Raw genomic sequence first — 72,089 nt, forward strand, 5'->3', positions numbered from 1 at the left:
TCCTACCTCTCGAACAGGTTCCAGATGGTGTCAATTGGAGATGGTTGCTTTTCAAAATCTGAGCTCAAGTATGGCATCCCCCAAGGCTCCATACTTTCTCCAATGCTCTTTAACATCTACATGAAACCGCTAGGAGAGATCATCAGGGGATAAGGAGTGGGGTGTTATCAGTATGCTGATGACACCCAGATCTACTTCTCCAAGTCAACTTCTTCAGGAAATGGCATAACTTTCCTAAATGCTTGCCTGGAAGCAGTAATGGGTTGGATGAGGGAGAATAAACTGAGACTGAATCCAGATAAGACGGAGGTACTTATTGTGTGAGGTCAGAACTCCAGAGACGATTTTGATCTGCCTGTTCTGGATGGGGTCACACTTCCCCAAAAGGAACAGGTTCGCAGTCTGGGAGTACTTCTGGATCCACAACTCTCCCTGGTATCTCAGGTTGAGGTGGTGGCCAGAGGTGCTTTCTATCAGCTTTGGCTGAAATGACAGCTGCGTCTGTTTCTTGAGATGAACAACCTCAAAACAGTGGTACATATGTTGGTAACCTCCAGACCTGACTTCTGCAATGCGATCTATGTGGGGCTGCCTTTGTAAATAGTCCAGAAGCTTCAGTTGGTACAGAATGGAGAGACCACATCACTCCTTTGTTGATAGAGCTACACTGGCTGCCGGTAGGTTTCTGGGCAAAATACAAAGTGCTGGTTATAATTTATAAAGCCCTAAATGGCTTAGGCCCTGGGTATCTAAGAAAACGTCTTCTTCATTATGAGCCCCACCGCCCATTTCGGTCGTCCAGAGAGATCCATCTCCAGTTGCTGCCAGTTCGCCTGGTGGCCACACGGGGACAGGATTTCTTGGTTGCTGCCCCGAGACTGTGGAATGCGCTCCCTACTGAGTAGGGGTGTGCACGCAACCGCCAAACTGCGGTCCAGCACTGGGGTGGGGGGTAGCTTTAAGAGCGGCGGGAGGGTTTACTTACCCCTCCCACTGCTTTCCCGCTCTGGCACCGTAATTGTAGGAGTAATTGGGGTGGCAGGATACCTCCCTGCCGCCCCTTACCCGCTGTTGCTGTAAAAAAACTCCCAGGAGTCCTTTGCGCGCATGCACATTGTGCGCGCGCTTCACGTCTCTGTGACGTGCGCATGCGCAAAGGACTCCCAGGAGTTTTTTACAGCAACAGCGGGGAAGGGGTGGCAGGGAGGTATCCTGCCACCCCACGTACTCCTACAATTACGGTGCCAGAGCGGGAAAGCAGCGGGAGGGGTAAGTAAACCCTCCCGCCACTCTTAAAGCTACCCCCCCCCCGAACCGGACCGCCCAGGTCCGGACCTGTCCGGGCCCATCCCTACTACTGAGATACGATCCTCCCCATCTATGACAATTTTTAAAAAGCACTTGAAAACCCACCTCTTCACCCAAGCTTTCTTTAAAATTTTAAGGTTGTAATTTGTAGGTGATTTTTAAATTGTTAAATTGTTTTAAGTTTTTGTATATATTTTAATGGTTTTATGCTATTGTTAACCATCCAGAGATGAAAGTTTGGGGCAGTGTACAAATTTGATTAATAAATAAAATAAAATAAAATAAAATAAAATAAAATAAAAGGTAGGAGTGGGGAATGGTTGTGTGTGAGAGAGAGGATATGGGTAGGATGGCACTATCCTAACCAACATTTTAACAAGGTAGGAGAAAATGCCATCCTACCCAATTCTTCTATCACACATGATCATTTCCCCCTCCTGTCTAGTTATTTGCTCACAAATGATCAAAAAAAGGGAGTGTGCACAGCTCCTGAAGCAGTTTTTGATCATGTGGACAACCCTATTATGTGAACATGTACAATTTGTGTAGAGTGTATGCATGTGTACAGCTTTTTATGCACATATAGTGATTCACATATTATGTTCAATGTACATACAACAATATACTTCCTATTTGTATCATGCATTTGAGGGGCCAGCACTTCAATTGACTTTTAAAATGAGCGTATGTAAGTCATTCACACAAAAACATGTACATGTGTACAGGATACACACCTACAACATAATGTCTGACTAGGCTAATGAGGATGAGGGAAAATTTTTCTGCAGGTTTCATCTGTGTGTAAAGGCAACAACAAGAAGGGGTAAATTCTAGGGATGTGTAAATTGATTCACCCACAAATCAATTTGGGTTGAATCAGGGGTGATTTGATAATTCTACCCCAAATCAAATAGCCCTGAAAATAAAGGGCTAGATTCAGGGTAGAATAAAATCACCCCCTACTTGACCCAAATTGATTTGGGAGATTTGGGTGCCATGTTGAGGTCCGTTTTTCTAGGAAAACGGGCCTCAAAATGGTGCTACTTTCTGTGGAAAGCTGGTCTACCAATTGGGATCAGCAGGTAGATCAAGGTGGGCTGATGCACCAAGTCTGGTGCAGGGTTGGTCTACCCAGTGATCCCAGTTGGTGGACCAGCTCTCCCCGGAAAACCAGAACAGCTGGTCTACTAAATGGGATTGGTGGGTGGACGAGCCCCCCCACTCCAGACTTGGCGTGTCAACCTGCCTTGGGATCAGCAGGTAGACCAGCTCTCCAGTTGGTAGACCAGCAATCTCCAGAAAGAAGCTTCATTTTGAGGCCCATTTTTCCAGCAAAGCAAAGTAAAGTGTGCCGTTGAGTCAGTGTTGACTCCTGGCGACCACAGAGCTCTGTGGTTGTCTTTGGTAGAATACAGGAGGGGTTTACCATTACTATCTCCCATGCAGTTTGAGATAATGCCTTTCATCATCTTCCTATATTGCTGCTGCCCGATATAGGAGTCTGAGAAACATACCAGCGGGAATTCGAACTGGCAACCTCTGGCTTACTAGTCAAGTCATTTCCTCACTGTGCCTTTAGGTGAAATGGGCCTCAAAATGGTGCCTGAATTGATTCAGGTTGAATCAGGGGTGATTCATCAAGGCAGCTGGCCAAGCCAGCTGCTTTTGATAAATCAATTACGGGGTCTGCAATTCAATTCAACATCGAATCGCAGATCTTGATTCATGCGCACCCCTAGAGAATTCCCATTATACATCTATCCACTGAATGGCTGGATCCATATTCCTACCCACTCAGCCTGATGGCTTCTTCTGGCATAAGCAATTACCGAACTAGTGCAGGGTTATAAACCATGCTGTTTCAGGCAGATAACTCAAATGCCCATGTACAACTGGAATGGCATTCAGCTTGAATTTTAATGCTACGTTCTTCATCTTCAGCTTGAGGATAGCATTGTTTCAGTTAAGTCTCTTTTTCTGTTTTGTTTTAGGGGTTGGGGGAAAAAGAGTTGTCCCAGTGCAGGCTAGTCTGGATGGCAGCCAGTGTCTTTAGGCAGAAGTATTCCCACAAAAACTTTCAATATACTAAGGTTTACTTTTCTGAAAGATGTTCACAACCAGTTTTTTCCATATGAAAAAGCAGCATGGTTGAGTGGCTAGCAAGTCATATAGGGCTTGGAAAACCCAGGCTCAAATCCCCAGTTGGTGACTTGCGCCACTCGCTTTTTCTAAGCTTAACTTTCATTATTGGGATGTTGTAAAGATAACATATGGGGGAGCTACCATGTATGTTGTCCGGAGTTCCTTTGTAGAGTATATAGGGCAGTATATTTGTTTGTTTGTTATTTCGCTATGAAACCACTTTGGAAATGTTTGTTGAAAAGTGGTACATAAATATTTGTATTATTATTATTACATTTATATCCCGCTCTTCCTCCAAGGAGCCCAGAGCGGTGTACTACATACTTAAGTTTCGCTTTCACAACAACCCTGTGAAGTAGGCTAGGCTGAGAGAGAAGTGACTGGCCCAGAGTCACGCAGCTAGTATTATGGCTGAATGGGGATTTGAACTCGGGTCTCCCCGGTCCTAGTCCAGCACTCTAACCACTACACCACACTGGCTCTCTTATTTTATAAGAATAAAATGCATATCTGCTACTTCTATACCTTTGAAGAGTGATTTCATCCATCTCCAATCAGAGACTGCACAGTGAAATTTCAGTAATAGGAAAGCAATAGCACTGTTCCAAATAATCCCCATCATTTTCCACTGCCCTACTTAGGGGCAAAAGTGGGGAGGGGCCTGAAAATTTTCCATGGATTTTGGTTGGAGGTGAAACTTAATTTGGGATGGGAAGTTAACTTTAGTAGGGGTGTACATTGACATTGGCCTAGCTCGACTATGAACCTTTCAGCTTATGGGGGTTTGGGTCAAGTTGAACCAGGCCCAGTTTGTCTTGAACTGGCTTGAAAATCACTGGTAAAGGGGAATCTGGTAAGGATTGCCCTTTACCAGTAAAGGAGGGGACCAGGGGGCCTAAAGAATAAGAGTTGGGGAAGGAGGGGAGTTAAAATTTACCTTCAATTTGCTGCTGCCAGTGGTGGCGGCAGTGGTCTCGGGGGTCAGAGGTAGTGGTGAGGACTCCCCTCGCCCATCTGAGTAGGCAGGCCTGGTTTGGGCCTGATTCAGGCTTCTGCACATGCATGGCTGCAAAAAAGGCCTTCATTTTTGCTCCATGCATGCACAGAGTCCCAAACCGGGCCTGCCCTCTCTGCCACCCCCAAAAACCACTGAGACTGCTGCAGCTGCCAGCAGTGGCAAACTGAAGGTAAATTTTTACTTCTCTCCCACCCCAACTCCTTTTCTTTAGCCCCCCTGGTTCCCCCTTCCCCTCTACTGGTAAAAGGGAACCCAGATTCCCTTTACCAGTACAGCCTTGAACCTCCCCCGCCCCGCCCCGCCACCCACCAACAACAACAAAAACACCTTGGCTTGAATTTGAGCCAATCCAGGCTTGGTTCAGGAGTGCACCAAGCCGGACCAGACCTGGTTCCGTTTGAGTCCGGTTCAATTCAAACTGAACCGAGTTTTCCAGTTTTGTGCAGAGCCCTGGGCTTTACCACAATCTGACTTAGGAAATAAGAACTATTCTATTCTGTTTTACACCTCTGCAGCAGGCTACAGTGCTGCTCATCATCTCACAGCTGGCTTGATCCTTCCAACCTGAACAATTACAGACCTGTTTCTAAGCTCCCCTTTTTGGACAAGGTGATAGAGTGTGTGGTGGTGCCTCACCTTCAGTGGGTGTTGGATGATATGGATTATCTATTTCCCTTTCAATCTGGCTTCCATCCCAGATTTGGGACTGAAACTACCTTGGTCGCCCTAGTGGACAACCTACACTGGGAACCTGACAGGGAGAGTGCATCCCTGCTGTTTCCTGTGTGTCCCTGCTGCACCTCTCAGTGGCATTCAATACCATCAACCATGGTATCCTTCTGGACCACCTTTCGAGTATGGGGATTGGAGGCACTGCTTCCGAGTCCTTCCCTGAGGGGAGGGTTCAGAAGGTGGTGCTGGTGGACTACTGCTCAACTCCTTGGTCATTGGCTTGAGGTCCCACAGGGTTTGGACTTGTCCCCCATGCTGTTCAACATCTACATGAAACCCCTGGGAGAGGTCATCCAGGGACTTGGACTGTATTGTCAGCAATATGAAGATGACATTCAGCTCTACCGCTCCTTATCACCTAGGGATCCTAGGGAGCCAGTGGATGACCTGAATGGGTTGGATGTGGGCTAGTAAACATAGATTGTATCAAGTCAAGACTGAGGTGCCGTTGGTTAGTAGGAAAGCCAATTGGGATGAAGGTATCAGACCAATTCTGGATCAGTTGCACTCCCTTGAAAGAGCAAGTGCACAGCTTAGGAATACTGCTGGACCTGGCTGTGCTTTAGGAAGCTCAGGTGGAGGCGGTGGCCAGAGGTGGTTTTGCACAGCTTTGGCTAGTTTTCAGCTGGGTCTCTTTCTCAAGAAGTCAGTTCTAGCCACAGTTACCCATGCCCTAGTCAAGTCATGGCTAGATTACAGTAACAAGCTCTACATGGGGCTGCCCTTGAAGAATATTCGGAAACTGCAGCTAGTGAAAAATGTGGCAGCTAGGATTGTTTCTGGAGCTGCCCATTGAGATCATATTACACCCATTTTGAAAGAGTTGCACTGGCTACCAATTTGTTTCAGGTCCAATTCAAGGTGCTGGTTTTGACCTTTCAAGCCCTTAATGGTTTGGGCCCTGGATATGTGAAGGACTGCTTGTTCCCAATTGTTTCTACCTGCTTGACAAGATCATCGGAGGCGGCTGTGCTCTGCGTGCCAACAGTGAGAGAGGCTTGGTTGTCAAGCACGTGGGGCAGGTCCTTCACAGTCATTGGCCCTAGGCCTTGGAATGCCTTCCCTGGCTGACATCCGCTCCTTAGTCTCCTTGACAGTTTTTAGAGGGAAAGTAAAGATGTTATTCTTCACCCAGGCTTTTGAATGAAAGTATTGTTTACTGCTGCTGCTTTGTGTTTTATGTATTATTATTTTTAATGGGTTTTAAAAATTTTAAATCGAGATTTAAATTTTATATTTATATTTATCTGTATTTTTGTATTTTAATCATTATTTTAATGAAAGGATTATTTAATGAAAAGATTATGAAAAGATTATTTTAATGAAAAGTGGTATATAAATAGAACAATAAATAAATAAACTGCAGTTCTCTTCAAGGTAGCATTGTTGCACCAGGGAACAATGTTACATTGTGGTATAGAGTCATTCGAAGTGCATTCCATGTAAAAAGAAAAAGCCATGTAATGTAAAATGTAAATAAAATAAATCCTGTTCTGCCATCAATACCAAACAAAGTTCTGATAAGTGCTCTCCACTCTTGAGTCTCCATTTTCCCCTTGTTCATCCACAACCAACAACTCCTTGACAACCAACTGGGGAGAAACCACTAACTGTGAAATTCATTGGAAGACATTAAAGAAATAACATTCAGATTAGCTCTCATACCCAGTCAGATGAAACTATGTATAGATACCACTGAGAACAAACAATGCTAATTTAGAATGAGTGAAATACTTCCTGGACAGCAAACATGAATGATTCTAGGCATTCAGGGATCATGTAATGAATGTGATAATATCATAATTCTGTGAGCCACTCAGTTTTGACTATGGGCTGACATCACTGAGGACAAAGAGAATGCTTTTTGAACAACAACCTTTGTTCCCTTTCCCACCAGTCTCTAAACAATTGCTTAAAAGACGTCTCCTTTCAAAGCTGATGCAAATGTTTGAGGTCACCCCTCTTTGTAGTTCAGCTGTAGTCTAAATGTCCTTTAAGTAATCATTTTTCATATTTAAAAAACTTCCAAGAAACATCAAGAACTGACTTTGTTGTACCACACAGTACAAATATTTGATTACTTTTAATAAAAATATATTTCCTCTCAAAGCAAAAAGGGAGGAGGTACCCATTCTGCTAAAACATGAATCAGAGGTAGCCCAACCTTGAAATGAATGGCTTACTAATAAATGACATGGCAAAGGAAATAAAAATCAAAAACATCTCTTAGAAATATGCCTCCAAAGGGTGATATGCAAGGGATGAATTTGGGAGCTTTATTTTTGATTGCTACATGTTTGTTTGTTTTTAAAGCATTTGGTTTTAACCAAGAAATATTTAGTTTAAGGGCATGTGACCTCAAAGAGAATTGGTTCTATGCAATGGCTCAGAGAGTGTTTAGGAAGAATTGCATTGAGTCTTTCTTCAGGGCAAAGAGACTTCAGTGGTTGAGTCAAAACACCTCCACTTTTCCTTCTCCATGCCAACAGACTGCACTTGTTCTAATTCTAAGAGAAGGGTATGTTCCTTGCATTCAACCCCTTCCTTTCTTTATACTAAAGTACAACCAAATCTTTTATGCACAAAATCTCAGCAAAATGTTTAACAATTTATCTTCTGTGGAAACAAAGACTTAACATGCTTAAAAGGCTTTCCCATCTTCCTTCATATGTGCCATTTGTATGGGAGACAGAAGAAATATTCAATTACTAGCTTTACCTGTGCAGAGCGCCTGCATGCTAGTTCTTTATGGTCTCCTTGCCCCCAGCCACAGGCCCTGCTGTATTGCTCAGTGTCATAAATTTCTTTTTACACTTAGTTTTTGATCTCTTGATTGCCTGATACAATAGTTAGTGAGTCAAATGATCAAGTGAGTCAAGTTGTCCATGACTAAAAAATGGAGAAAGGAGAGGTCCTCAAACAACCCATGGGGCGATGAAGCCTGTCCTTTCACTTAACACCTGACGTGACCCAACATTGCTCCCTGTCCTCATACTTTCACACAGTCTGAAGCAGGTGCAGAGCCAGCTGAGCGGTGTCCTGGGTCTGGCCCCTCCCAGCAGCCCCTCTAATGATGTCCTGTGCATGTGATGTCATGTGCATGGGTGGTGCCTGGCCCTGAGAGAAATCCCCTCCCCACCCATGAGCGAGAGCTTGGCTGTCCTTCAGGCAGTGTTTGCTGCCTAAAAGCATCTATTCCCCTTTCGCTCCCTCCAGAGAGGGAGCAAAAGGGAAATAGATGCTTTCAGGCAGCAAGCGCTGCCTGAAATGACAGGGAAGTGCTCACTTGTGCTTTTTGGAGGCCATGCCCCTTTTGTGTGTGATGTTGTGTGTGATGTCCAAAGAGCCCATGTGAGCACTTCCCTGTCATTTCAGGCAGCACCCTGCCATGCTCAGGGTGGGTGAACCCCTCCCTCTTCTTGGTCTTCTGAGCCTGCATCCAAGCAAGTTCTGTAGCGTTCACATCAGACTGTGGGCAAGGCATCACTACATCTCCAGAGTGGCAGCCATTGGCCATGATCTTCAAGTGGGTGTTCCGAGTGTGATAGCGCCTCTTTAGAATGGTCCACCTGCCCTTAGCAGGGAAAAGGCTTTTAAATCCCTTTAAATGCCATGCCATGCAAGCCCTTCTTCTGATAGCAATTGCACCATTGCCTCGTAAGACCCCACAACAAAGCCTGCACAAACACATTTTCTGGTGGGGGCGGATGCACTATTTTTCTGTTACTCAGGAAAGGAAAGGAAACATGATGACTTCTTAGGAGAGGGAGAGCAAAGGATCCTGGGGACTGGCCCCAAGGATGCTCTTACGATGGCTCACCCTGGCAAAGTACTCCATGGAGACCAAACCACACTCCTGCTCCCATGGAGACCTGTCACCAGGTGACTAGTACTCTCATGAGAGGGCGAGTCTACTGGGGAGGAACTAAGGCATGCCAACCTTTGGTCTTCTGTCAGAGTGCATGCTCATGAGTTGAGCTATCCAAATAAAGGACATCCCATTCTCTCTGGTTAATTATAGAACTTTGGCATAGTGACCCCCCCCCCCGATCTCCAGGGAACCCTTTCACACACCCAAAGGAGATTTTCATGCTCTATGTGTCTGGCCGTAGCTGGGTGGGGAGACTGGGGAAACATGACAGGGACAGATCTTTACTCTCATTCAAAATGCCCAGGTTTGGACTGCTGCTGTGCTATATGCAGATCTGTCACCATGGGGAATCGTGGGAGAGGGTAGCCCCCGTTGTCTGTGAGTCCATTAGAGTGGGGTTGGCATTCTGGAAAAAGGTAAGGATGGGCATGTTCAGATGGGTTCATGGGCTGGTAGAGGGCATGCATTGACAGCTTCTTCACGGCAGTCACCAAGACAGAGAGAGCTGTTACTGGGGTACCCACCCCCTGTGCCATGCTTGTTTAGAGCAGCCAGGCTGGGTGTCATCTGGCCCACACGCATGTCTCCATGGCCTGACACTCTCATGAGAGAGGGGTCCATGGGAGAAGGGATGTCACACATTATTAGTGATTCTGTCTGCACCTCTCTCCCCACAGAGGGTTCTTCTCATGAGTTGTGAAGGGGTATCCCCATGGCCTTACACTCTCATGAGTGAGCATTCCACTCAGGAACAACATCTGTTATCATCACAGATGTCAAATCACTTTTTTTCACTGGCCCTAGTAAACCTAGGGATCACATATGTTCCCCCAAGGAGAAGGGGCCCCTGTTCCCCAACACCATTGTTCAAATAACAGAGTAGAGCCATTAAAGAATTCCTGGTTGGGGGTTCTCTTTAAACCCAACCACAGGTATCACCACCCTGCCATATGTTGCATCCCAGCAATCTAATGAGGTTGCCCTGTTTATGTTGCCACCGTGACTACATGTGTTTATGAACATCCATTGTGATTGTTTCATTTTTGGGGAGTAAAGCACATAGTGCTCATCTTGTCATCTCATCCCCTTTTTCCGCTGACTGCCTTGAGGAGGGGACAAGCGACAGTGTGGGAAGATGGCATGCTCCCATGTGATTTTCCTGTTTGATGGGTATTGAAGCTTGGGATGGGCCAAGACAGCATCCCTGTTGCTAGGGAATTGCTTTATTGAATCGGAGACAAGGGTGTGGCAAGTGTTCGGAGAGGCAACCAGCAAAGAAGCGCCATAGGCATGGAGCAGGCACAATGCTAGGTGGGTCTAGGCCACCCTCTCTATGATAACAGTTCCAGAAACTGCACAAAACCGCAGTTATGGCAGCATCTGCATTTGGACATAAAGCTGCCACCAAAAAAGCTCAGGTTGTGGCAGTGAAATTCACTACAAACTAAAGGTTCAAACTGGAGTTTGGTGAGGCAAACAGCTGGTTGCTTCTGCTGTGAAAATGATGTTGCATGCATTCATATGACAAATTCCAACCTCTGCCTCATTTAACCGCAGTTTTGTGTTATGTGCAAATGTGGCCAGTGACTGGCCAAAGGCCATCCAATGAACTTCATGGCTGAGTAGTGAACTGAACCCAGATCTCAGGGCAACACTTTAACCACTACACCAGACTTGCTCTCAAAACATGATACAAATATAAGCACATGTGTATATATGTATTTTTTCAGGTTTTTACCACACTTCTCTTGCTATTTTGCAAGACAAAGTGGTTTATAGAAATAAAAACCAAATAGCAATAGTACAAGTGTACAATAAGATAAAACAATATCAGTAATTTGTAACACCAGTAGAAGCAAGAAAACCAGCCAAGAAAAAAGGCGATAAATTAAGCAGCCAATGAGCCATAGCAATCCATGAAGGATACAAAGAAATTACTCAGTCCTGCAACATGATCTTGAATCTGAAAGAAGGTAAGTTGAAAGTAATATGGGAGGGAATTCCCAAGTGTCTGATTTTGAATTCTAAAATATTACCAATACACCACCATGGAGTATTGCCTGAAATAAAATTAAGAGCTGCCTGAAATGGTTAATGTTTTTTAACCTCAGATATTGAATATTCTCTAATGCCAAGGATGCATGTGTTAACCTTACACAAAATATGTTACTTACATTATTACATTAATGAATATTATTAATTTTTGTTATAAAGGTCAAGAAGCCTGCAATGTCCTTTTTCTAGAAAGCTCCAGGGAAGTGTTGTTTCTTTTCTGCCCCTGATTTCCCTTCCAAATTGCAGAGATTGCTGGTTAAGTATCTCTTTTTCTTTCTCTACCACTTCTTCTCCCATAAGAAGTTTATTCCTTAACTTCATGTTTACCAGTTTCATCGAATAACTGTTTAAGACATTGTTACTCACATGGGCAGAAGTCAAGGATGAGAATATTGCAAACAGGTTTTAAATTCTTATCATTTATTTCTTTATTTTTTTATTTTTGTACTTGTATTCCAGTTTTCACAGAAGTCCCCAAAACAACTCAGAATAAAATATGTACCTCCAACAAAAACATTTAAAGACAATAAAGTTAATTAACAGAGGGACCTGTTCTACCACCCATTGAAAATGAGCACATTTCCCACCTGTGATGGCAGTTATGGCTCTAGAGAAGGGCTTGGTGGAAGTGGAGATGAACCATCAGCTATGCATCTGAATCTTGCTAAGCTTCTGCATCCATGGCAGGGATGTCCACAAGCTGGTTTGGCTCCTCCTTTGGGAAGGGCCAAACTGGCTTGGGTGCCAGCTTGACATGGCGGGGAGTGGTTCCCTTAAAAAGCAGGCAAGAAGCTCTTTATATGCTCGTCTCCGCCCTGCTGCTTTTCTGCCAGTGGCCCCCACTCTCCAAATGACCATGTAGGGCTGCGGCAATGTTCCCTGCAGCCTGCACATGGCATTGGCACACACATGGCCAGCATGCATGCATCAGCCATGTGTGGGCCAATGCTGTACCAAGGCTGAATGGAATAGTGCTGCAGCCCCACACAGCTGTTTGGGGAACAGGGGCCGCTGGCAGGAAAGCAGCGAAGTAGGGACAAGCAAGTAAGGAACTCCTTATCTCAATTTTAAGGGAAGCACTTCCTGCCCTGCCAGTGGGTGTACAAATGGCTCGTGCATAGCCCTAATCCATGGCCAGTACAGTCCCTGTTGTAACATATGGGAACCCTGTGGGCACAAACTGAACAGAGCTCTATTATTGAAGTTCATCAGTGATCGGAGGTAAGACTGCGGCTTACTCAGGTGGGGTAGTGTGGACTGTTTGAAACCTTTCAGGAATTCTGGGTCAAATAGGAGGTTGGCAACACAGTCACTGAATTGAAGTTGTGTGTCTGTGTGTGTGTGGAGGGGGTGATGATAGGCCCTCAAGCCTGCCCAAGCCTCTACAAAAGCTGGTGTGCCTCATGACTTTAATGATAGGTAAACCATTGCCAGGGATATAGGCTGAATGCCAGTCTGACCTTGAGGTGTGTAGCCATACCTAGGACCAGTGGTTCATGTTCCCAAGAGGCAGCAAAGCCATGTAGCAAAGACATGAGTTAGGGGTATACCTTCTCTCCCTTTCTCATTGTTGTGCATTTCACATTTTTATATTATGGGTAGGTAGCTTTTTTCTTTTCTGGTTTCATCATCCGCTTCTTTGTTTTCTACTGCAGTACTAGCAACAGTCAGTCAGGATCCCTACTCTTCTGTTGTGCCCCTTTCTTGTGTAGTGTCATGGGCTACCCCCTCCCCATAAATCCCATGAGCATTTTTGTACTTGTATAAAAGTAGCATAAACATAAACACTGTAGCATAAACTGTAGCATGAACTGTAGCTTCACTGTAGCATTGAGCATGGAAGCAGAAATGTATAGTGATAGCTCAGTGACGTGTATGTGTATCATGCCCCCCACACAAGCATTTGAGGATTCCCTCCCTCATTATACTGAATTCTTCCCTGCCAAACCTAATCTCATGTGTTTCCCCTAACAGTATCTTTCCTCTCCCCAATAAAATTTCAGTGAGGAATTGCTCCTCAGGCTTTCCCTTTATCTGTATCCCTGTAACATGAGAGAAGCCAGTTCATGACTCGAAGAGGAACCACACCTGCTAGCTGTATGCCTGCAATACCGATACACCTGTGTTATGTGACAGGACCCTGCAGAAGTTACAGGTATAGCTGTATGGCTTCTTTGCATAGTTGGGAACCTTGATCACCCCAGATTCCTTATGATGCAGAAGGTTTCTACATGCACAGAACTGCTTTCATTCCAAACACCCAACCATTGAAGGTTTCATACCAAACACCCAACCATAGCCAGCAGACACATTGATGTCGGGGAACATAGCTAATAAACATGGTTTCGTTTCCCACACACACAGTCAGTATAGATTTTGGGAGAGGGAAGAGTCTGTACACTGCTTATGTTATTAGTCTTGATCTAGACTTGGTTAGTCTATGCCAACCAGCTTAGTTCGACCTCAGGATAAGCTTATCCAGGTACTTTGCTGGCCCCACTAATCATATAGTATATATAATCTATTTTTCCTCTTTTAGAAAATATTGTAAAGCGTTGGAGTTAAGATTGTTAGAACTGTTCTCATTCTGAATTTCTTGCTTTAGTTGGAATAAATGACAGCCATAACAATATACATGCAGTTTAATACTTTACTGGTGTGGGATTTGCACAGCTGACTCTGTTTACTGTTGACAAATATAGTATTTGTACCTGCACCATTTATCCTGGGATAGACGATGGTATAAAAGGTTGTTGACTTGAAAGCTTGAATAATTCATAGCATATGCTGTATTTCCATTGGAATAGTGAGTCCTATTTTAGAACAAGCTTCCCTCTCTGGCATAGTGTTGTCACCTGAAATGATTGGAAATATTTTTTGTTGCTCTGCAAGCATGGATTGAATTTAAGGCAAGAGTTCAGAGTCTCTTAGATGACAGAGATATTATCTCCTGTAATAATCCTAGGATCATGAAAATGTATATAGAAGCTGCACAAAGTCAAAGAAAAAAATTGAACTATTTTATGCAGTCATTTTTTTAGGGGGTTGATTAATGTCATTTGCTTTATACTCAGAATCTAAGGATGGATTCACACAATCCTTGAGGATATGGCTGATCTATTATTCAGGCTAATGTGCGTTGTCAGACCAGATTCTTGAGCATCCATGAGAAAGGGGTCATCTGAGTAGTTCATCATGATCACAACATGCAATAAAATAATTCACCCAAGAAGAGCCCTGCTTGCTTAAAGAGAAGACAGATTGGTTCAGCATCTTGTATTCAAGGTAAGTAGCCCAATTCTTCCAGAAAACCCATAAGATGGCATGAAGACAACAGGCATCGGCTGGTTATTTTTTCCTTGAAACAATGGGCATGCAGTCTCTGTATCTGTAGGTTCGAGATAGCTATAATAGCTAATAGCCACAGAAAGACCTGGATTATAGAAATGCATGGCTAGAAGCCAAGGTGAGGGTTTTTTGTTTTATCCAAAGAATGAATATTGGCCTTTGGATTCAAGACTAGGATTGTGATCTTCTGATTTCTTCCATGTCTATACATCCTAGGGTCAATAAACGCTTCTATGTAATTTAGCTCAACCGTCCTGGGAGACTAGGGCCATGTAGACTGTATCAACTGGTGTTCTGTGGACACACTACTGTTATATTTCTGTGGCTGACAAACTGTGCAGTGTTATGTATACTTTCCAAAGTAATGTTCATGCACTTGCGCAGGAACACTGCTGCATTAATAGCAAAAATTCTGCAAATGTAAATTGTGCAATTTACAGCCATTATGTCCAATGGCTGTCAACTGCAAAACCACATTTGTGTAATTCTTGTGAAACAGTGCCCTTGCACAACACAAAAATTATGTTGCAAGGTGTATGTAATACTATTCAATATGTCAGTCACTGATCTCAGAGGCCTCAAAAAGTGTCTCCAGAATAATAGAAGTCTAAATGCAAGTGTATCCATGAACCAACAGTATAACATAGAACTGCTTCATTCAGTTTCTGTACCCAGAGGAGTAGTATGCATGGAACCACTTAAGGCAGTTCAGTTCAAATTTGAATCAAATTTGAACTGAAATGCAGTCCGTGAGCGAGTCAGATTGAACCAGCCAGCAGTCTGGTTTGTTGAGTTGAACCGGTTTGACTCCGTGCAAGGGCTGTGCTTGTAAAGGGGAATCTGTTTTGCTTTACAAGCAAAGGGGTACAGGAATGCTTTAAGAGTACTTTAAGGGTGCCCGGGGGGGGGGGGTGGCAAGAGGGCACCTTACTCACTTCTGCAGCAGCTCCTCTAAGCCTCACCGGTGCTCCCCCCAGCAGCATGGATTGGTGGAGGCCTGGTTCTGGCCTCTGCAGATGTGGAGGCCATTTGAGAGGGTACATGTGTGGAGGTCACTCCAATAGCCTCCACGCATCTGCGGAGAACAGGACAGGGCTGCTGCCAGCCTGCGGTACTGTGGTGGGAATGCTGGCAGGCCTTAGAAGAGCCATTGAACTGCTGCCTACACCACAGAAGCAGGTAAAATGCCCTCTCACTACCCTCCCAGCTGCCCTAAAAATATTCTTAAATGATTCGCACACCGCTTTGCTTGTAAAGGGAAATCTTCACCAGCTTCCCCTTTACAAGCATAGCCCTCCAACAGGGTCAAACTGGTCTGAAATGGACCAGGCCTGGTTTGCTTTGAACTTGAACCAGCCAAGTTCATGGGGGGCTGGTCCAGTTTTACTTCAAACTGGTAGAACTGGGTCAGTTCAAACTGAAATTGGTTTGATAAGAACCACTTCTGCACAACCCTACCCCATGGATGACCACATCAAGGTCATTCACTTGTCCTTGATCACACAGACAGGTCATTCACTTAACACCAATCACACAGAAATCAGTTTAACTGAGGACCCACTACCCTGTCTTAAATTATACAGGTTTGGAAAAAAGCCCAGGAAATGGGAATTCTAGATATTTTCATCTGAGTAGCTGTCTAAGTTTGCTTAGGTCTTTTACCATAGCATAGGAGGCATATTAATAAATCCAGTTTTTCATTGTTACTGTCTTATTGTTTTTCTCCACTTTTCTCGCAGATGTCTGCCTACAGTATTGCTGGCTGATTTTATACATTTTATACAAACTGATACACAAAAGATCTATTAGATTTTCATGAGCCAGTGTAATGAACTGGCTTCATTCTCTTTTTAACACTGCATAGCCTTTACTTTCTGCCATCTCCTCCTGTGTTGTACCTTAATGGCTACTCAATCAATCAATCAATCAATCAATGCTGCTACTACTACTATTCAGATTTGGAGGATTAGTACATATTCATATCAAGCATAAATGTTTATTTATGGAAATGCCCCTTCCATACTAATGCTTTTGGCATCTGAGACCCACACAACCTAGTGCTCTTTACAGAGCATTCACATCCTGTATTTGCCCTTGAAAGAATTGTCAGTTGTGCACTCATATTGCTTTCAGTTCTTATGTGAAACCCTTTAGCCCCTGAAACAGGGCTAAAAAGGGCCTAAACAAGACCCTAAACAAGGGTCTGAAAGGGTTATTGCAGTTCAGATGCTTTGTTTCATGTATTGAAGGATGGGTCAGTTTTAGCTAGTGTGTTTGATCTGAGCTCATGCAAATAAAACAGTTGACTAACTACAATATGAAGACGTGTTGGCTTTCCGTAGGCATTTCTGTAGGCATTTTGCCCTTCCTGGCACTTTGCTGCCAAGGGTGAGAGAAGGAGGCACGGGGGCAGGCATCAAGCTAGGCCCTTTGACACTAGCAAGTTTCTTCCCAGCTGTAGAACTGAACAGATGAAATGAAAAGATCAGAAGAGGCAAAGAGCTTGTAGAAAGGACTTCAAGAACCACATGCTGCTCTAGTTTCTCATGCCTGGCTTGAAATAACAGTGGTCAGCTCAACATTCCTATTACAGTGAAAGTTTAATGAGTAGTAACTTCTAACATTTTGTTATTCCAGTAATTTGCACACCTACTGAAAAAAATAGAGATTCATGGGCAGGTGAGAATTTGTAGCTGAATTCCTTTACATGCAATTTCAAAATGAGAAAGAATGAATGTAAAAGATTAAAGATTAAGACACCCTCTTAACACAAGCTGGAGATAAAAAGAAAAAGAAAAAGTCTGAACTGTTAAAACATGTTGGCATCAGTGGAAATGGAATATGTAAAATGCTAAACAAAGAGAGATAAACAGAATGAAAAGCAATATTCCTTTCAAGATGAACAATACACACTAACAATACACACAGATGAACAACACGCAATATAGATACAACAATATAGATGAACAATGCACACTAACAATACACAGAGTATAAAATGCTTTTTTAAAAGACCAGATACATACTGTTATCACATCCACTTCTCATTGTTTAGGCACAGAGCCACTTCATCGTGGGTATCATATTTTATGCTTTTAATTTTGTTTGTCAGGCTGCAAACAGGGAAGAGAGTAGTTATCTTCAAACTGTGGATCTTGAAACATTTGATGCTTGCCATAGAGATGACAAATGAGAAAATTTCCAGTGCTGCTGTTTGGAACCATAGGATGTCATTAGCAGATATCCATAAAACACTTTAGCCACAGACCCATTCTGTTCTTGTACACCTGTTGGACTCCATTACAATAAAACTCAACTGCCACCAAAGCACTAATCAAATGCACCACAAGAGTTTAGAAGATGTGTTTCTATTTAACTAATCTACAAAAATGGCAAAGCAGCACAAATGGGAGCAAAATGTCTGTGAAAGAGACAGTAGCTTCTGGTTCCTTCAATGATTGCTAGACACCTTTTCTTCGGAAGACAATGTTCTGATCAGCAATATTTACAGCTAATATTGGAACAAAAGTTACAAATGACAAGTGTAAAAAGGAGTATATTTTTCAAAGAATATTGTTAACATTCAGAGTTTACAGTGAAAGTACCTAACCATAAATTAAAACTGGTTCATGCTTATTCTGACAGAAAATTGGTTACTGTTAGGTTCAAGGCTTAGGGAAGTGGAACATCAAGGAACCAAAGAACACTGGGCCAGAGGAATCAACAATGGATATTAGGAAAAGGGAGGCATAAGGACATGAAGCTCAGGCTTTCCAAAATCTGGGATTTGAGATCTTTTCCAGGGAACTTTGACTGTAACTAGGATCTTTCACCAGCAATTGAGTTAAACCACAAGTACTCACAAGTACTTATACTCGTTGTGAGCAATTAAACAGTGCCCTGTAAAATACACTAAGGCAATACACACAATCTGTGTGTAGAGCCACAAGGGTGTTTGTGGGGAGAGTGGACCATCTCTCCTCGCAGATGATCACTGGTGCATTGCTGGGCGGGCAGATCACCTGCCCAGACGAGCAGCAGCTTCATTTGTGTGTTCTGGTGCCGGGCCGCGGCTCATCTGGCAGCTCTGGGGGTCTGGTGAAGGGAAGCACCACAGTGCAGTGCCCTGCTCCCTGGAGCCCCAGTAATGCACCATGCAAGTGTGCAGTGCATTTCTGGTGTACCCGTTCTCCCCTCTCTGAGTGTGTCTGCTGTGACTGCAAGCAGCCGCAGCAGACACAGCCCAGTTTCAGCTGGTCTTGAGAATCGCCTCACTGTTTATTTTCTCCCACAGTGGGCCCTTTCTCACATTCCCATGAGAGGGCTAGTGGGTGGGCGGTGGGGAATGCTGCTTACGATTACCAGATCTGCACACAATTGCTGAGTCCTTGCAGGGTGCACTGATTGCATGCCCATATGGTCACCAGCTGCTCCAGGCAGTGTGGAGGTTTTGGTGTGCAGTATGATGGGTGGGCACCCGTCAGTGTTACAGTCCCAGCTAAAAGCAGCCGGCACTTCACACAGTCAGGGAAACATGGTTAAGGGGTCACTTGTTCCCTTAACCCCATTTAAGGTGCTGCCAGGAGCCAGTCGGTTCCTGCAGGTTCCCACGGGCAGCCAAGCCTGGGCTTAGCTGCTCTAACCAGGTGCTCTAGCCTCCATGTTTTCCTTTCCCCCTTGAATGTACATAAATCAGTCCACAAGTAATACAATGTTACAATGCCCAATTTCAAATACCCACAACATAGATATGTGCCATAAATTGCGTTAGATTACCAACTATTTAACTATTATGAAGTTAATCTTACTCACTGAAGTTATTCAGATGAGCAGCCCTACCCAGACTTGCACAGCTCTGCCTGGGTAGGGCTGCTTATTTGGCATGCCAGAATTGGTCTTGATCCCACCACTCTTCACAGGGGTAGCCTGAGCTTTTAATCCAGGTTTATAGGTTAATCAGAATATCAGTGCATTTAGAGGAGAGCTAATCCTAGCAGGAGATTTTAATGGTGTAATGAACTCACAATTAGATACAAAGAGATCTAATAAGGTGGTTTTAGTAGTTTTTTTAAAAAAACAAATAAATAAAAATTCTCCTAGGTTTAGATCAACACCATCTAATAGATATTTGGAGATATTACTACCCCAAGGAATATGATTATACCCTTTTTCCTCCAGCTTATAGACAGATCTACTGAAGGACTGACATGATATTTTTAGGTCCTAGATTGGTCAAGATAGCAACCTTAAGAGAAATAGGCCTGAGGCTAATTTCTGATCATGCTTGTGTTAGAAGTGTTATAGATTGAATGCCTACTCCAAAATATAATCAGTGGATATTTAAATCAATGATTTTAAAAAATGAAGAGGTAGTAAAGGAAATTAAAGATGAGATCTGGAAATACGTTGAATTTGATAGGATTGAGAGTGAGAAATATTATGTAGTAGGAGATGCTTTTAAAGCCCGCATAAGGGGAATAGTTCTTAAAATCTCCTCTAAATTGAAAAGAGAGAAAGGAGAATTGCATAACAACTTCTTCTTCTTCTTCTTCTTCTTCTTCTTATTATTATTATTATTATTATTATTAATAATTCGATTTCTATACCGCGCTTCCAAAAATGGCTCAGGGCGGTTTACAAAGAGAAATAAAACAAATAAGATGGCTCCCTGTCCCCAAAGGGCTCACATTCTAAAAGAAACATAAGACACACACCAGCAACAGTCACTGGAAGTACTGTGCTGGGGGTGGATAGGGCCAGTTACTCTCCCCCTGCTAAATAAAGAGAATCACCACAGTAAAAGGTGCCTGTTTGCCCAGTTAGCAGGGGTTAGGGTTAATTGTGAACTTAATTGTGAAGATAAAATAACTAAATAAAAAACACAAGCAATCCTTATATAAGAAAATCAAGGACGAACTAGAACTATATCAGACTCAGTTAAGTACCCTAGAACCACAAGAGGCATATAAAGCTATTAAGCTTAATAAACAAAGGTTTTTTGAGAAGAGTAATCGTGTGGATAAATTTTTGGCTTAAAATTTTGGATAAATTTAACTAAAGAATGTAAGAAGAAATTAACACTACCATTTAATTCAATAGAAATGGGGAAACTAACAAGGTCAAATGATGAGATAGTCCAAGAATTTGAATTATTATTTTAAAACACACAATTGCCCTGGTGCCTCTGTGATGTACCATAGAAAAGGATTTTTCCAACAATTATGGCTTCTAAAACTTTCTGAGGAACAATGAGTTTTCCTTAACAGCCCATATACTAAAGATGAAATGACTGTTCAAATTAAAAAAATTAAAGTTGAATAAATCACCGGGACCTGATGGTATTTCTTTAGAATTCTATTTCCATTTTAAGGAAGAACTATCCTTACATTTAACTAAATTATTTAACCAAGGCATAGGTAACAGAAGAATCCCAGATTCATGGAATTAATGAAGGATATTACTGATTCCAAACCTGATAAATATCCTTCCTCTGTAAGTGCCTATAGGTCACTTTCTCTGCTTAATGTAGATTATAAGATGTTTGCTTCAATTTTGACTCAAAGGCTGAATTTGGTACTTCCAACCATTATTCATGTGGACCAATCCAGGTTCCTGTTAAGGAGTAGTATATCTACCGCAACTAGAAGAACACTGAATTTGATTAATTTTGCATCGGGGGGGGGGGGAATCCAGCAGCTTTCATATTTTAGATTCAAAAAAGGCATTTGATTTGTTGAAAAGTTAATTTATATATGATGCAATGAATGCCTTTAATACAAACAGTTCCTTTAGCAAGATAATAAAAACTTTACATAATAAGCCTACAGCAAAAATCCAGATTAATAATTTATTAACTAATGACATCAATCTGTGTTCTGGAACTCATCAAGTTTGGAAATTATCATCCTTGATGTTGGAATAGGAATTGAACCACTTGCAAAAGCAATAGAGGCAAGATAAAGAAATACAGGAGAACTTCAGTTTTCACAGGCATTCCATTCTCCTCAATTACTGTGGATATGGAAACCATGAATACTTAGTCATTGGGGCAATGGGATCACAGAGGTTAGATCCCCAGAGGTCTGAAAATTGCAAGGAAATAAAAACAGGGAGGAAGATTTAAAAAGGTAAATTCAAGTGCCCAAATGTGCTCTGCGGGCCTCCAGTGATCCAGCAATGCTCCCCAGAAGTCAAAAATTGTCTATTTTTAAGCATTTCCCCATAATTTTCCATGGTGGGTATCAAATAAATGATCCACAAAATGGCAGCTGATAATGACCTCATTTCCAGCTGCCTCTGACCCACGGATATGCAGAATTAACCCCTTGTGGGTCAGATTTTTTCTGCATATGCCTAGGTCGGGTATGCAACCGTGAATATTGAAAAGCGTGAATACTGAATCTGCATATAACAAGGTCCACCTGTGAAAGGAATTCAAGTGCAAGGACAAGAATTTAAAATTCTCTATTTGCAGATGATATTATATTATCTTTGACAAATATTGTGGATACCTTATCATACATACTACCAAAAAACAAGAAGATTGGGAATATATCAGGATACAAGTAGAACAAGTCTAAAACAGAATTGTTACAGTAAATTTAAATTTTATAGTAAAATAAAAGATAGTTAAATGTCATAATTTAAAGTGGTCAAAGAAACCTGTAGGATATCTGGGTATATATTTAACAGTGAATAAAAATGGATTGTTTGAGGCTAATTATGGTTTGCTATTGGCAAAACTATGAAAGAATCTAGAATGTTGGTCTAAGTTAAATATCTCCTGGACAGGGATAATCAATACAGTGAAGATGAACCTAATACCTAAATATTTATTCATATCCAAGAATATTTCAGCTAAGAAGCTAAAGGATTTCCAGCTAAGAAGCTAGAGGAGTGTCTAACTGGTTTTATTTGGAATAATAAGAGACCACAGGTGTTGTTAGCTACTTTGCAGAGGCAAACAAAAATAAGAGGCATTGCAGCACCAAATTTAATACTTTAGCATAAAGCAATAAGATTGAAATTGGTTCTAAAATGGAAGACTGCAAAGGACACAGACCCTTTTAAAGATATTGAACAAGATGCATGCAAGGTACCACTACTGTACATGTTTAAGTTTTAATCCATTGACTCAAAGAATGAATGGGGAGACAGTGGACTGGTTCCAGTATACCAGATTAATAAATTATGTCAACAATAAAATTAGTAAGACAAATGAGAACTGAATACATAGTTTTCAAACGTTTGTTCATGTGGACAATGTGAAGGAATTCCTCCTAACCTTGGACATTGATAAGTCCTTCTTTTAAAACTTTAAGTGTGTTTTCAATTACATATAGGTGTACTCTCCTAAGTGGTACAAAGATGCATCTTCTCTCTTCTTCTCCCCCTCTCTCCCAGTACAAGGATTCGGGACATGTCAAGAAATGTTTCATAACTTAATCACATAAAGCCCTTCTGCCTTCTTCTTAGTCTATGAATGCATCATTTTACACACACACACCCCAGTCCAAGTGTCTGAGAAGATATTCCCATCTCATTCCATATGCATCTGCTGGATGCATATCTGGCCTACCCAAACTCTGTAGTTCCTTATCTCCTCTTAACAAATATGCCCTCACAGAACAGCTTCTTAATTTCAACTGTGTTGCTTGCTCCAGCATACAATACACTATGATGGATTTCAAAACAAAGAATGTAGATTTCAAAGCAGTATCACACTATGATTATTGTTTAAAGCATTAGCTTCAGCAGGTTTCATTCTCCAAGAAAATTTCCTTATATTAATATTTCATTCTCCGGATCCACCAGTTTAGTACTTTCGATAAGTTTTCTGCAGAGTTTTCCACAGAGGTGCAGCTAACTTTGGATCCTGGACCTAATTTTCTTACTGGCAGGGAGTGGGGGGTGGGCTGCAAAATAAGCACAAACCCACAGATCTGGGCCAGAGTGATTTGGAGAGGGGTGGGGAGGTATACACAACCCACAAAGGATCCATACATTTTTGTGATCATTCACCACAAATCCACATATCTGGGCTAGAGTGCATTTGCCAAACCAACAAACAAACCAACAAACAAAAAGACTACACGAACCCCAGTGGATTCACATAGCTTCTTGGCCATTCACAAACTAAGTGGGACACAACATGTGTCCCTTGCTCCACAGTTCAAACACAACTTTAGCATAGTACATTTGTTTAAAAAATGTTGTTTGTTTATTCAGATGTAACACCTCCACTTTCATTAGATGTGAAGTACTCTGTGCATAGAGATAACTCTTTATACAGTTTTACTGCAGTAGGGGGAAATTAATTAAAAATCAAAGGATTGAACAAATTCCTTGAAATAAAAATACACAGAGTCCTACCATCTTGGATTACATGTTTACCCAATTTCAGAGCTCTAAGCCCAGACATTGTCCACACACCCCAGCCCCAAGAAGACACAGACAACAGTATAATGGGTATGAGGGCCACAACTTTATTAACCAAATTAACTCGAATTAGCGGACTGAAGGAGGGTAAAAACTCCACCCCCTAGACAGTGTGGGCCTAACGAAGACCAGGTTCAGGCTCCCCCATGCCTTGTGTTGGCAACACACCCTGACTCCAGAAACAAGCTAGTAAAACCCGCTCCTTTCCCTTCATAGTCAACCCCCAAAGGGGTCTGGACAACTTCTAGGTCTTCATACTCCCTGGGCTGCTCAGCCCTAAGATTTGTCCTGAAGCAGGTTTTATGGCAAATCATCATCCCTGGGCCACAAAAACCACAAGGGACCAATTGACCAATCTACCCTTTTAACTGTCCAGGTGTGCTCACCGGTTACATCCCTATTCACTTACCACCCAGTCTTCACTGTCCCTCCACCCAGGGAGGCTGGCCTAGCTTGACCTCCCTGCCCCATCACTCTGGCCCAGATCTGTGAGTTTGTGCTTATTTTTCAGCCCACCTCCCACTCCCCACCAGTAAGAAAATTAGGTTCAGTATCCAAAATTAGCTGCACCTCTGTTGAAGGTGGATGTCACACTTCGCCAAGAGGGCATCTATCTCACAGTCCGGAACCGTCCTGACTGCCTCATCAAACAATGTGTATCGCACTGAATACAGGTGGTCAGGTATCCCATCATTAACCAAAGACCCTTTGGGATATGAAAGATGATGAATTTGGTGATATTCACCTGGGATCTTTTTGGGGGCCACCCCTAGAGGTGACACTCTCAAATTAGGAAAGGGGGGGCTATCAAAAGGTCCTATTACCTTCCCATCTGCCACTTCATTGTTGATCTTCTTAGTCACCACTGCTTCCTTACCCATCATGGAGTTAAGGTTATGTGCTCTGAAAGCCTCCCGCTGCGATGATGATGGGATCCTAAAACCCTCCCTAAAACCTGCACTCAAGAAAACAGCTGCCCTTCGATCGGGATAAGCTTCTAACAACTTCTCCAGCACCAACAACTTAATTAGGCGGGGTCCCTTTTTCCACAGGAGGGGCCGGGGGTTATCCTTTCTATTACCACAGGGCCAGTTCCTGGGTCCCGACCTGCACCCCTTGGCACGGGGACAGGTGGAACTTGGATGCTTGGCCCCGCAGAACTCACAGACATGCTGGAACCTGCATGTGGACCTCATACACTGCCCACCGTTATTAAACTCCCAGCCAACCAAGTGGGGTTGAAACCACTGCTGGCTTGTGCCCAAGGAAGATGCAGCAACCGAGGGTTTGGACAGCAAGTGCCTACTATTGGACCTATTACCCTGTGGAGGCACAGGGTGGGAGGGCGACATAATAGCAAGCCACAATTCCTGCAGGGGGGGGCATCCTATGGGAGGGCAGGGTCTAAGGCAGCCCTCATGCGAAAGCTTTTGTTGTACAGTACCCATGCTGTGCCTGCGAAATCAGAGACCACCCAGGGTATAATGTCTAACTATCAGTCTGAACTCTCAAAATGACCCCCATATAAATTGTGAAACTGGAAAGCCAGTTGTTCCAGGTCTTCTCCAATGGCTTCCTCTTAGTGGCCTTGGGGTCCTTGCAGGACTCCCCTTCCTTATTCTTAACCTCAGATTCACGGAATAATAAACTGGAAATATCCACATACTTCTCCTTGAGTATCTTGTCCCTGCTTGCAGGTAATAGGTGATCCCCAAGGGGCAGCCCAACCACCCCATAAAGGGCGTGTTGTGGGGACAGCATCACCTCCATAGGGTAAAAGCCTGTGTTCCCAGTTGCACTTACCGCAGATGGAACTGATTGTGACATGTTCCCTCTCCACACCTGCTCAGCTACTCCCTGAGTACTAGCCAGTATCCCTGGCAAGCCAGGTATGGCCCACACTGCCCAAGGCTGTGATGGCGGGGCCCAAAATGGTTTCACGCCCAACCCCTGAAAGCAGGTATCGGCCAGGAATACATAGGCTACTGGCCGGTACCTTTATTATTTATTATTATATTATTATTATTTTAACATTTATATCCCGCTCTTCCTCCAAGGAGCCCAGAGCGGTGTACTACATACTTGAGTTTCTCTTTCACAACAACCCTGTGAAGTAGGTTAGGCTGAGAGAGAAGTGACTGACCCAGAGTCACCTAGCTAGTTTCATGGCTGAATGGGGATTTGAACTCGGGTCTCCCTGGTCCTAGTCCAGCACTCTAACCACTACACGACACTGGCTCTCCTTTGTGTGGTGATTGTGTTTCACTTTCACCTGAGGGAGAAGGCACTGATAACTCCACTGGACTCGGGTCCCTGGGCCCTGGAACTGCAGGTGAAGCCAGAATGGGATTTGATGTAGCCACTGGTGCTGGAACAGGAGGACCACTGGGCACTGGCAACATCTGAGAAGAATCCACCTGGTTGCCAAGCTCCGCAGGAATGACTGGCACCACACCACCTTCCAAGGACACCAGTCTATCGGACAATGATTTCAGTAACTGTGCTTTCATAGTCCCACACGCGCATTTCCTTGACCTGGTTGGCACCCCAGAGGGGCCAGCTGCTTTATCAGAGGGAGCTTTCTTGGCACGCTCAAGTACCTCCATGCTCTGGATAAGACCCTTGATCTGCACCAATTCGACATCCTCTTCATCAGAGAAAGAAGACTGTGGTGCAGGCTGACAAGGGGCTCTGAATGGCTGGCTGCCTGTCTTGCCCTTAGGTTTCTTGGATGGCATGTCTGGCAAGCACAGAAGCTCCTAGTTCCACAAGAATGGGGGGAGGGGAAAAAAGGGGGGGAGAGAATGGCCAACTAGGAGAAACTGGGTAACCCAGCTGTGCAATCAACCCTCTCTGAGTCACCTCCAACTGAAACCTTGCTCCAGCCAACACCCCAAAGTGCTCTCCCTCCCTTTTTTCCAGCTGGGCCCCACTACTAATGCCAAGCCGTTGCAAGGGGCGCTCCTTGCCAGCCCCAGGGGACCCCAACCAGCCCCACCCTAGCCAGGCCAAACACCCCCCTACAAAATGCTGTTACCCCCCTTGGGCCTTCCTGGCCCATATGCCACAGGGCCGAAGCCCGCCAAACCGGAGCACTGACACTCTGCTGGTCATGCTGTCACCCTCTGGCCACAAGTTGTCCACTGCCGCGTCACCCTGCCGAGCTGCCTCCAAGCAGGCCCTGGGGCTGCTCCATCCGAAGGCCCCACTACACCCACAAGCCAAGCCGCAGGCTGCCCGGTTGTTGGAGGAGCTGCACAAGCGAGCTCCTCCTCAGTCGGAAGAAAATGCAGGACTAAAGCTTGGGACGGGGAGCTGCTTGAGCTAATCTGTCCTACATCACAGCCCAATTTCATGCCAAGCCATTCTGGAAACCGAAAAGGGGATGAAAAGCGGGTGATGTTTGCCCTTTTTTTATTAAGGCAATGAGCAGATTCTTCCACATTGCGGGGAATGATGGGTCAAGGGGAGGCTTCAGTTCCAGAAGTTTTTGTAATTCTTCCATGAAACAAGCCACTTATAGAACTTTTTAAATGATTTTTTAAAAAATCAATGGATTGATTGATCTGCTTCAAAATCAGTACACAAAATCCTGATAACCTGTCCTACACCTGTGCCAAATTTAAGAACTCGAGACCAGGTTATTTTGGAAATATGAAATGGACCATCTTTTCTCTTGGGGAAAACCATGGGACCCTCTAGGACAGTGGGCATATGGACCTGAGCCCCCAAGTCCATTCCTAATGCACCCCTGATTTTCCAGTAGCAAGACCCTACCTATTGATCATTACTCCAAAACACGCTATAGATTTAACACACTCACTAGGCCAGTACCTACAAGATCTTCCTAATCTAACAAAGCATTGTAAAAGAAGACCAGTTTTGTGAGGAGAATTTCCTTTCCCATGTTTTGGAAACATCCCTCCTGACTTATCATATAGGTCCTGGGGTATGACCCATCAACCAGTATTGGCCTTGATATCCAGGTACTACTGAAAGCAATCCTGTAGATGTTAATGGTTTGAAATTGTGAAAAACAGTGGCGAAAAACATATCCAGGAATAACTTCAGAGTTGTTAACCTCAAGGCAGAATGAACAATGATGCTTGAAATTCTCCTCAAGTGCGTTTCTTTCCAGATTTTAGAGTTCTGAATTACCCTGTGCAGTTTTTGAAGAGAAGCCAATGCCTTAGGAATTCTCAGTAGTTCCATTTTAAAAAAAATTTCAAAGTTCGCACAGACACTGTGCATGCACAGTTTCCTAAGATTTCATTTCCTCCACTGCATCTTTCCCTCGTCGCTCTACTTTATCAAAAGGCATGTGTGACACTACAAAGAAAAGCAGTCTTGTTGCTATTGTACACCCAATTTTAGCAAGATGCTCTATGTGTGTGTGACTTTCCCCCACAAATGTGTACACTTGTGTGTATTGATAAAACACTGCCAAAAAAGCAAATGGTTGTATCAAGATTCTTTTTTCTATTATTTTCAAGAGTGTTATCAGTGCACCACATGAAGAAGCTATTCACACAACCACACAAAAGTTGGCAAATGCAGCCCAGCCCGCTTCCATGTGGTTATGAGAACCACCAGGCTCGCAGGTGAGCCTGGTGGTTCTCTGTTGGCTAGGCCACCTAAAAAAACCCTTCCCTCAACCCAACTTATCAAAGTGAGTGCTCCGCTAACCCAGGTTTTCAGGTCATGTGACACCATGGCACTTCTTTGCACCATGGCAATTCATGAGGAGACCCCTTAATGGGAGGCTCCATCAAGCCTCCCAGCCTCTGAAGCATGCCCCACACACTTGCATGGGGCATGCTGGGTTTTCTGAGGGCTGGGTGGCCCCCCGATCCACGCCGCCCCTACCGGCTCCATGATGGAGCTGGTAGTTTTGTGGGTAGCCGATATGGCTGGCTGGGGCAGGTGCACTAAGCCTGCTCTCCCCACACTAACTAGGGGTGTGAATGGAACTGGCCTGTCCAGTTCAGTTCGAGTCCAGACCAGAACCGAACCAGGCAGTTCAGTCCGCAAACCCCCTGAACAGTCGGAGGGTATTCGGTCCAGGGTTGGACCAAATGGGATGGTTTGGTTTGACCCCGAATGGTAAAACCGAACTGGTTCAACGTTGAACACGTTCGACATCGAACCTGTTTGCACATCCCTAGCACTAACCTCCCAGTGCTTCACACTAATCATGAGAAGCACTGCAAAGAATCCCCCAAACATGGCCTTATAGAGGAGAAGGGGAAGAATGAACTTTCTACTATTTGTGGACAATCATTCCATCACCTCTTAGGCTTGATTTATATGTCTATTTGTGATAGACAAGTTAATACAAGCCTGTAACCATCGGCCCTCCCCTACCCTAAAGAGTGAACCCTGTCCTGACTAACAGGCTAGGGAACAGCCACTCAGCACACGGTGAGTGGGAACCTGAGGGCCTTGCAGCAGGAAGAGGAGGCTTTCCGTGTTCTCACTTGGAAGCTAGTTGGAGAGCAGGAGGGATGCAGCCATGAGTGGTCTGGCTGCAGGGAAATCTCTCTGCAGGTCCAGTGAAAGCCAAGAAACTTGAATCCTCTGCCATGGTTTTGGTGAGCAAGGAAGGAAGCCAGGGTTTGGGCTTCAGAAAGGCTTAGCCAGGGAACAATTTGTAGTCAGAGTGTGTTAGATTGCTTGACTTTTCATGTGCTTTGCAAATCCTTACAACTGGTCTATTGTGTTTTATCTGTCATGTAACTAAGCCAAGGAAAACAAACCAGTGCCCTGTCCAAGTAGGGCGTTGCAAAAGTCTATGTAGACTAACAAAGGTGCTTTTTGTATTTTCTTACATTTGTGTTCTTTGCACATGAGAAACCACATTTTTAAAGTGTGCCACCCCAATATCATTTGAGGGTGCTTTTTGAAGTATTCTTGGAGTTGTTTCAGTGAAAATGAGGGTGAAAATAATAAAAATACTTCACCATCTGGTGTACAGGATTATCAGTTTTCACCTAAATGATTGTGTTACAGAGGCCAATTGTTGTGCTAGATTTAGGGGAACCATCCCACCTTTGAGGCATCTCTGAGGCCAGGGAAATGCTGCATTTTTTCTTCATTCCCAAACCAAACAGAAATCCCAGGGATTTCACAAGGTTGGAATGAGCTCAGGGACAAAAAGTGAAGATGGGCCCCTGCCCCACCACCTTCAGAGAAGTGTGAGGGAGAGAGCAAAGGGAAAGTTGTACCCAGCTGGAGGGTCCTCCTCTCACATTTGTTCTGCCACCTTGTTCAATTGTAGCTAGGGATGTGTGAAACGTTTCGGATAAAAAACGTTTTGTACCCAAAACAGCCTGTTTCGGGTGTTTTGTAGACAAAACAAAACACCAATTTTCCAGATCCAAAAGTTTTGTATACAAAACAAAACGCCCCTGTTTCGGCTACAAAATGTTTTGTTGTTTCGGACCTCCATTTTGTGATGATCCCTGAGTCAGTCTCCATTTTGTGTTTATCTCTTTGAATTTCCCACCCTTCCAGCCTTCTGATTAGAGTCCTAAATCATGGGCTGACCTGCTGGCAATTCCCTCCTAGTTCCCCATTGGCTCTTTTGCTTCTTTCCACTCTCTACTGACCCCACATTGGCCAGGGGGAGGGTTGCTAACCTATGGGGTGCTGGGTTCTGCTGTTTCTGTGGTGTTCTGAGTGTAGATTCTCTGGTAGCATATGAGAGTGGATTCTTGTTTTTCACTGAAAATCTCATATGCTACCAGAGAATCTACAATGAACACCTCAGAAACAACAAAATCCAGTACCCCACAGGCTTGTGGGTATGGAGGTGTTTGGCACCCTGTGTGCACTACACAACCCCTCGCCCCCCAAAGTGGAATTATGGGGCTGCTGAAACCTCCATTATTCCCTATGGGAGAAATCTTAAAGACACGTAAACTTCAACAAACCACAAAAGATCAGCCCTTTGCCCAATTCCTTTGAAATAATTCTGGAAGTTTCCTTGCCCCCATTGGGCACTACCACCCACCACACTCTGCTCTGTGTCATCCCTTTCCCCTTGATTTGAAGCAATACATTTGCTGGAATCCCCATTATTCCCTATGGGAAAATTCTTAAAGATGTGTAAGCTTAAAAAAAAATCACCAAAAAAAAAAATCAGCCCTTTGCCTAATTCCTTTGAAATTTGGGTGGTAGCTTCCACCCACTGGACACCACCACCACCCCCACTCTTTTTGCCCTGGGACCCCTTTTAAAAATCCAAATAGATTCAGATTTGGGTTTGGAAAATTTGGCTACAAAACAAAACAGGGCTGATTCGGATTCAGAAAATTTGGGTACAAATCAAAACGGGGATGTTTCAATTTGGATACAAATCGAAACAAGAAAATTCCAAAATGCACACCCCCTGCGTAACCCATAATTTCATCTGATTTCACTAGACAAGCATAACAAATGTCTGAAATGATGATGCTTCAGAACCAATAGCAAGATATGCTGCTGATCTGGCATGAAACACACATCCATAACCTTTGAGTTTGGCTCTAGTTATACAAATAAGAAGTGCTCCCCCTATGCAAATCATTCAGCCATTGCAAATAACAGGAATGTACCAGAATTCCCAGAGAGAGTGGAAACTCTCTCTTTTGAGTCTGAGTTCAACATTTAGCATCTCAAGTTATTAAACAATAAACCCATCAAGTAATTGCAGCAATCTAAGGTGCTAAAATGCTTCCTAAGTGAAGATCAAGTCGGTTAGCAATATTGTTTTTTTCAGACAAGATAAAACCAAAAAGCGTGAGATTTCATGTACCACACTTTTCCCCTGTAGGAATGGTCCCTTGTTTATAACATGACTATATTTAAGCTACACTTTCACACTTTCTCACCCACTCTCAAATAAAAAGGTATTGTAAATTTTATTGTAGTACTTCTAAACCTGACATTGCAAAATGTAAGGCACCCCATAGTTCTCTACTTTATATATTATTTTTATGGTAGGAATTAAAGGTTTTATGAGGCTATAATTTCTAACATTACATCCATTCCTAGGAACTCAGTGCTATTCCAGTTACACAGAGTCCATCTGTAGAATGATATGCTTTCAAGGTCATGTGAATGCTTCTGTCTTGGAAAGGGAAAAATGAATAGTTACATCTTTTAATGAACAAAAATCCATTGCTTAAAGGAGGCATGACTTGGGATATCTTACACAGGAACATAGGAAGCTGTCTTCTACTGAGTCAGACCATTTGTTCATCTTGCTCAGTATTCAGGCTATTCACACAAGCAGCCCTTTTACAGCCCTGCCCCGGTAGGGCTGCTCGGGTGGAGTAGGGATGTGCATGAATTGGTTGGTGCACTCCTGGCAGGCGGAGGGGGGGCCTTTAAGCAGCAAGGAGTGTGCCCTTACCTTCCCCACTGCTTTTGCCCTCCCAGCACTCTCCCTAAAACCACTGGTGCAGGGCTGCAGCATACCTCCCTGTAGCCCTGGTAAGCATCATACTGGAAGTGGCCAAAACGTGTGCGCATGTGCGCCATCCACTTCCAGTATTCCACTTACCGGGGCTTCAGGGAGGTATGCCGCAGCCCCACACCAGCAGTTTTGGGGAGAGTGCCAGTGAGGGAAAAGCAAAGGGGAAGGTAAGGGCACCCTCCCTGCCCCTTAAAGGCCCCCTCGCCTCTCAACCAGCTCGAATGCCAGACCGTTGAACCGGTTTGGCACTCTGAAAAAGGAGCACCGAACCAGTTTGTGCACATCCTTAGTGTGGAGTGTTGGGATCAGGCCTGATCCTGGCTCTGCCCTACCAGATTGCCCAAGTTTGTTACTCAGGCTTTTATTATAACAAGGGTTTGTTACCCGGACCAGCCATGTGCATGATCTCTGCCACTCATTGCGGCTCAGCTCATGTGCCATGGTGAGTGGCAGACCTATAAGGGAAGAGCAATTATGTGTGGAGAGGTGGGGAGGAGCCCGCCTTCCCTCCCCAATGAGGTTGTGTGCACAACTTCATTGTCTACTATGATTGGCAGTGGCTCCTCAGGAGCCCCCTCCCCTCTCTCCCCCTCCCCCTCCCATGCTTCCCTCAGAAAGGAGTATTTCCCAGGTGCCAGAGATTGAAACTGGGACCCTCAGCATGCAGAGCAGACGCAGATGGACCAGTGATCTCATTTGGTATAAGCTTCATTTGTTCGCATGTGCACTGCTAAGATAAGCTTTGGAATCAAGTCATTAGACTATTTAGGGTTGTACCAGAAAACTAGAAATTATGTTTAAAATGCAAACTTCAGGTGTAGAAATGTCAAAACTTTTCAAGCAGCACAATCATGTGTATTTTTACTCAGAAGCAAGTAAGCCCCACTGAGTTCAATAAAACTTACTCCCAAGTAGGTCTGCACACGAACAGTTATATTACTCATAACCTGTGTCAGTCTTAGTTACTTTAATCATGATTATTGTAAAGCCAAAGATAACAAATCATTTTACATCCGTAAGGGGAAAAATATGTAGAATTGCAATTCTGCTAACACACACACACACACACACACACACACACACACACACAATCTTAGTAGAGAAAATGTATGCCTTATTCTTCAGACATGGTAAAAGAAAATTGAATGGAATATATCAGCTCATTATTTTTATGTTTTGCAGAGGTGGCTTCTAGTTCTTCTTTCCAGGGACCACAGGCAGCTACAATACATAAGGCAGTGTTCTCTGTTCTCTGCACCTGAAATGTGCTTGGAGCTGCCAATTAAAGTCAACGAGAATCTTTCCATTAATTTAGGTTTGGGGTCAGAGTCTTTGAATGTGCATAAAGCAGCTTGACCCATATCTCCCCCACAGGATCTTGTTATCCAGCCCACTGAGGTTTGCAATTACATCATTACAAACTTGAAAATGGGGGGCTGGCGACATAGTTTATTTCCATAGATTCACGACTGGTTCCCACCTTCTGTATGTTCACATTGAGACTCTGGAGTCCTTCCTGCTTGTTAAGAGCACTTGGCAAGATTCTATGAATAAATTGTGAGCTTTTACCCTGAATGGTACTCAGTCAATATCTTTTTTTAGGTTTGTGAATAGCTGTTTGAATCCACAGGGAAGATAAAGGCACAGGTCTTCTGAACCATTTTTTCTTTAGGGCAAGAAGAATTGCAATAAAATGTTAACCAGGCAAATGGTTATGCATGGTGCCAAGCCCATGACAGCCTAACAAATGTCATCTCCATATGCATTCCCTTTGCTAACTGGAATAAGTTGGGCTGTTCTATTAGCCATTCCCCAACCCCAACAACTGGGGTTGTTGTGCTTCAGGCAATCCATTTGGCTTGTTGTGCTTCAGGCAAACAGAAAAACTCAACAAAACCCTTTTAGCACTGGGAAATCAGTTCATTCCTGTTCACTGGATGGCAAATATGATCTGGATTATGCAAATAACCAAGAGCATTCCAGACTCATAGCTATCACAATGTACCGCAGAGATCATCCTAGCATCCTGTGATTGCCAATTTAGGCTTTAAATCTGTGAGCTCATTCACACAAGCAACCCTACCCAGGTAGTGGAGCATCAGGAGCATCAGGAGCATCCTGATCCTGGCGCTCTTCACCAGGGTATCCCGGGTTTTTTAACCGGGGCTTATACTGAGGTAGAAGGGTGAGAGCATGACCTTCAACCCCAGTCCCAGGTTGTATGAATGCTTGGACTTCCTGCTGCCCAAACCTTCATAGGACCAGGTGGCTAGAGTGCTTGGCAGCAGGGGAATCCTCCAGAGGATGGTGTGGTGCATTCTGGGATTTCTGGAGGCCAATATTTGTTTCCCTGGCCTCCAGATGGCTGCACCACTAGCTGCAGTGTAACTTCTGTGGATGCGTGAGTTGTGCAGCTAAAGAAACAGCACAGATCCTCTGGAGGAAAAGTAGGTGCAATCCTGCCTCCCCGCCCTCCTTATCCCCACACACAACAGCTGTGAGAATGACCGTAGTGTATACCATACCATATATCAGGCTCTTGTGGATATTTTATGTGTATTGTTGATGTAGCTGATCCTACAGAAGACAAAATCTCTTGATGCCAGCCAGGTGAGTCACACTCCCAATTCTGCCACTATCATATCTTTGTGGCTAGTTTTATATCATACAATAACTTGGAAGGATGTTATTGGAAGACCCAGAAAGCACTATAAAGGTATATCCCACATTACAAGCCTATATCAGTGTTGTGAGGAGAAACTTAAGTATGTAGTACACCGCTCTGGGCTCCTTGGAGGAAGAGCGGGATATAAATGTAAATAGTAATAATAACAACAACAACAATAATAATTATCATCATCATAGCTTCTCACAAATTATCCTGATAACTGCAGCTTGTTGAATGTGATGACAATTCTTTTAGAGGTCCCTAGCTCCTTCACAAAACTGCAATGCCCAAGTGTTCCTGAGGAAAAGGAATGACTGTTATCCTGAGGAAAAGGAATGACAACCAGTGGTGGTTGTCTCTACGCTGGGCTGCATGTATCATCCAAACTGGCTGTTATAAATATAATTAGGAGTCTTGTTTTTGTTGTTTTCCATTGATGTGTTAAGTGCCAGAGAACTCCACTGAGAAAAGCAGTGTGCTGGTGTGGTAAACAGAGTATTGGAAAGACTTGTATGCAGATTCCTTTTCAGTCACAAGGATTGAATGGTGATTGTTGGCATTCACTTTCCTAGAGTTGCAAACCATGGGATAGTTTTGAGATATAAAATGGAAGAAGATCTATATATATACCATTGGGGCTCTGTGAAGGGGGCATGTGATAATTAAATGGGTTGTTTCTTTACATGTTTCTCTAGGCAATTGTTTGCAAACATCACACTCTTCAAGTAAACCACTATCAGTAACTTTTTTAAAAACCCCACTCTTCCTCCAAAGAGCCCAGAGCTGTGTACATGGTTATTTGAACCCTCACAAGAGTCCTATGATGAAGGTAAGGCTGAGAGATAAGTGACTAGCCCAGAATCACCCAGTGAGTTTAATGGCTGAATGGGAATTTGAATTCAAGTCTCCCTGGTCCTAGTCCAACACTCTAATCCATACACTACACTGACCCTTAGGGCTACTAAATAACTTAAGGGTTGTTGGTTTTTTTTAAAAGAATTTTTCCCCATTTCCCCCTCCTTGCCTTGTGTGTCCTGGGACAATCCTACATAAACCACACAAAAAGAATATCTCATATTGAATATATTAGCATTCATTAGTCAATGTTTTTTCTCAGTGTGTGTATCTTGTTTCATAACTTTTCTCACCTACATCTATGGCCACCTACATCTGGTGGGCCACTGTGTAAAACAGGATGCGGGACTAGATGGGCCTTGGGCCTGATCCAGCAAGGCTTATGTTCTTATATTTTTCACCTTTTTTATTTTGAATGTTTATGCATTACCTCAAACTCTATATTTATTGAAATGAGCCTGATGCTGTTCTTATGCACCACACACATTTCACCCATCCATATTTCACTTTATAGTCAAGCAATGGAAAACTATAGATTCAAAAAGGTGTTAACAAATAACTTCTTGAAATGAAATGAAGAGTACAATCCATTTCAGTCTAATAGAAGTGGAAGATTTCCTCTTCCCAACTCTGTCTGCCTATATTAAATGAAATGTACTGTGGAATTTGGACATAACTCGTAACCTGCAGCAATTGCTTGGACTACCGATTTGTAACTCTAGCAGTATGAGCCAATGTACTTCTGTGCTGGTCACAAAGCCCACTTGTTAGCACTGGTCTTCATCTGCCCCTCCCCCCCCACCCGATAGTCAACAGTAGAGGTGTACACGGCAAATGTTGTGAATTTGGAATGAACTGCGGGTCTGCAAACTGGTTCAGTCTGACTGACTGGCTGGCCAGTCCATTCAACTGAACCAGCTCAAACTGGTTAGTTTGACCCTTTGAGGTGCTATGCTTGTAAAGGGGACTCGTGTGAGGATTACCCTTTACAAGCAAAGGGGAATCCTTGAAAAGGCTTCTAAAGGGTGGCTGGTGGGAGGGCACCTTTAAAAGTAGATGTAAGGTGCTTACCAGTCTGGTGGTGGCCACAGTAGTGGTGCCACCACTCCTCGCAGGTCACCCTGGCCCAGACCCAGTGAACATGCAGTGCACCCCCCAGCATCCTGCCCACACCACTGAACCACAGCAAACTGGCCTACCACAGAATGTGCTCAGTTCAATTCGATCACGGATTGCATGACCTTCCTGAAGGCTGGTCCGGTTTGTGATCGAGCCGCTTGAACCGGCCCAGTTAGAGGCAGACCGGTTTGCTGTGAACAATTCATATACACATCTAGTCAATGGGTTTGTCTTATTTGTAAAAGAAAGGGGGTGCAATTTAGTTCAGAAGTTCCGGCTATGATAGCTGTAGCAGATTCAATACCATTCCTCTATATCACTTCAGTCAACAAAGGGCTGGTTTGGAGAATACTATCCACCAGCCCCACCCACAACCCACCACATGTTAAGAGACATGAGGATGCACTTACCTTTCTGGCATACCATTCTGCTTTGAATAATCACATATAATTTAAATATTGTTTTAATGTGGCATTTAAATTGCATGTGGGAGGTAGTTTGACCTTCTCCCATTCAAGAATGTTAAGCAGAATGGCACAGTGAGAAAGGGAGCGGGACATCTATGCTCATGACCTCCATTGTACACTGGGAGGGGTCAGCGAATTGTAGTGTCTGAACTGGCCCACTGCCATGTTCAAAATCCACAAATTATGATGCTCAGTTGTCACATGTTCATATAAAAATGAAAAAGCAAACTAAATGAGAAAATTTGTCAATGAAAAATATTTTTCTTAGTTACATTTTTCCCTTGGTTCCCTGAACAAAATAGTGTTTTGAATGGCTCTTCCTTGTGAATAAGTGGCCAGATACTCTAACAACAACAACAACAGCAGCAACAGCAACAGCAACAGCAACAAATTAGTAGTCCTAGATGGCTTGGAGAATGTGTAGTCCTTAATGTCCTGCAACCAGTGTTTCCTCTAACAGGGATTCCCAGATGTCATTGACTACAACTCCCATAATCCCCAAGCAAAAGCCATTGCAACTGGGGATTCTGGGAGTTGTAGTCAACAACATCTGGCAATCCCTGTTAGAGGGAACACTGTCTGGAACCCCCTCTTAAAGCGGGGACAGCTATCAGAATCAAAGCCAGTGGCAGTGGGATGCAGAGAAAATTTGGAGCTATTTTGAAATTCAAATTTAGGGAGAAACAGAGTGAGCATTTTGAAGATGTGAGTTGCTTGATGGTGAAGTGTCTTGGGGTGCTGGGGTTCTCTCTAGGAATCTGATTCAGGTGGATGTGGATGTGTTGCTTGCTAAAGAAGCATTGTTCCCAATATGCTCTGACTGTATATGCATAAATTAATTAGTGAAGCTAACAATGCTAGCAAATAATGTGTGTAGTATAAACTATGTGTTTGTAGCTCATAATACTCATTTTTACTGCAATTCAGGCATCCTTACCCTGATGTTCCCTCTAACAGGGATTCCCAGATGTCATTGACTCTCTCTCTCTCTCTCTCCCTCTATCTGAACACAGACATACGGTAATTTGTAATTCAAAATGAGACAATTTTGAGTTGGTGTCTTGCTGTTGCACCTGTACCTTCAGCATTTATTGGACCAAGTTGGAAAGGCTGGTAGCCAGTGCAGACCATGCTGAAACCTGACTACTTTAATCCCTTCTATGGCTGTGATGAGAAAATGCCCTTGCTTCCTGACAGCTTAGGATTCATACTTGCATTGGGTAGGGGGTTACCCAAGCTTCAAATAAAGTACTGCTTCCTACCCCACGAATTCCTGCTTCTGTCAGGAACCCACACTGTCACTGGCATCAGGCTCCACTTCCACATGGAAGGATGGTGGGGAGAAATGGAGAATGTATACTGTTGGAAAAGGTGCCCTAAGGCATCAGTTGTCTGCCATCTGGCAGGCAAGGCGGATGCCATCAGTGCCACCAGAGCTGCTGACATTCTGCTCCACTAGGTTCCAAACAGCTAGGGGCCAAGGCATCAGGGCCAGGGCATCTGGACTCGTGAAAACATGGGCATGCCAAAATGTTACTCACCAACCTAAAACAATCAGGGAAAGGTATCTGCTAATATTCTCAGAGAAAGCTGGTAATTAGTGGCTCAGATATTATTAGATGGAAACTCACCCAGCATTAAAAAGGATAGAATAAAACACATATTACAGATACTCTTCTATCGCTAGTGCTCTCTTATCCAGATAAAATGAAAGCCTGTTGCAGCCTTTGTTGAACTTCTCCCCACCTGGGTAAGAGGTGAACATGTAAAGAGGTGAGCATGTAACTCTCCTGAAATTGATACCAACCATTTCAGGAGAGTCTACAAACAGTCCTTTGTCCAATAACTAGGGATGTGCATGGAACCGATTTCTGTGGTTCATTTTAAATACGAATCAAATTTGAACCGGACCGCCAGTTTGTGAACTGGTTTGATAAAACTGTCCAGCCATTCCACTCTATTTATTATTTATTTATTTAAAATTTCTATACCCTGTCCCTCCAGTACATTACTGCTCAGGGACGCACACAACATTTATGTAATAGTTACAATATAAAATAAAATTAACCAAATTAAACAAGTTAGAAAGCCAAGCTAAAACCACAATCAGAATTAGCTTTTAAAATTTCAAATTAAATTCATAAAAAAGTTAAGAACTAAGAATTATAAAAACTAAAGACTAAAGAACCTACCAGATATAAACAACAGGTGAAACATTGAAAAGCCTCTTTAAAAAGATGTTTTGGTTGTTTTTTAAAAACACTGAAGGAGGGAGCATGGTGAAACTCTTTGGGGAGGGCAATCCAAAGCCAAGGGGCCACAACGGAAAAGGCCCTGTCTCTAGTCCCCGCCAACTGGATCTTTTAGTGGCAAGGCCATGAGCAGGACCTGAGATGATGAGCAGAGGGCCCTGGCAGGTTCAAATTGGTGAATGCAGTCTGACAAGTACTCTGGCACCAAGCCATTAAGGGTCAAGACCAGCACCTTGAATCTTGCCCAGACTGGTAACCAACGAAGCTGCCGTGGGAAGGGTGTGATACTTGTCAAGCGACCTGCATACACAAGCATTCTAGCAGCTGCATTCTGAGCCAGCTGAAACTTCCAAACAGTCTTCAAGGGCAGCCCCACGTAGAGCACATTGCAGTAGTCAAATCTGGATGTTACCAAAGCATGAATGACTGAGATCAGGTCCAGCTTCTCCAAGTAAGGTCACAGCTGGCGCACCAGCTGGAGCTGGTAAAAGACACTTCTGCACTTTGTTTCACTTTGTGAACTGGTTCGAGTGCATTCACCCATAGAGAAGAATAGTGAATCAAACCACCTGATTTATTTCCCATGGGTATTACTTATGGACACCAAAGTGATTTGGGTGGTAGGGCATAATTGTTGCAACCTACCACCCAGCCTGCAAAATAATTGGGCAATCAGGCAATATGAAAGGAATTTTTAAATTGTTTTTCTGGGTCAGTAGGTCAACCCTAACTGACCTGGGTGAAAAAAAATCAAAAATTTCTTTAAAATTGCCCCATTGCCCAATTGTTTTGCGGGTTTTGAGGTAGGTAGCACCCATCATGCCCTACTGCCCAACTCACTTTGGTGTCCCTAGGCATTACCAATGGGGAATAAACTGGGTGGTTTGATTCTCTATGGGGAACTGCCACACAAGTCACACACACACTACAATACAAAAAAGGGCAATCTCCATCCCAACACAGAATATAGCACAAAACACAGTCCAAAAAAGAATCACTGATGCAGAATCTGCCAGCTGCAGTGCCAGGTGCCTGTGCTACATCATTGGCACAAGTTGCTCTCCCACACTGACACACTCCATTGCAATCACAGCTGCAGAGTGCTTTGCAAACATAGCCATAAGCTGAGCTCAACTACAAGAAGAACATCTTCAGCCACATTTTGACTGTACACCTTGGAATGCAGAATGCAGACTGCAAACAAAGCTCACTGCCAGAGCAGTGAGTGCAGCACAAGTGAATTAGTCTCAAGGAGAAACATGGAGTTCATCTCATAGCAATCACCAAGAAAATATTACACATACTAGAGAGAGCTGAGCTCCACTGTCCATTTCTCACCACAGCACCATTTCACAGACCACACCTCAACAAGTCTCAAGGAAGTCAGGCAACCAAGTTGCCTTTGTCCATTTGTGATCCAGAAAAACCAGATAGCCAGTCATCAATCATAGCAGCAGCAGTATAGCAATAGCACAGCAAGCATCTCAAACAGTGATGAGAAAAAGAAACACAAAAAAAGAAAAGACTTGATAAGAAGTCTTCTTTCTCCTCTTCATGTCTGGGAGTGATAAGTTGGCCTCAGAACTGGCCAACACTAAAACACAAAAAATCAGATCTTCTTCCTCCTCCACCATGGCCTCCAATTGGTGCTGGGCCCCAGGACACCAGTCTATCATCATCACAGACCTGGAGGTGTGTGTGCATGCATGTCTGTGTCTGTCAGCAGGACTAAAGTGTAGACTGTAACACATCTGGTTTGGGGATTGAGCAGGGTGGGGCAAGGCAACAGTGGTGTTGAAGCAGGTGTGGGTGACCATGAGTCATTCATCCTCTATGTTAAGCCCAGAAAAGCCCAGCAGGGGGGAATTATCTTCAAGAAGACCAGATGCTCCACCAAGCCAGCATCTAAGTGTGAGCTATAGGGTGTCACCACATCTCCAGCCATGGAGAACACCCTCTTGCTCTGGATGCTAGTTGGTGGGCAGGAGAGGAACCATCTCGTAACTTTTGCCAAGTCCAGCCAGACTTTGTGATGCATTGCCCAAAACAGGATTGGCTCCATCTCTGGTCTGTCACCACTGGATCCTACTGGTATTGCAGAACAGACTGGTCCAGAACAGAGTGCACAGAGTGAACAGAGTGCTGCAATGCTTAGTTGGCTCCTCCCATACCCCTGGCAAAGCAACAAGGCACTCCCGTGTGAACCACTGGATGGAATGCCTGGGTAGAATGGCTGGTTACATTGGCACTGCCAGGGACACCACATTGTTGGTCCAGGAAGCAGTGGGAGATGCTGATGCTGGGGGTGGAGTGTGCAGACATAGGCACTCCAGTACCCTCCTTCTGGTTATGACCCAGCCTCCTCTCCTCAGCCTGCCTAAACTCTTGAACCAGAAGGTCCTTCCACCTGGGCAGCTTGCCAGGCGTGACAACATTGCCCTTCATTGCTGGGTCACATAGGCAGGCCAAAACATGCTCTTCTGATTGACCCAATATGTTGCTGAGCTATTCCACCACTCCAGTCCTCAGCCCATCTGCCAGGGCATGTGTTTCCCCAGTTGTCAGAAAGGTCTGCAACTCACCCATCATCTTCTTCAGGGAAAGAGGAGTGGGCAAAGCCTGGCTCTAGGCTGCCGTCTCAGCACCCAAGCTATTTGTGGCAACAAGGATTGGCTTGAGCATCGAGTAAACCTCAGAAATGACCTTCCAGCCCTTGTACAATGGGTCGTGCACATTCTCAAGCCACACCTCTTTGCCATGGAGTGGATGGCCACCTCTTGCTCCTGCAGGTGCTGGAGCAAGAGAAAGGTGGAGTTCCACTGGGTCTGAACATCCTGTGGGATTAGGTGTTCAGGCTGGCAGAGTTCATGATGAGTCTCCTGGAGCATTCCAGTGGAAGTGGCCTGCTATCTTGCAGCACTTCTCCACAAGAGTATTTGTGGCTGCAGCAGGGCCTTCAGGGAGTAGGCCTCAATGTCTCCTGTCCTTAGCCTCCTTGAGGCCAAGCATGTCCATCAAGCCAGGTGCAGAGTGTGTGCTGTATACCGTGTGGACACAAACGACAGCTAACGGGCCACTCTCATCACATTGGCACCATTGTCAGTGACCAGGAACCCTTAGTGAAGGTTTGGCTGCCCAACCAGACATTCCTCCACCCGCATCCAATGGCCACTGACAGCAAATCTGTTGTGTAGTCAATGTCTAGTGGCTTCACATGCAGGACACCCCATTAGGGATGCTTGGTGACGCAAATAGCTTTCACGCACGCACGGAAAACATGAAAATAGCCTCCGTTTGTGTGCAGAGCATAGAGCCGGTCAGGGCTGCTCTTCAAGAGGCTAGCGGGGGCGGGGGTTGTTGGAGGAGCCCCTGCCACCATAGCCACCTCCTCCATCCCCACTGTTTAAAAATTAAAGGTTACAAGTTTAATTTTAACCTTTAATTTTTGGCAGCTTTTGAAAAGGCACTGAAGACGCATTTATTCACTCAGGCCTTAATTAGATCTATGGTTTTAAAATGTTAATGTTGGTTTTAAATGATTTTAATGTTGAAATGATTTTAATTGTTTAATTGATTTAGTTTTGATTTTAATCATTAATTGATTTTAATTATTCTTATTTTGTTGTAAACTGCCCTGCGCCATTTTATAAGGGCAATATATGAATCAAATAATAAATAAATAAATAAATAAATAAATAGCGCCATTTCTATTTCCCCCTCTTGCATTATTATAGGGAATGCCCTGTACTTGTAAAGGGGAATTCTTGCTGGATTCCTTTTTACAAGTCTACCCCACAAACCAGCCCACAAACCAGTTCTTAGAACTGGGGCCAGTCTGGTTCAAACTTAGACTAGCACTCCCCTTTTGGGGGCCAGTTCGGTTCAAACTCAGACTGCCCAAACTGGGTCAGTTCAATTTGAACCATGGTTCTAATCAAGCCAGCTCGCACATCCCTACAGGCCACCTGGGCTTTGCTACATGGGAGGGGCTGGCCACACCACTAGAAGCAGATGCCCCCTCTGTCTCCTGCCCATCTAGTTCACTGAGAGGGACTGGGCAGCAGCATGCATCTCACAATGGCTAGTCCACAGATCCATAGTGAAGTGCATACTTGTGTCAGGTGCTGCTGACTCCAGGAGGCCTGACATGAGCTTCCTGCTGACTCCAGGAGGCCTACTGAAGGTGATGCATGAGGGGATCTCATACTTCAGAGCAAGCAATTGGAACAGCCAGCAGAAGCCAGAGTGCATCACCACACAGAATGGCTGGTTGTTCAGAGCCATCATCTCACCAGTAGTCTGGATAATGAGATGAGACTGGCTGAACAAACTGCTTGCTCACCAACTGCTCTGTGCAACTGGCAACATCCCCTGCTTGAGAGCAGGAGCACATGCGTTGCTGCCACAAGTTGAGGCAGCCTAATGCTGCCAGCAGGAGCAAGTACCCCCAGGAGATGATGCTGCAAGTGCCTCCTCATAATTGATGTCTCAAGGTGCTTAGGGTCTTATCTCTGTTAACCTGTGCCCTGCAGTAGGTTCAGGCAGTATGTATAGGGTCACCTTGGTAAAGCTCAAAGTGGGCCCATATGATGCTTCTGTTTGTCCTGGACCATTTTGGTGGCGGTGGTGATACTACTGGTGTTGCTGGCTCCTGCTGGGGGCCACCAACAGGAGCAGTCCAACCTGTTCCTCCTCAGTCTCAAACATGGGGTTCACACTGTCAAGAGGGATTTGGGAGGATGGAGAGAGGGACCTTGCTGGGCTAACAGTGGTCAACACCTCCTCCTCCATTCCTACCAAGGGAAGAGCTTCTTCCTGACAGGGGAGGTCCCACAATACTTCTACCCACTATTAGGTTCCACTGCTAGGTCCCAGTAGAGGTCCCAGTACTACTGCCCCCCAAATCACTCCAGATTTTATTTGTACCCAAATTTTCCAAATACAAATTGATTCAGGGCAAAAAAAAGGAGAGATATTCCGGGGGCAAAAGAGTGGGGTAGGTTGTAGTGCCCATTGGGTGAAAGCTATCAGCCTGAATTATAACTCCCTGGTGCGGGGCACAAGAGTGGCCCAGAGTATGTTGTGGTGGGTAGTATTGCCCAATGGGTGTAAGGAAGCTACCATCCAAATTTCAAAGAAATTGAGAAAATGGGTTATTTTTTAAAATGAAGTTCGTATGTTTCTGTGGCAGATTTGGGACAGAAAAGGGGTTTGGGTGCAGAAAATGGGGTCAGGTGGTGGTGCCCCAATGGTTGCCTGCTACTACCCAGATTTCAAAGAAATTGGTGAAAGGGTGATTTTTATCCTGAAGTTTGCGTGGCTTTAAGCTTTCCCCCCATAGGGAATAATGGGGAATTTCAGCAGCCCCATAACTCTACTTGGGGGGCACCAGGGTGGCCCAGAGAGGGTTGTGGTGTAGTGCACATAGGTGCCAACCACCACCACCTCCCAAATGACAAGTCCATGGGGCACTGGGTTTTGTTGTTTTCAATGTCTGAGGTTTTATTCTGAGAGTAAATTCTCTGGTAGGAAATGAGAGAAACCACTCTCATTTCCTACCAGAGAATCAATTCTCAGAACACCTCAGTCACTGAAACCAACAAAACCCATTGCCTCTCACCGCCCTTGCCCCCAACCAGCATCCCAACCCTTTGACTGCAACCCTGCTCCTGCACCCTTCTGGTGGATATCCCTACCCCCAAACTAGGCCCTATATAAAATAAAGTACTCTAACCTAAAACCAAGGGGGGTCACTCTGTGGTGGCGGTCTTACCAATCCGATGTCATCTTCATTTGGCGTCTTCAGCTGGATTCTGACCAGGAGGGAGCTCAGGCAATCTGGCTGAGCAGCACACACTGGTACTCAGCAGCTGCAGGGAGGGAAGATGGGGGCCAGTAGGTGGGCCACCCACCACCCATCCAAACAAAGAACAGAAATAAAAACAGCAATTAGTTAAGCCACTGGAGTGCTGTAACTTAAGAAAACAAAAATTAGTTGGCACTGCAAAAGGAAAAAAGAGAGAGAGAGAGCCTCTGTCTAAGGCCCAGTAAGAAGGCAGCACAGGTCCAGCAAGAAGGCCCAGCAGCAGGGGAGGAGTCCAGAACCGCAGCAGGGAAGGCAGCGAGGCAGGGCAAGGCAACCAGCTCTTTCTCCAGAGATCCCAAGGTACAGTAAAGCCAGGCAGACACTGCCTGGTTTTAGATACAGTTTGACACTCCCTCCTATTTGCTCCCCTTCCCTTGTCCCTCATGCCCAGCCAATGACAACACTTGATTTTGAATGACCACCAGCTAACCAGAGCATAGGAGATTGCAAGCCAATCAGAAAGCAGTGGCAGAAAACCAATCAACAAGGGAGAAAACTAGTAAACAAACCAGACAAAATGGTGGCGGCTGCCATAGATGTTTGAACCGTTGAACGAGTTCGAACTAGTTTGAGTCGATCCAGGTCCTATCCAGTCCAATCCGTGGACCAGTCACCTTTTTTAAAAAAGGCTGGTATGGTTTCAATTCAGAATGCTTCGGCACACCCTATCAGTAACTGTGTCAGATTGTCCTTCTTTCTGCTCCTCCTCTTGCAGCCACTTATTATAGAGAAGTCATTTCTTCCTCACACCAGCTACTTATTCATTTTGCTATGAATAACCCTTGTATTGATTGACCTTTTAAATACCAACTAGCATAACTGAAGACACTATTCTTTCTTATAAGCATCTAGTCAATGGATAATACCCCTTTTCTTAAAAGTATTGCTTTAAAAGTAGCTTTTTATAGGCCTCTCCATTTCTTTTAATTACTCTGTGAGGATACATGGCAAAGAGGAAGAGGGTACTTGCATGAATATCTACATGCACTCTCTTCACAATATCAGAAAAGTAGTATTTGAGACATAATCATTAAAAGTGAGCTTGACTCTTATATGAGAATTGAGGGCAAATCTTTCCTTTCACCTCTTCCTTTGAATAATCTGTGTCTTCTGCCTGTCATAAAGTCCTTTTTCATAAGAACTTTTGGAAGAAATCATTATTATTGAGAGGTTTGATACAATTTATCATTCTTTTTTTTATACCCACTAAAATATATACCAAGACTTAGACATAAGGAACCTTTTGATGGTGTCAACTAAGTTCGCAAATGTTAATTAGTTATCAACTGTTGTTTGAAGAAATGCATTTGAATATAAAGGGAAAGAAGTTGAAAATTACCTTTTTAATGCTTTTAACACTTTACTCTTTTGCACCTGAACAAAGATTTTTGCCAAATGCTGCTAAACTACAAAAAAGAAGAAAAATCCCAATTAAATATGTGTTACATTTACACAAACGTTCCATCATCATAATTAACTAAACAATTGACCTTTATATTGTATGTACGTATTTGTGCGCAAATGGTTGATAGGCTTCCTTTGTTTCATTTTTGACGCATTTGCTCTTGCCACTGGCTTTCACATGTGACAGAAATAATTTAATACCACTCTAACATGGGAAATCTGCTTCTGTGATAAGCAGTAAATAGGAACGAGGGACCTGGCACATAGTAGACAACTTACTGAATTTACTTCAAAGCAGCACTTTGAAGTTTACTTTGAAGCAGCACTCAATCCCTCCAAATATTGTTCAGAAATACTAAGCTGAGGTCTACCATATAAATTTTAAAAATAAAAAAAGGGAGATCCATCTCTTGGGCTTCGTGAACAAGTTCACATCACAGAAATATCTGGCAATGATTAGATGAGACATTTTATGACATTTTAAAAGCATAATCTGATTCCTCACCACCACTACCCACCACCCCAGCCACTGCCATCTGGCAAATATGACTTTGGTATCACCCCTGGAAATTATATTCTGTACTGTAAAAAATATAATTTTTAACAAAAGTGTGTGTGTGTGTGTGTGTGTGTGTGTGTGTGTGTGTGTGTGCAGGTGCACATAAAGTCATAGTTCACCTGAGGTACCAAAAATCCTAGGATTCAGCCCTGGATTCAGAAGAAGTTCTTTTCAGACAACCCCTTCATGAATTAATTGAACATGTGGATAGGGAAGTGGCAGTGCACAGTTTTGTATGTTGGCATGCCTGCTGGCTACTAAACATTCCCCTGAATGTATAGAAGTGCCCCACAAAGATCAGCACAGCACTATGATCCCCACCCCACCCCGGCCTCCATTATAAAGCAATTTGCCAAGTGGATGTCAGAACAACTGAGGAAGACGTCTGAATCAACACACTCTCATCACACACCCCTTCCTAATAACGTGGGCTAGTTTTGAGGATGGGAAGTATCATCCGAAGCAACTCTCTCTTTTTTTATACCCCAGTTGTTTACCCTTACTAACTATGGGACTCCCCAGCTACTTGTTACCTTTCTTCCTGTTTTCTTCTATACTCTTACAAGTTCACTTGAATATGCCACCTGTCCTAACAACTACTGTCCAAAAGCAACCTAAATGCTACTCTTCCCATTCTGACTAATAGTTCTGTGTATCTTCCTCAGCTTGTGGTTAGTGTGCATCTGTTCTGCTATTGGAGCTCTAAATGTTTCTACATGTTGTGGTTTTATTACATTTCCATGTCCTATTCCCTGCTTGCTTGTTGCTTACAATAGATCTGATTTAAAAAATGCTATTTCTAATTGTGAAAAGAATAACCAGTACATTATGGGGAGGTCCTCAGGGCAGTTTCTTTCTAGAGACATCTTTTTAAGAACTTCATGGCCTGCAATGTCACCTACTCAATTGCCACCTTCTAGAGCCTAAAGCCCCTTCTTCCCTCATTCTGTATATAGCAGCTGCTAATAAACTGAAGCTGAATCCAGATAAGACAGAGGTACTTATTGTGCGGGGTCAGAACTCTAGAGACGATGTTGATCTACCTGTTCTAGATGGGGTCACACTTCCCCAAAAGGAACAGGTTCGCAATGTGGGAGTACTTCTGGATTCACATCTCTCCCTGGTTTCTCAGTTTGAGGCAGTGGCCAGGGATGCTTTCTATCAGCTCCAGCTGATACGCCAGCTGTGCCCGTTTCTCGAGATCAATGACCTCTAAACAGTGGTACATTTGTTGGTAACCTCCAGACTTGACTTCTGTAATGTGCTCTACATGGGGCTGCCTTTGTATGTAGTCCAGAAACTTCAGCTGGTTCAGAATGCATCAGCCAGGTTGGTCTCTGGGTCATCTTGGAGAGACCATGTTACTTCTTTACTGATGGAGATACACTGGCTGCCAATAGGTTACTGGACAAAATACATAGTGCTAGTTATAACTTATAAAGCCCTAAATGGCTTAGGCCTTGGGTATTTAAGAGAGTGTCTTCTTCACTATGAGCCCCACTGCCCATTGAGCTCATCTGAGGAGGTCCGTCTCCAGTTACCGCCAACTCATTTGGTGGCTACACAGAGACGGGCCTTCTCAGCTGCTGCCCCAAGATTGTGGAATGTGCTCCCTGCTGAGATATGATCCTCCTCATCTCTGGCAATTTTCAAAAAACACTTTTCGCCTAAGCTTTCTCAGCTTCCCTAATTTTTAGGTTTTAATTTCTGGTTTATTTTTAAATTGTTAAATTGTTTTAGTTTTTGTATATGTTTTTAACCTTTTTTATGCTATTGTTAACAGCCTAGAGACGAAAGTTTGGGGTGGTGTATAAATCTGATAAACAAACAAACAAATAAATAATAGTTTCACCTAATGAATTGCTGCACCAGCTACCACTATGCAGCCATCACTGAAGTTTCCACTGATCAGCTGCCACTGAAGACTCTCTTCCAGAGTTTGACCTAGCAGCTGAAATTCATTCTATTACAAAAGGCAGAGGAAGTGAGGGAACCACTCAAACAGCACAGGGTCCTCGCCCTCTGCCCAATCAGGGCACTCCTCGGGACTGTGCTGGAGGGGTGGGACAAAGTCCTATCCCCCAGCACAAGGCTGCAGGATGGAAGCATTCTTATGTTCTATATTTTTAATGGATTTCCCCTTCTTTCTTTCTTTTTTAGCTTTTGTTTTTAAAAAGCCTTATTACCTTTTAAGTACTGTAGTATAAAGTGTTTGGTGAATGCACTACAAATAATTGTTTTTTATAAAAAGATATACCTTTAAATAAAACAATTTAAAATGATACAATTTGTACACTATTTATTGTGGCTGGGGAATATGGGAGTTGTAGTTCAACAACAGTTGAAGGGCCAAGTTTACCCACTCCTGGTCTAAGGGAACCTTAACATAGTAGCATCCATATTGTTGCTTGCTGCACCAGAATTTAATCCTAATCAAGCCTAGTGCTGGCATAATCTATATTCTCCAACAATCATTAGAATCCATATACTACAGTAACCGATCACCTTGCAGGTGATCATATGGCCAAATATACCCTGCCTATTGTTATTCCTCCACAGAATCTTCTGTTTCCTATTGACAGACTTCGATGAACCTGAAAATGTAACTTCTTGGTCTCCAACCCAGAACTTAATTTTTGTGTAGGTTAGTGACAGTGGGAATTCACAGCAGGTTGTGAACACTTTGCAGCCTTAAAAGCAAATGCAACAATGTCAGTGTAAAAGAATCTTGAGGAAAGAAAGCAAATGAAAATGAAACCATTTCTTCACCAACCCTGGAACAAAGATGTTCCTGAAGTGATATTTACATTCAAATGAATATAGGAGCGTAAAATGTTTTAGCTGGAACCATTTACCCATCAGGACTATTGGCCCAGAAGGGCTCATCCATGTTAAGTATTCCATTTCTTTCGAATGGCATCTAATTGTTTCTTGAATGATCCTTGTGTTTTGCCTCAGCAATAGTGCCTGATAGGCCATTCCATATGTTTATTATGGTCTACGAAGGAAAAAGAGCTTACTAACATCTGGTGTGTGTTAGCTGCTTTTTAATTTCCATTTATATCTCTTGAAATTCATGCTAATGGAAAACAGCAATATACTATCTGTCTAACCCACCACCCTGCTAAACTACAAGAGCTGGATTCAAGCCAGTTTAGTCCCACCAAAATCTATGGAACTATATCAGCTTAACTCCAAGGATTTTGATTTAACTGGGTTGTTGCTTCCGGTGTTTGGGAGCCAACATTTTCAATGTCCTGTTTTGGTCTTTTGTTCCATTTCACCTACTGTACTAAATTTCTTCTGTTAAAAATATTACCAGAATTGTGGGTGTTCTACATAACAGGAATTTTAATATATTGGCATATAGTTACTGACTAACATGCCATGCAGCCAGCTAAGCATCCAAGAGGAAAATCTGGGCTTGCTGGCTCTATGGCACTCACCATCATGGGTGCTCCTAATGACAGTGGGGGAAGCTCCGTGTATCCTATGCACTCTATCAGAGCAGCGATGACTTACTCTCATAATTCTCAATGGGAATAGGTTGCAATTGCTCTAACAGTTGCAACTGCTCTGACATAGGATGCATGGAGTTGCATCCTTTGGTGTCAAACAAAGACCAGCAATTCCTTTCCTGAGTCCCATTAATATAACCCCTGAGATCTTCAGAGGCACAAAGATCAAAGCCATTCTGTTTCCCCATGCTGGATAGGCTAACAGTACATTCCCCATTAATGAGGACTACTCTTCCCATGCTTTGTCTGAGCTTCAAAGACATGTAGGAACAAGATAGAAACAGGATAATCTGCTCACCAGATTAAACGAGAAAAAGTGCTTTAGCATCAGAAATCAGAAATGCTGATCTATAGCAGTGGAAGCATAGTTCAGAGACATCATGAGATAACCAGTGACAGTCTCTCTAGACCAGTACTTTTTCATACTGCAGGTGAGAGACTGTTTGCTTTTCATACGTGGGGGTGGGGGAACACCTCCCTATATTTGGAAAGCTAGTGAGGATATTCTCACGTGCAGTGGCAACCAGAATAAGAGAGACTAGCCCAGTTTCCTCAGCACATGAGAACCACCGAGAGCTGCGTGGCTCCCGGCGGTGGTGTGGCAGCAAACTCTCTTGGGTAGCCTGCTGCTTAACCCGGGTTTCGGGCGCAGGAGCATCCGAAAAGTGAGTTAACTGCTCATGTGTTACTGAGGCGTAACTCTGCACCACAGCAACTCATGAGTAGCCCTCCAACTGGGAGACTGCAACCAGCCTCCAGGCAGGGGATGGGGGGGTGGAGAGAATGCCCTTTGCACTCGCATGGGTCATTCTGGGACTTCCAAGGGCTGGGACTCCCTCGAGCCCTGCTGCCCCAACCAGCTCCTTGATAGAGCCAGTAATTGTCTGGGCGGCCAATCCAGCCACCTGAGGAGGGCTTCCTGCTTGTGTGTAGGGAGAACGGGTCAAGCCTGCTCACACCACGAACCCCATTCAGGCTCTCCACACTACTTGTGTGGAGAGCCTTATTGTGGAGAGCCTTAATGTGTCATGTGGAGTGCTTTAATGTGTCATTGAAAAGAAATGTGGCTCAGCAGGGATGTGGCATCTCCCAACAGGTGTGACTCTTCTCAGCAGTAGTTGGCTCTTCCCACTGTCTCTCCCCAGGCAAGAAGAAGAAATAAAAAACAAAAAAAGTCACACAGCCCCCATAACAACCCCTGGCAAAAGGAAGCCCTGGCAAAACAGAGAGAGAGAGAGAGAGAGAGAGAGAGAGAGAGAGAGAGTCTAGTATTGCTTTAGGCCCCTGACCGTCTTGGTTGCCTTGCAGTTCTGTGGGCCATTGCTTTAAAGTACACATTTGATTGATTGATTAAGTGCCACCAAGTCAATGATAACTCTTAGCATCCACATAGATAGATTCTCTCCAGGATGATCTGTCTTCAACTTGGCCTACGGTCTCTCAGTGGTGCATTCATTGCTGTCATAATCAAGTCCATCAACCTTGCTGCTGGTCGTCCTCTTCTTCTCTATCCTTCCACTTTTCCCAGCATTATGGATTTCTCAGGGGAGCTGGATCTTCGCATAATGTGTCTGAAGTATGAGCCTGGTCATTTGTGCCTTCAGTGAAAATTCTGGATTGATTTGTTCTGTGATCCATTTGTTTGTTTTCCTGGCTGTCCATGGTATCCTCAAAAGTCTTCTCCAGCACCAAAGTTAACAAGCGTCAATGCTTTTTCTAGCTTGTTTCAAAGTCCAACTTTTGCATCCATAGAGTGTCACGGGGAAAACCATTGTCTGAACTATTGTAATCTTGGTAGTTGTAGACATGTCTCGGCATCTAAACATCCTTCCCAAGGCCTTCACTGCTACCCTACCAAGTAGTGGCGTGTTTCTTGACTTCTGGATCCTTTACTGTTGGCAGTTGAGGCAGAAGCTTTACTGGATCCTTTACTGTTGACTGTTGACAGAAGCTATCCACCATTTCAATGTCTTCATTGTCAGTTCTGCGGTTGATTGCTGTACCCATTGTCAATACTTTAGTCTTCTTTACATTTAATCGTAGTCCCATTATTTCACTGTGCTCCTTGACTTTCATTACTAGAGCTTGCAGATCATCTGCATTCTCAGCTATCAGAATGGTGTCATCAGCATAGTGCAGGTTATTGATGCTTCTTCCTACAACTTTAAAATCACACTCATCTTCTTCCAATCCAGCTTCTCTCAGTATATGTTCAGCATATAAATTGAATAGAGAAGGAGACAGTATACAGCCTTGTCTTACTCCTTTGCCAATCTGGAACCAGTCTGTTCCACCATGTTCTGTCTGGACTGTGGCTTCCTGTCCTGTGTATAGGTTTCTCATGAGAACAATGAGGTGTTCTGGGATGCCCATTTTCCTAAGGATATTCCACTACTTGACATGGGCCACACAATCAAAGGCTTTTCCGTAGTCAATGAAGCACATATTGACTTCTTTCTGGTATTCTTTGGCTTTCTCAATTATCCAGCTTGCATCTGCAATGATGTCTCTTGTTCCTCGGCCTTTTCTGAAACCAGCTTGAACATCTGGCATTTCCCTTTCCACATAGGGCAAAGTACACATTATCCACCACAAATTTCCATTTCTGCCACAGAGAAGCATGGTGCCCAACTTCTAAGGGTTTTGGCTTCTCCTGCTCTAGATATCGATAACATTTGAGCATTCATACTGTAGTTCAGAGTGGCCTTATCACACAAATGTGAGATGCTCAGCATGCTGTTTAAAAATGGCTCCTCTGAAAGCAAACTCCTGGGGGGATAAAGGGGTTAAATAGTAGTCACTCAGGTGCTCTTTGTGACTCATATTGCAGTGCTTGAGCAACACTTTTCAGATTGTCCCATGGCATGCAAAAGTCCTCAGAAGTGTAGAGAAAGGTTAAAGGTTAAGTGGGAAGAGAGTGGCTGTGAAGCAAGTTGGACAAATCTACCACTGTACTGTCTTGAGACCTGCTGACTCTGCATGGATCAGAGCCAAGAAATGGGTCACAAAAGGGCAGAGTGTCCAGCCACCAAACGCGAGGTCATTCACTTTGTTGATGTCTTTTCTCTTTTTAAGACTTTTGATGCACCTTATGATCTGTGAAAACAAAGTTGGGTATTGTTAAGCTGTGTCATGAACAGGCACTTCTCTGGCATATATGAAGGTAAGTTATTTGCATTATGAAGGCAATAATCGATGCACTGTATGTGAATAGGCCCGATTGGTCATTAGTAACTGATAGATCTTAAGTCTTTCATGTGAATCATCAAAAATGCAGGAAATTATGGGGAAACTGCGGCTGACTGCCTGACTACCAAATCTTCCATGCTTTAAGCAGCTGCACAAAGGTGGTGAGAACCTGCAATGAGAAATTATTATTTATCTTTACAGTCAGACAGGTATTATTGACTGGTTTGTTTTATACAGACATCGTGTCCTTCCCAAGGACCTGGGATGGCTGAATTTTATTATCAATTATTATTATTATTATTATTATTATTATTATTTTACACAGTCAGACAGGGGTTATTGACTGGTTTGTTTTATCCAGACATCGAGTCCTTCCCAAGGACCTGGGATGCCAGAATTTTATTGTCAATTGTTATCGATATCGTCGCAGAATATAGGCTGTTCCCAGTAAAGCTGCTTTTTGTAATTGGCTGATGGTGATTTCTGTGGCCCCTATGGTGTTGAGGTGCTCTTCAAGGTCTCTTGGAAATGCACCCAGGGCTCCAATTGCCACTGGGATTATTTTGGTCTTTTTCTGCCACAGCCTTTCAATGTCAATTTGTAGATCTTTGTATTTGGTGATTTTTTTCTATTTCTTTTTCTTCTATTCTGCTATCCCCTGGTATTTCTATGTCGATTATTTTCACTTGTTTTTCTTTCTTCTCGACTAAAGTTATATCTGGTGTATTGTGTGGCAGATGTTTGTCTGTTTGTAGTCGGAAGTCCCATAATATTTTTACATCTTCGTTTTCTTCAACTTTTTCAATTTTATGGTCCCACCAATGTTTGGCTACAGGTAGCTTGTATTTTTTGCAGATGTTCCAGTGTATCATCCCTGCTACTTTGTCATGCCTTTGTTTGTAGTAAGTCTGTGCGATCTTTTTACAACAGCTGATTAGGTAGTCCACGGTTTCATCTGCTTCTTTACAAAGGCGGCACTTATTGTTTGTGGTGGATTTTTGTTGTGGTGTTTGTTGTGGTGGCATTTGTTCTTAGTGCCTTTTCTTGTGCAGCCAGTATTAAACCCTCTGTTTCTTTCTTCAAGTTGCCATTCTTAAGCCATTGCCAGGTCTTGGTGATGTCTGATTTTCCACTTATATTATGCAAATATTGACCATGCAGTGGCTTATTTTTCCATTTTCCTGCTCGGTTCTTGACTTGTTCTTTCTTGTAGGCCTGCTTTCTTTCATTGGTGTTGAATAGTTTCTTGTTCTTGACCATTTGAAGTGCATCTTCTTCACTGTCCTTGATATATTCCTCAAGGCCTCTTTTCTCCTCCTCTACTGTTTGGTGGACTTACAGCATTCCTCTTCCACCTGAGCTGCAAGGGAGGTATAGCCTATCTACATCACTGCGGGGGTGCAGAGCATGATTAATGGTCATGATTTTCCTGGTCTTACGATCCAGCGTCTCTAGCTCTGCCTGGGTCCAGTCTATTATTCCTGCAGTGTATCTGATAACAGGTATAGTCCAGGTGCTTATGGCTTATATGGTGTTCCCGCCATTGAGTTTGAACTTGAGGATTTTTCTAACTCTCCTGATGTATTCACTTCCAATTTTTCTTTTAACTTCAGTTTGTGTGATGTTATCAGCCTGGAGAATGCCAAAGTAGTTGTAAGGTTCTTTCTCTTCCAGGTTCTTGATCTTGCTTCCATTGGGCAGTTCTATTCCTTCTGTTTTTGTTATTTTCCCTCTCTTCATTATTAATGCAGCACACTTGTCTGGTCCAAACCCCATTGCTATATCGCTACTGAATATACGGACAGTGTTTAGCATTGATTTGATTTCTGACTGGGACTTTCCATACAACTTCGGATCGTCCATGTACAGCAGATGGTTGATTTGACTTGATGTTTTAGATGTTTGGTATCCGAGGCCTGTTTTGTTTAGTATTTGTGAAAGTGGGGTCATGGCGATTACAAACAACAGAGGGCATAGTGAATCCCCTTGGAAAATGCCTCTTCTAATGCTAGCCTGTCCAAGTGTCTTACCATTGATTGTTAACTGTGTACTCCACATGCTCATTGATTTTTTAATAAATATCTGAATGTTTTTGCTGACACCACTTGTTTCTCAACATTTTAGTATCCATGTGTGATGCAATGAATCAAAGGCATTCTTGTAGTCAATCCATGCAACATTTAGATTGGTCTTTCATCTCTTGCAATTTTCTAAAATCATTTTGTCAATCAGCAGCTGGTCTTTCAGTGTTCGGGCAATTTCCTTTCTGTTCTCCGGTGTTCGGGCAATTTCCTTTCTGTTCAACTGGAAGCTGTTTGTTAGTTAATAAGTGTTGCATGACTTCATCTGCTATTATTCCAGTCAATAATTTGATCATGGTTCGCAGACAGGTTATCAGTCTATAATTACTTGGAACTGCACCTTTTGCTGGGTCTTTCATGATGAGATGAGTTTTCCCAGTTTTTAGCCATTGTTCAATATCACCTCCTTGCAAAATGTGATTGAACTGTTTTGATAGTTGTTTATGAAGACTTGTTAGGTGTTTAAGCCAAAAGCCATGCAGTTCATCGTTGCCTGGAGCAGTCCAATTTTTAATTTTCTTTGCTCTTTCACTTATTAATTCTGGTGTTATTATTAGATCTTGCATTTGTTGGTTACATTTTTTGACCTCTTTCGTCCAGCCTGCTTTTTTATTATAATCTATTGGATTGTCCCATAATTTCCCCCAGAATTGCACTCTTTCTTCTTTATTTGGTGTTTCTATGCTTCTTGCAGTTTCTCCTTCTATGCTTTGGTAGAAACGTTTCTGATTCGACTGGAACTGGAGATTCTGCCTGTGTTGTGTAATTCTGGCTTCATAGCTGCTAATCTTCTTTGACACTGCTGTTATTTGCTGCTTTATTATTTCCAGGACTTCTCTAATTTTCCTTGAATCTAGGTGGTATTTTTGGATCAGATACTGTTTGGTGTTTTCATTCTTCAGCTTCTTGTCTTTCATATCTTTCAATTTACTAGCATCTGATCTAAGCCTGGAGATTTTATTTTCTAATCTAATCTTCCATTTAGGTGATGTACTGCTTTCTTTTTTTACAGGTCCACTGATCTTATATCCGAGCTCTTGTGTTGTTATTGTTGCGGCACTGTACATTTGTTGGTTATTATTAGTTATTATTATTAGTTATTTATTATTATTGTTTATTGTTTACACAGTCAGACAAGTGTAATTGACTGGTTTGTTTTATCCATACATCAAGTCCTTCCCAAGGACCTGGGATGGCTGAATTTTATTGTCAATTGTTATAGATATCGTCGTAGAATATAGGCTGTTCCCAGTAAAGCTGCTTTTTGTAATTGGCTGGTGGTGATTTCTGTGACTATTATTATTATTATTATTATTATTATTATTTTACATTTATATCCTGCTCTTCCTCCAAGAAGCCCAGAGCAGTGTACTACATACTTAAGTTTCTCTTTCACAGCAACCCAGTGAAGTAGGTTAGGCTGAGAAAGAAGTGACTGGCCCAGAGTCACCCAGCTAGTAACTGGCTGAATGGGGATTTGAACTCGGGTCTTCCCGGTCCTAGTCCAGCAAAAGCATTAGAGCACTAATATTTCAGGGTGCTTCTCCATGCTCTGGAAGTATTCTGTAGAAGTGGAAACATACTACTGTTTCTCTAGCACAATATTAGTGCTCTTGCACAATTGTGCTCATACTTCAGAATACAATAGAGTGGTGTGTGCGGGCTCTCTGCTGCTGCTCAAATTTTGGTAGTGAAGATGTCAGCCACTCTCACCAAGACAGTAAACTAGGAAAATGTTGTCACATTAAGTGACACAGCGGCTATATGCTTGACTAACAAGCAGAAGGTTGCCAGTTCAAATCCCTGATCGTACTATATCGGGCAGCAGCGATATCGGAAGATGCTGAAAGGCATCATCTCATACTGCACGGGAGGAGGCAATGATGGTATGCCCATCCTGTATTCTACCAAGACAACCACAGGGCTCTGTGGGTGCTAGGAGTCGAAAACGACTTGACGGCACACTTTACCTTTACCTTACAATCAGGAAATTGTCTGAGGTGTGATACTGTCCATTCTCTTTGCATTGCTGCATCCTTTTTATTCATGTATAAGAAAAGAATATGCAAATGTCTCAGTTCTTCTATTGTAAACTCTTAATTCTTGCTTAATATTGCATTGGATGTTTTCTTCTGATTTTGTCCAAAATAAGTCATATACATATATGTCCCAATGCCACCTAGGTCTATGTATAAGGAAGGGGCTTCTGCATATGTGTCCCTAATTGGATGGAGAACTGTATTTGCAAACAGGAGTTGCATATACAATTTCTCTCCTCAATCCAACAGCCAAGGATCTGCATGCAAAGCATATTTTTCTATACCCCGCCCCCAAAGGTTGAAAACAGAAGGCCCAGCTACCACCCTACAATTTTTGGGATTGAATTCAATTCTAGGGATGTGCGAGTTGGCTCGATTTGAGCCAGTCTCGACATCGAGCCAGCCCAGTCCCCCATCTCACTGGCTGACTCAGGTATACTTATAAGGTATACTTTACAAGTACAGGGGGCATCCCTATTCTTAATGGTAAAGGTGGGGGTTGAGTGATAAAAGTGGCCTCTGTCACTTTTTAGAGGAGGCATCTGCAGAAAAGCAGTGGAGGCAGTGGAGAAGCATTGGAGGCAGTGGGGGACAGTGTGTAGGGGACAGTGTGTGAGGGTTCTCCAAGCCCCCTGCCAGCCTGGGCCATTTTCGTGTCCTCTGTGCATGTTCAGAGGCCATTTGCTTAACCACGTGATTTATTTTAGTTTATTCTATGTTTATAGTGAGTGATGCTCCCCAGCTTCCTTTATGTGCTTCAAATGCCATGTTGCATTCAACTTCTGGTTATTCTTCTTATTAAGAAAAGTTGGCCAGACCGTTGCTTGAGCCCTTTACCCACAGTTTTGTGTCTGATCTTTTCTTTCTCTCTATGCAAACATATTGCTGGTTTTACAAAAACTTCTGCTTTTTAAATAATTCCAAATAAAAATCCAGAGTCCACTTTGTATACAGAAAGCTTCATAGAAGGGATACTGTAGATCTTCTCCGGCTAAATAAATGAGAGCTTAACAGTGAACTTCAATGGTTTCAGATTGGATCCTAAGTGCTTTCTGGGCCCAATGCCATTTTTAAAATTGCTGCAGGTTATGCTGTTCCTTGCAGATACATTTCTGATATTCATTATATAATATCTAACAAGCTGTAGCAGTTGTTCTGGGGTTCCTTACCACCTTGTTATGCAACAATGATGTCTCAAAGCAAAGATGACTATGTTTCATTATTGACACTGGTATCCAAAAGGTAATACCAGAGTAATAATGACCAATAAAACTGGATAATTCCTGGAGCAATTATACTGAAGAATAAATATCATTGGTTCTAACTGCAGTGTCCAATCAATCCTTCTCACATTATACATTTGTAAAATAATAGCATGTCCCCCCTGCACATCTGTTGCATGTTATCAGTGCTCTCTATTGTTTTCCAGACAAAAGAGATCCTACTGAAGATGTATCCACATTTCTCATAGTCTGGCAAAACAAAGAGCAAGAGGCAAAGTGTTCTGTGTCCTTAGGCATTGTTAACTGATGCAGTGGCTTGAGGCCAGATTCTCATATGGTTACCACTGAAAAACTACTTCATTGTGGTGGATCCCCATATTTTTTCAATAGCATCCATACCCTGGTAAACATGTTATTGGACCAGTTCAGATGAGCACCATTTGGAGCATGCAATATGGTCGAGGAAACACTAGAGCACACCTGCCCTTATGTCAGAGCAAGACATTCTGATGCAGTCTCAGGGTGTCACTTAATCATCCCTCTACATAGACTCCATAACCCTGTTTTAACTAGGGTTTTGAAGTGCATGCAGAGGGGTGAGTCAGATGAACACCCTCTCACATGATTAAAGCATGCCCAAAGCCACATTGTCCTCCTGTAATGCCAAGGTGGGTGTGCTCTCAGTGCATCTCCAACCTAATTGCGCGTGCCAGGAAGCACTTGTCCAAACAAGCCCATAAGAAGAATTTGATGGGACACCTTCACAATCCAGCACTGAGTATCCCTAGGAGCTGCTGACAGAGTGGAATTGATGTAGTTACTGGGTAACAACCACTAAGACTCTCCACATGAGCAGTGTGGAGAGCTTGAATGGGGCACACGAGCAGGAAGCCCTCTCTGGTTGGATTGTCCACCCAGATGATTACCGGCTCCATCATGGAGCCGGTTGGGGCAGCAGGGTTCAGGAGCCTACTGGCCCCCAGAAGTCCCAGAATGACCTGTGTGAGTGCGTAGGGCATTCTGGGGAGCTCCTCCCAATGCCAGGAGGCTTGTTGTAGTCCCCTGGTCAGGAGGCTACTCGTGAGTCACTGCAGCGTGGAGCGGTGTCACGGCCACACATGATCAGGAAAATGGGGTTAGCAGAGTACATGCTCCACTAATCTTGTTTGGGGGGGGGGGGCCTTTAAGCGGGCTTGCCACTGGAAACCACAGAGCTCCTGTTGCAGCACACAACTAGCCCAAACCAGGCTGGGCTGCATTAGCCCAATTTCAGCTGGTCGTGAGAATAACCTCACTACCTCTGTGCCATGAAGCTTCATATTTCAAAGATAATTGGTGCATATTGTGTGCATATTTCAATGATAATTGGTCACTCTGTTGGATGACCTGTATCGTAAACTTGGTGTGGGAAGCCAACTCTTTTGATTCTCGTGATCTCTCAGCAGCCTTCAATAGCATCAACCATGCTATCCTTGTGGAACGCTTAAGTGGGCTGGGCATTGGGGGCACTGGTCTTCAGTGGTTTCGGTCCTATCTCACAGGGTGATTCCAGTCGGTGTCGACTGGGGGTGATCATTCTGTGCCCTGGACACTTTCTTGTTGGGTTCTACAGGATTTGCTACCACTCTTTTTAACATCTACATGAAGCTGCTGGGCTTGGTCATCTGTCAGTTTGGGGTAAGTTTTCATCAATATGCTGATGATACACAGCTTTATATCTCTATCCCTTTCCAAAAAGGTGATGTTGTCCATGTTCTGGCTCAGTGCCTAGAGGCTGTCAGGAACTGGATTGGCCAAAACAAGCTCAGGCTTAACCCCTCCAAGACAGAGTTGCTCTTGATCAATTTGCGATCTGGCCAATTGCCATGTGTGAGTTTATCTCTTGATGGGGTTGCACTTCCTAGGAGAGAGATGGTTCATGATCTGGGGATCCTTCTGGACTCACTGCTCCTGCTTGAACAGCAGGTGGAGGCTGTGGTCAGGGGTGCCTTTGCCCAGCTTTGGCTGTTTTGCTAGTTATGGCCATTTCTTGACCAGCAGGCCCTGGCAACAGTAACTCATGCCATTGTTACCTCTTGTTTGGATTACTGTAATGTGCTCTTCCTAGGGTTGTCTTTGAAAACAATTCAGAAGCTTCAGTTAGTCCAGAATGCAGTGGCCTGCCTCTTCATGGGGGGCCATAGATTTGATAGTGTTACACCTTTTTTATGGTCACTGCTCTGGTTGCCTGTTCAATACCGGGTCCAATGCAAAATGTAGCTGATTCTCACCTACAAAACCCTTATGGCCTTAGCACCTGTATATATCTGGGATCGCCTCTCTCAACCAGTTGTATCCCACAAGGGAAACAAATAAGCAAGGGGAAAACAAATAAGCAAGGGAAAAACAACAGATGACAGCCCTCCAAAATGGCGTCCACCATGCTACTGGAACTGTCGAACCAGTTTATTTTAAACTGGGTTTGATTTGGTTCGATCAGGACCGGGTCCCTTTCCTGAAGGCCAATCTGGAGCCAATCCAGTTCACAATCAAACTACTTGAATTGGTCTAATTTGCGGTGGATCAGTTTGCTTTGAACCATTTGTGCATACCCCTCCCCTTTTGAATTGGGCCCAGATCCCTATGAAACTTGTGCCTAGTTCAAAATGGCCATTATTTTGCCAGCCCTTCTGGACACAATCTTCCTTTCTCCCAACTTACACAGGTGAGAGATGTGGGAAGGGTTCATGTCAATTGTTGGTATGAGGCTTATGGCCTGTTCACTACAACAAGCATGTGCAGGAGTTTCCATTTGATATCAGGAGCCATGGGCAATGTAATTCCTGTGCTTCAGAGTGCCAATTGGACACTACAGTGCATGTTCACAGGAGCATCAAGGCCTTAAGCCGAAAGCCTTTGCAGACACATATACACTACCCAGAAAGCCATGAACTCTTGCGTGGGTAAAACTGAAGAAATGGGAACAAGCAGTGGGAAGATCTGATGACAAAGGTTGCTTGCAGGTGGCACCATCAGAAGCCTAATTGGTCAATTTGAGTTGGAACTGAGATAAAACCAAGTATTTTTTAATGTTCATTGAACATTTTTGAAGTTTAATTCATTTTACTCAAGCTTAGTCTCAATCACAGTGGGAAGAGTTCGCAGATCACTAATTAGAAATACCACCACACATGCACACTGAAATCACTGTGAATTATGAGTGTATTGTTAACATTTGGTTTATATATATATATATTTAGCATTTTAAAGCTGTTTTTAGACTGGTGATCCCCCCCCCCCCCCGCCATTATCCAAGGTCTTCAAGTAATTGAGCTCTTTGTGCATTCAGGGGCTGATATTCTGATCCAGCGTCTGTGATTATTCATCTTAGCAGGCAGTCGTTTTTTGTAAATCATAAAATCTAGCCACTGTCTTTAGAATGTTATTGCTTTCATCAACAACTTGATTGAAAAGCTTCAAGTCCTTTTACCAAACTGTATGGTTTGTTAGCTGTTGACAGCAGTGGTTGGCCATTTGTTTCTTGTGGAGGTATTTGTATTCTCCACACGTGTGCAAGCTGTCTGTAGTGTTCATGCTGTTTATAGTTCTGCATTTGTCCATGGCTAAAATAATTGTGTCATCTTTAACCCTGTTCACTTATAACAATTCAGTTTGCCCTGACTGGAACATTATCCTTGGGAGCCAGAATGTGTTTCTATAAACACCTGATTTCTTTGGGGGCTAAACACGACAACCTTTTATGTATAATACATTTCAGTGCATGAGGAACTAGTCCTGTATTTATATGTGATTAGCACAGGTAATCCTAGAGGAAGAGGGTGAAACTAGCAATATTCTAAGGGATTGCTTGGGTTACAATCACATAAACAAAGGCCAATATTGTTTAAACGTTACCTCACTGCAGAACAGGATTTTGAACTGAAGCATTATTCTTATATATACCTTCAACATACCAAGAAGGCAGTTGAGAAGGGATGGAAAATAGATATGGTCAAAGCTGTTTACTTTACACATACTCACTGAAACACAATTCCTGTGTTTACATGCCACATTTTATTTACTTTTTTAAAAATTTATTTGCAATATCCACATAATTACATAGAACAGTATCACATAATAGCACAGTACATTTAACAATAATATTTTCCAAATATCAAAAGAAAATCCAAAATCAGATCTAGTACTGTTAATTTAATAAATGTAATCTGCCTGCATTAATCTAATTTTATCAGTGATCTTTTCAAAGAGCGCAATTGACCACACCTTATTATACCACTGCTCAATTGTTAATTGATCCAAATATTTCCATTGTTGAAATATTATTATTTCTTGTTTACACAGTCAGACAGGTGTTATTGACTGGTTTGTTTTATCCAGACATCGAGATTTTATTGTCAATGTTGTTGCTGTTGTTATAGATATCGTCGCAGAATATAGGCTGTTCCCAGTAAAGCTGCTTTTTGTAATTGGCTGGTGGTGATTTCTGTGGCCCCTATGGTGTTGAGGTGCTCTTCAAGGTCTTTTGGTACTGCACCCAAGGTGCCAATTACCACTGGGATTATTTTGGTCTTTTTCTGCCACAGCCAGGGGCGTAGCAAGGTTGGAGTGGGCCCAGAGACAAGATTTTAAAATGCCCCCCCCCCAACTCCAGGGCCTCCGCACACCCCAGGCCCCCAAGGATTTAAGTCTGATATTCCAAAATAAGTATGCTGCCTGCAAATACATTTCACTGAATACACACACACACACGTCACAATATATAGTGATATACATTGAGTACTATACATTTGTATTACTTTTAATGCCTAGAACACACTAGAAAGATGAATTATTAAAATGGGCCCCTCGCTGCAGATTAGCAAAGGAGACTTTCAACCATGCAGGATGAGCCTATGTTTGTTTTCCCAGAATTCTGAACAAATTCAGTCAAGTTTGATTGCAGGAGGTTTTTCACAGGAGGCTTTTAAAGCCCTTTAAGACACATCTCCTCTGGAATGGAGGTGCTGCATTCACATGTTGGCCAGATTTACCCTGAAGTCCCTGCAAGTTATTGGGGAGCAGTTCACACACAAGAAAAATAAAATAAAAGCACCACACATGCTTCACAGTTCTCACTCAGACCTTCTGGGTTGCAAAACAACTTGAACATAAGTGCATTTATAAATGAATGAATGAATAAATAAAATTAATAAAATACTGTTCCAGAAGTTTTTGCAATTTTCTGCCATGAAACAAGCCACTTATAGGACTTTTTAGATAGTTTTTTTTAAGTCAGCACATTTTCCAAGCTGTTTCAAAATAAATATTCAGAGACTTCTCGGTCCCCCCCCCCCCATATCCAAGCCCTATGGCAAGCAGATCCCTATATATGGGGGGGGCGGGAAAGATAACCACAAAAAGGAGTTCACACTCTACCTGGCAAATGCTGGTCTGGGTTAATCAGGGCAGCAAGGGGTCTTCTGCTGCAGAGAGCACTCTGGCTGCCTCCTCCTTCCTGGCTGGCTTGGGCCCTACTCGAGTTCAGGCTTCACTGCGGCCTACACGGAGGCCTCCGTGGAAGCCCCGCCCACCCGCCGATCAGCTGAGAGGCGGGAGAAAAGGAGCTCTTTGCAGCTTGCCTGCTGCTTCGATTGCGGCCAGCAGAACAAGCAGGAGAGACGGCGAAGAGGGCAAGTGGCTGAGGGGCCTTGGGGCTGGGCAGGGGGCAATAGGGAGTCACATGAGGTGCCTCTGGGGTGCCCCTCCAGGCAGTGGGGCCCCCAGACAACTGTCTCCCCTTGCCCTATCATTGTTACGCGCCTGGCCACAGCCTTTCAATGTCAATTTGTAGATCTTTGTATTTGGTGATTTTTTCTATTTCTTTTTCTTCTATTCTGCTAAGCCCTGGTATTGCTATGTCGATTATTTTGACTTGTTTTTCTTTCTTCTCAACTACAGTTATATCTGGTGTATTGTGTGGCAGATGTTTGTCTGTTTGTAGTCGGAAGTCCCATAATATTTTTACATCTTCATTTTCTTCAACTTTTTCAATTTTATGTTCCCAGCAATTTTTGGCTACAGATAGCTTGTATTTTTTGCAGATATTCTAGTGTATCCCGGCTACCTTGTCATGCCTTTGTTTGCAGTCAGTTTGTGCGATCTTTTTACAACAGCTGATTAGGTGGTCCAATGTTTCATCTGCTTCTTTACGAAGGCGGCACTTACTGTTTGTTGTGGTTTTTTTTGACTTTTGCTCTTATTGCGTTTGTTCTTAGTGCCTGTTCTTGTGCAGCCAGTATTAAACCCTCTGTTTCTTTCTTCAAGTTGCCATTCTTAAGCCATTGCCAGGTCTTGGTGATGTCTGATTTTCCACTTATATTGTGCAAATATTGACCATGCAGTGGCTTATTTTTCGATTTTTCTGCTTGGTTCTTGACTTGTTCTTTCTTGTAGGCCTGCTTTGTTTCATTGGTGTTGAATAGTTTCGCATTATTGACCATTTGAAGTGCATCTTCTTCACTGTCCTTGATATATTCTTCAAGGCCTCTTTTCTTCTCCTCTACTGTTTGATGGACTTGCAACATTCCTCTTCCACCTGAGCTGCGAGGGTGATATAGCCTATCTACATCACTGTGGGGGTGCAGAGCATGATTGATAGTCATTATTTTCCTGGTCTTATGATCTAGCGTCTCTAGCTCTGCCTGGGTCCAGTCTATTATTCCTGCAGTGTATCTGATAACAGGAATAGCCCAGGTGTTTATGGCTTGTATGGTCTTCCCGCCATTGAGTTTGGACTTGAGGATTTTTCTAACTCTCCTGATGTATTCACTTCCAATTTTCTTTTAATTTCAGCATGTGTGATGTTATCAGCCTGGAGAATGCACAAGTATTTGTAATGTTCTTTCTCTTCCATGTTCTTGATCTTGATTCCATTGGGCAGTTCTATTCCTTCTCTTTTTGTTATTTTTCCTCTGTTCATTATTAATGCAGCACACTTGTCTGGTCCAAACCCCATTGCTTTATCGCTACTAAATATACAGACAGTGTTTAGCAGTGATTCGATTTCTGACTGGGACTTTCCATACAACTTCAGATAGTCCATGTACAGCAGATGGTTGATTTGACTTGATGTTTTAGATGTTTGGTATCCGAGGCCTATTTTGTTTAGTATTTGTGAAAGTAGGGTCATGGCGATTTCAAACAACAGAGGGGATAGTGAGTCCCCTTGGAAAATGCCTCTTCTAATGCTAACCTGTCCAAGTGCCTCGCCATTGATTGTTAACTGTGTACTCCACATGCTCATTGCTTTTTTAATAAATATCTGAATGTTTTTGCTGACACCAGTTGTTTCTAAACATTTTAGTTTCCATGTGTGAGGCAATGAATCGAAGGCTTTCTTGTAGTCAATCCATGCAACACTTAAATTTGTTTTTCTTGCAATTTTCTAAAATCATTTTGTCAATCAGCAGCTGGTCTTTTGTGCCTCTGGTCTTTGGGCATTTTCTATTATTATTATTTCTTGTTTACACAGTCAGACAGGTGTTATTGACTGGTTTGTTTTATCCAGACATTGAGTCCTTCCCAAGGACCTGGGATGGCTGAATTTTATTGTCAATTGTTATAGATATCGTCGCAGAATATAGGCTGTTCCCAGTAAAGCTGCTTTTTGTAACTGGCTGATGGTGATTTCTGTGACCCCTATGGTGTTGAGGTGCTCTTCAAGGTCTTTTGGAACTGCACCCAGGGCTCCAATTACCACTGGGATTATTTTGGTCTTTTTCTGCCACAGCCTTTCAATTTCAATTTGTAGGTCTTTGTATTTGGTGATTTTTTCTATTTCTTTTTCTTCTATTTTGCTATCCCCTGGTATTGCTATGTCCATTATTTTAATTTTTCTTTCTTTCTTCTCGACTACAGTTATATCTGGTGTATTGTGTGGCAGATGTTTGTCTGTTTGTAGTCGGAAGTCCCATAATATTTTTACATCTTCATTTTCTTCAACTTTTTCAATTTCATGGTCCCACCAATGTTTGGCTACAGGTAGCTTGTATTTTTTGCAGATGTTCCAGTGTATCATCCCTGCTACCTTGTCATGCCTTGGTTTGTAGTCAGTCTGTGCGATCTTTTTACAACAGCTGATTAGGTGGTCCACTGTTTCATCTGCTTCTTTACAAAGGCGGCACTTGCTGTTTGTTGTGGATTTTTACTACTTTTGCTCTTATTTTATTTGTTCTTAGTGCCTGTTCTTGTGCAGCCAGTATTAAACCCTCTGTTTCTTTCTTCAAGTAACCATTCTTAAGCCATTGCCAGGTCTTGGTGATGTCTGATTTTCCACTTATATTGTGCAAATATTGACCATGTAGGGGCTTATTTTTCCATTTTTCTCCTTAGTTCCATTTTTCTGCTCAGTTCCATTATTATTATTGTTGTTGTTGTAGTAGTACATTTATATCCTGCTCTTCCTCCAAGGAACCCAGAGCGGTGTACTACATACTTGAATTTCTTGTTCACAACAAGCCTGTGAAGTAGGTTAGGCTGAGAGAGAAGTGACTGGCCCAGAGTCACCCAGCTAGTTTCATGGCTGAATGGGGATCTGAACTCAATTAGTGTTTTCTCTGCCAAGACTTAAGGAGTTACAAGTTCCTTTTTTAAAAACTTGGCATTATTTCCTACAAATATATGTAATAACCCTTATTCCAGACAACACTCCACATTTTGTCTCATTATAATTCTTATTTCTCCAAATATTTTTAGCAAAAAACATTCCACCTTTTCACAAGACCACCATATGTGATAAAATGTTCCCTTCTGCTTACACCCCCTCCAACACTGAGCAGAATAATTATGAAATATATATTTCACAACATTTTATTTACAAGGAAAACAAAACTCTAGATTAAATAGCAAACAAAGAAATATCAAGGGCAGGGAGAGACACTTGCCATACTTCTTGCCAGATAAGGCATACCAAACTATGGGACTCAAAGGGGTATGGCAAATGCTTGTGCCTGACTCTTAGGCTCTGTATCATATTTATGAAAAGCAATCAGCTCAAAGCATTCAGTAATAAACTAGACTGCTTCCTTCTGATGACTGAGTGACTACCTGGAGGAAATGTTGGAACCAAACCTAACGAATGTGAATGCATAAAAGGCACTGAGATGTACATTGCTGATCTTCAAGGTCCTGATTGGATGTATAACTCTCTTCAAGGTCCTGATTGGATGTATAACTTTAAGTTGCTCTTCCACATGAGGTCACCCCCAGACCCAGCCATTTCAAGCATTGGCATTTCAAGTGGTTTGGATTCATAGAGCTAATATGGTAACTAAAAAGATAATTTTGCAATGTTGAAAATCCCATATACCCCCTTGGCGGATTTCATGGTGGATAAGCAGTATCTTTTTGCTAGGTAGGAATGCCAGTGAAGTTTTCTGAGCTTGGGCTGGGAAAATAATTCTTGGAGCTCAAAGAAGTCCCTCACACTCAAAGGAATGGTGAACTTTCCAAGCTTAAAGTGTTCTTTTCTGAGCTTAGAGAAGTTATTCACTCCTTCCCAGCAGCCTCCATGTCATCCCTCCTCTTTTTACTTGCCATCTTGGCAGTGGTGAAGTGGTGGGACAGCAGAAGAATCAATAGCAGAACCGTGTGAGGAGGCTTCAACCCCTCACCAGGAAAATGGGGTGGCACTGTCACACAGGACTCGGGAGGCTTTATCCTCTCTCCCTCTCCTGTTGTTGTTCTGCTGATTCTCCAGCTGCCTTGCCATCACATTGCCATTGTGATCCATAAGTAAAGGGTGGAACTGATAAGGAGACTGCTTGAGAGCAGTGGGAAACTTCTCTGAGACTCCCAGATTAGTTTGGGCAGTGGTCTGAGTTCTTCCAATTTTTTGGTGAACAACTTGGGCCACTTCTGGATTAGTCCAAGGTGAGCTAAAGGGGAAAAAATATAATAAATTAGTGGACCATCCTGATACATTCAAAAATACAGGGTAAGATTTTCTCTATGTTATTTGAGCAGTAACCTGGGCTTCTCTAGTGCTGCACCTGCCATTTAGCTCTCTGCTGTGCCCTATCTGTTTTTCTTCTATTTGGTCTTCTATACTCAGTCTTTTCTTCTCTCATCTTCTATTATATCTTGCTGCTTTCTCTGTTAGGCTGTTTCCCTTTTATTTATTTTTTCTGTTGACTATGTTGGAGGAGAATAGCTTATTTGGGTAATCTATGCTATGTGAGACCTCTCTTCCACAAACAGGCTGACCTGTTCTCTTCAAGCCTAGACTCCATCTTCTCCCAGCTTTACTCTGGTGCTCTTCAGACTTTCCATTCACTGCCCTTGTCTTATTGAGGCAAATTGTTTAGCTCTGAACAACCCTAATATGAGTCTCATGGAACACATCCCCTTGTCATTCCAGTTGACATTAGTGCAGGAAGGCCTGGGTAGCTACAGATCCTTCAACTCCCTGCCCCATATGCTTTTCACTTCTCCTTGAATAGTCTAATGTCTAACTTGGAGAAACACAAACGTACAGCCAACAAGAGGTCATGTTCTTTCACCACAGTTGAATCAGCTTCTCTAAAAAGCAGCTGGTGGAGAATAGTTGGGAGACTGAAAAATAAATCCAAAGGAATCAATAGTCCCCATAATGATAAGAATGGGCATTGTCCTCATTGAAATACCCTAAGGAGCAGATGCACGGATAAATAGACTGGAAAATATTCCTGTATTAAACCTACCTAATTTTCTTCTCCATTTAAACTAATTGTATATAAATAAAGTAGCTGTTAAGGCTAATTCCGCTAAATCCACCCTAAATAGATGTCATTGATTTGCATTACAGAATGGATCAATGAAGAAAGTAAAAGTAAGAAGAAGAGGCAATGGACAATTAAAAGAGCCTCTTGGAATGTATTTGCAGAAGACCCTCCAAATGAACAGAGTTTTTGTTCTTTTAATGTACTCTATGTATTTCTTCAAGGAGTGCTTTGGAATACACTCTCTGTCAAAATAAGAGCTTCTCCATTCCTGATTGCTTTTAAAATGACCCTTAAGACACACCAGTTTCCCCAGGTTTGTAATTAAAATTAATTTTAAACTGTTTCATTATTTAATTCTGTCAAATTGTTTTGTTTTACTCTGAATTGTTTTTAATTTCTATGAAACTGTTTTTTATAGATAGATAGATAGATAGATAGATAGATAGATAGATAGATAGATAGATAGATAGATAGTAATTTGGACTGTGTATACCATCAAGAGATGTATATATCAGGTGGCATATAAATATGATAAATAAACAAATTGATTAAATAAATAATCATAATCATAGATTTATGTCATACTATCCTTTTTATGTGCAAATTGCTCATAGGTGTATTCTGCTGACATTTTAAAATATACTGTCTGTGTGATGCTTGTGAATCTATACTGTCAAATGCCTCTAGCTGCAAAAGTGTATTTTGTTTAATACATTTATATCACATTCTCCCTCCAAGCAGTATTCCCTCTAAGAGGGATTCCCAGTTGTTACTGACTACAACTCCCACCATCCTCAGCTGCAATGGCTTTTGGCTGGGCATTATGGGAGTTGTAGTCAACAGCATCTGGAAATCCCTCTTATAGGGAAAAATGCCTCCAAGGTATTCAGGACAGAAAACATGCAATTGTTCCATTTATCTTCCCTGTATAATTTCACTGAAGGAGAATGACTTGTCTTAAGGCCACATGGTGAGCTTCATGCTTGAGCAAAGATTTGAGCCCAGCTTTCCCCAGTCCAAGCCCAACACCCTATGCAGTAAACCACACAGATAGATAGATAGAGCAGGACTGAAATCATTTCAGATAAGAAAAATTTTGAGACTGTGTAATCTAGCACTGAAGCGTTGGCGCCAATGTGGTGTACTGGTTAGAGTGTTGGACTATGACCAGGGACAACTGAGTTCAAATCCCCATTCAGCAATGAAACTCACTGGGTGACTTTAGGAAAGTCACTTAGCTCTCTGACTAATCTACCTCACAGAGTTGTTGTGAGGATAAACGTACCAATGTACACCATTCTGGGCTACTTGGAGGAAGAGCAGGTTATAAATGTAAAAATAAATAAAATAAATGAACTGTTCAGAACAGCAATAGCAATACTTAAGTGATTCTATGTTTACTGTCTATACATATTTGCTACATATATACATACATATATCATATACATGTCCCATTTGTCTATTTTGAAAATGTACCACTTGAATAAAATGCATAAATTAGCAGATTTTTCAATGATTTGAATTCTTCAAGTGTTATAGAGCTAGTGAGGAAAACTCAGTGTCTGACAGGATGAGGAAAATTACTCAAAGTACTCCCATTGAAATTAAAGGGACAGATTAGGCAGATTAGGCAGATGAGCCAGCGTAGTGTAGTGGTTAAGAGTGCTGGACTAGGACCAGGGAGACCCGAGTTCCAATCTCCATTCAGCCATGAGACTTGCTGGGTGACTCTGGGCCAGT

General features: G+C 43.1%; 1 long non-coding RNA gene across 1 annotated transcript; it reads right to left on the reverse strand.

The window, feature by feature from the left end:
- Positions 1-17,098: 17,098 nt before the first annotated feature.
- On the reverse strand, positions 17,099-47,005 carry LOC128325211 (uncharacterized). The gene is made up of 3 exons (XR_008307305.1): positions 46,937-47,005; positions 45,505-45,601; positions 17,099-17,985 (listed from the first exon to the last, which is right to left on the reverse strand). It is a non-coding gene; the product is annotated as an uncharacterized LOC128325211 (long non-coding RNA).
- Between the last annotated feature and the right edge of the window lie 25,084 nt (positions 47,006-72,089).

The sequence above is a fragment of the Hemicordylus capensis genome, chromosome 4 (assembly GCF_027244095.1).
Source record: "Hemicordylus capensis ecotype Gifberg chromosome 4, rHemCap1.1.pri, whole genome shotgun sequence".
NCBI lineage: Eukaryota > Metazoa > Chordata > Lepidosauria > Squamata > Cordylidae > Hemicordylus > Hemicordylus capensis.